This window comes from Aquarana catesbeiana, linkage group LG11 (assembly GCF_042186555.1).
Source record: "Aquarana catesbeiana isolate 2022-GZ linkage group LG11, ASM4218655v1, whole genome shotgun sequence".
NCBI lineage: Eukaryota > Metazoa > Chordata > Amphibia > Anura > Ranidae > Aquarana > Aquarana catesbeiana.
In genome coordinates this window covers 265,128,152-265,200,240 of record NC_133334.1, presented here as the reverse complement: position 1 = coordinate 265,200,240, position 72,089 = coordinate 265,128,152, and the positions used below count along the sequence as shown (strand labels likewise).

Sequence of the window (72,089 nt, the reverse complement as noted above, 5' to 3'; positions counted from 1 at the left end):
TTTTTGAATAAAAAACATAAAAAATATACAAAAACTCAAATTTCTTCATCAGTTTAGGCCAATATGTATTCTATTACATGTTTTTGGTAAAAAAAAAATCCCAATAAGCGTATATTGATTGGTTTGCGCAAAAGTTATTGTGTCTACAAACTATGGGTTCAATTTATGGCATTATATATTTTTTGTTTTTTTTTTTACTAGTAATGGTGGCGATCAGCAATTTGTGGCGGACAAATCTGACCCCAAGTGTCACTTTTTTTTGGGACCAGTGACACCAATACAGTGATCAGCGCTAAAAAAAAAGAATGCACTGATCCCTGTATAATTGACACTGGCAGGGAAGGGGTTAACACTAGGGGGTGATCAAGGGGTTAAGTGTGTCCTAGGGAGGGGCTCTCGAACTGTGGTGGGGGGAGTGTTACACTGGAGGAAAACGGAGATCGTGTGTCGGCTTTGCTGAAACAGAAGATCTCTCCTTTCCTTACTGACAGATCAGCGGGGTGCCTTGTTTACATGGCCACACCGCTGCTCTGTATCCTGTGAACGATCGCTGAGTTGCGGCGGCTGCCAGACCCGCTAATTGTCCAATCACAGCGGGAGCTGCGCTCCGGCGACGCGCGCACAAGCCCTACACCACGTGCACAAAATTGCATGCAGGTACGTGATTTTGCGCAGCCGGGCCGTCCTGCCACAGTATATGTACGGTGGGCGGTCCGCAAGCGGTTAAAGAGAGCATTTTTAGAAGGGGTCAGTGATGGCATTTCCTGCAAAGTGTCTGTCAGGTTGATTCAATGTGCAGAAATGTACATACACATATCTGGAGTCAGCTCCGTTACAAAATACTTAGCAACCTGTCCATGACAAAATACTTAGCAACCTAGACATCTACTTGGACCGACCTGTGACTGATCCTGAGAACAGGTGTGAAGGAGACAGTTGATTTATAACTTGCTGCTTGTCTTGACTGTGAACAATTTCCTGAGACAAGCAACGGCAAGAAGAATGCATTGGCTGACACATCCTCCTTCCTCTGCATTGCTGTTGCTTGTCTTGGGGAAAGTGTTCAGTCAGGACAAGTAGCAGCTATAAATCAGCCGTCTCCTTCACATTTGTTGTCAGATCGACCAGTGCGCTGATTGAAAAAAAAGTACCGTATTTATCGGCGTATAACACGCACTTTTTTCCCCTGAAAAAAATCGCAGGTGTGTGTTATACGCCGACAGCGTACCGTATCTCCTCTCCACTTGGCTCTCCGCTCGGCTCTAACTCGGCTTTCACTCGGCTCGCATGTCACACACACAGTCCCGCCTCCGCCACCGGTATTGTACCAGTGTTCTGTCTATCACAGGAGCTGGTCCAATGCCAATGGCGGGACTGTGTGTGTCACTGCCGACTGAGAGGTGAGGAGACAGATGGCAGCTCTGTGATTTCATATGAGATAGTGAGCTGCATTGATGGAGATGGGCACGGAACAGGCTGCGGATGGGCACGAAACAGGCTGCGGATGGGCACGGATCGGGCTGCATTGAGGCTGCAGATGGGCACTAATCAGGCTGCATTGATGCTCACTGACCATTATTTTGCTTCAAAGTGGTTTATTTTTTTTTTTTTTTTAAGTTTTTGTTTTCCTGAAACTTCCCTCTTAAATTGGGGTGCGTGTTATACGCCGGCGCATGTTATACGCCGATTAAATACAGTAATCTATGGCCAGCTTTAAAGTTCAGCTGTCAAAAAAATGGATCTGCCTATGGCTGGTGTTACATGTAGTTACATGTCCTCTCTCCAGAATCTATACAGGCCTTGATTCTGGTCCCTTTTTTTAACCAGGATTTTTGTATTTCTAGGATGACCATTCTTCCTCCTCTGGAGAAGCTGAAGCTGCTGCTACAGAAAGTCAAAGAATTTCATGTACGATTCCTGGATCAATTTTCCTGAAATTATGAGCAATTCACAGACCTGTCTGACCACAAATGCAAAGTGCTGGTGACTTGGCGTGTAGTACAATAAGCAAGGCGTTATTAATGGTGGATTCTAAGGAGGTTATACTTTTACATTCTGGACAAAACTGTAGGAAAGACAGATGGAAATGTACCCAACAACCAGTCAGGTTTTTTTTTAACCTGTTTTATAATAACAAACTAATTTTTGCCAACACTTTTTTTCCCCTTTTAATCTAGTTTAAAACTGAACTTGAAAATCCAAAATTTGCAAGCAGAAAGAGTTTTTTTTTTTTTTTTTGTTTTTGTTTTTTGCATTAGAGACATAATATTTCCCTTCTGCAATTAAGGGTTTTTACCTTTTCTCCTTGCAAATTGTTTACACTGTACACTGAGCTGTGCATGCATGGAAGTTGCATCATCCTGCAAAGCAAAGGTGGCTGAAGATCCTGAACCCAGAAGAAACAAATCAGAAGATCTCGGTACCGGCGTGGGAGCTTGGGGATGTCACATCACTGGACCTGACACAAGTGTAGTTTCACTTGGGGTGGAATTACTAAACCTCGAGTGTGCAAAATCTGGTGCAGTTCTGCATAAAAACCAATCAGCTTCCATGTTTTATTGCCAAAGCTTGAAGAGGAGCTCCAGCCTATAAGAAAAAAAAAAAAAATTTAAAGTCAACAGCTACAAATACCGTAGCTGCTGACTTTTAATATAAGGACACTTTACCTGTCCAGGGATCCCGCGATGTCGGCACCCCAAGCTGATTCGTCCATCAGCTTCGGGTGCAGGTGCCGGCATTGCCTTCAGGCTTCACAGCCGGTTTCCTACTGCGCATGCGCGAGTCGCGCTGTGCGGTCTGAATGGTCCATCATTTTCTGGGACACACACAGGTCCCAGAAGGCAGCAGGGGGAGGAGGGGCCGGACATGACTTAGATCGCCGTGTGGCAATCTTACCAGGGAGTGGGTACCTATCAAAACCTGGTACCCCCCAAAAAAAGTGTCAAATGTGGAAGGGGGGGTGCGAACAAGCGGAGCTTCCCCTTTTGGGTGGAGCTCCACTTTAAATGAACAAGCTGACGTTAAAAGCGGATTGGCTACAATGCATAACTGCACCAGATTCTGAGTGCTCCAGATTTAGTAAATCAACCCCATAGTGTCTTTTTGCCCATTTATGGTAATGTGAGTGTGCACACATAGCATCCCCCACACCCCGCCCCCCGCTATATACTTACCGGGCTACGCTAACTCGCCTTCCAGCCCGGCTCCATGCCCTTGTGGACTTCCAGGAGATCTCCCCCATGTGACAGTGCTCCCACCTGATTGACCAGTCACCAGGCCCGAATGCTGTCATGTGGGGGTGCCAAGATGCTCACTTCCTTATCTAAACCTTGACACCAGTCTACAGAAGAGCTTGGACAAGTCAGGGGAGGCAGTGTGGCTGGGTACATAGACATGCCTGGGGGGGGGGGTTTTGTGCAGACTCATTTGCCCTCAATGGTAAAAGTGACATTCTCTTTAGTGACATTCACTAGCACCCGGGTGAGTGAACAAAGACCACAGTGCAGTAAAAGGCATTCTATCAAAGCTGGTGATCACTGCGCCGAATTGCTCAAATTAGTGGACTAATTTAAGTACACCTTATCAGCTGTTGTGCATATTCTAGGCCACGGTTTGGTCAAACTACCGCCCTCCAGCTGTTCTGGAACTACAAGTCTCCTCATGCCTCTGCCTTTGTGAGACATGCTTGTGGCCGTTATAATCTTGCGGCGTCTCATGGGACTTGTAGTTCTGTAATGGCTGGAGGGCCGATGTTTGCTCCCCCCCCCCCGTTCTAGACCCTTATCTACTTCTCAGTACACTAATTAGGGAACCTGGGTGACATATTTTTGTCTATAATTTAAAACGGAGTTAGTTTTACAAAGCAAAGTTTACATATTTTTGGCTACACATATCTGTTACATTAAAATTATTTGAAATTTGTTACATTGTCTGTTACATTTATAAACCACAAATGTCTGTTACAGATACAATTTACACTTTCATACTACACTACATGTATATAAAAAAAGACAACTCGGGGGGAGATTTACTGAAACTGGAGCCAAGAGAACCTGGTGCAGCTGTGCATAGTAATCAGCTACTAGGTGTTAGGCTCGCTTTCACACTGATGGTCCGATCAGGTCTGCCTGTCAGTTTTTCGGGCGGGCCCGATCGGACATTCATAGCTCTCTATGGATGTTGGCGGATATGTGTCCACTGACACGCAACGGCATCCGGTTCACTAAAAACAGATGGATGGGGATCTGTCCCTATCCGTCCGGTGAATTGGATTGGATGGGAATGGACAGGCAGTCCGTTTCCATCCAACTGCCTCATAGAGAAGAGCAGGCTGTGTCGGTGTCCGCTCTGCATAGCGGAGTGGATCAGGACCTGTCATCCGCCCTACCCAGCAGGCAGATACACTTGGCAAAGTCCGCCCCGTCTGCAAGGGGCCTTATTGTCAAAGCTTCATTGAACAAGCTGAATGTTGAAGCTGATTGGTTACTATGCACATCTGCACCAGATTCTCTGGATTCCACTCTTAGTAAATCCCCCCTCTTGTTTACAGTATAAAAAATGCCAGAAAATGTTTGTTATACAAATTTTATTTTTTTTTTTATTGTTTATATATAATTTTTTTTTGTTTGTTTTTTAGATGGATGGTGTTTTGCATTAGCATGCAGTACCTCCTACCATCCAGTATGTGGCAGAGTTGCAGAGAATACAGTACTACATGTTCCTTATTCTTTACTGTGCTGCTTAGACCAATGTCAGATTGCACTAAGCAGTATAAGCCAGTGTTTCTCAACTCCCAGTCCTCAAGGCGCCCCAACAGGCCGTGTTTTCAGGATTTCCCTCAGATGAAACAGCTGTGGTAATTACTAAGGCAGTGAAACTGATCTAATCACCTGTGCAAAATAATGGGAAGCCTGAAAACATGACCTGTTGGGGCTCCTTGAGGACAGGAGTTGGGAAACTCTGGTATAAGCCAATAACCAGAAATAACAAAGAGGACCACAGGCTGCATTTCTGGTTGCTTTGGTTTATGGCCTGCATAGCTCTAATTCTGTTTACACTGCTTTATGGTACAAACCTGGGTACGCCAGTTAATTCCCTTTTTTTTTTAACTTATGTAGCATTCAGCATAGTCCACAGACTTGAAGGGTTTCACCGCTTGATAGCAGGTCAAAAAATACCTATTCTGGAAAAGGAAGTGTGATTTTTTTTTTTTCTCCTTTGTTTTGTTTTTTAATAGTGCATTCTTTAGATTAACACTCCTTTTGACTCCCTAAATAAAACCTCCAACCATACACATTGGGGTTGATGTACTAAAACTGGAAAGTGCAAAATCCAGTGCAGCTCTGCATAGAAACCAATCGGCTTCTCACTGCAGCTTGTTCAAATAAGCTTTGAAAATGAAACCTGGAAGCTGATTGGTTTCTGTCCAGAGCTGCACAGGATTTTACACTCTCCAGTTTTATTAAATCGCTCTATTTGCATTAGTCTGGCTGTACAATCTCCTGGCCAATCAGATTGTAGTATGTTTGCTCAGCTTTAGCTTTCTTTAAAGGGTAGCTATAGTGTATTTGTAATTTTTTTTTTTTTTTTTTTTTAACCACTTTAGTCCGTTACTATTTAGTTACTATTTTAAATCGGCACTGGGTGAGCGACTATTTGTCGCAGCTTTGTTTTAAAATTGCACCAGGAATTGGCAGGTAAGTCGGGTCCCTGTGTTGGTTCTTGCTGGAACTGCTGGTGGTCAGTAACAACAATCGGTGCTAAGCCCAGGGGCTGAAACAATCAGCTTCTGATGCTTCTAAAAGATTGATTTTAGTGCTGTGGAGGTGAGTATAAACGGTATGCTCCCGCATAGTGATTACATGCTGTGTATAGCGGTGTCGCTACACTTCCTGTCAGTAAGGAGGCTCAGCTAGAGCTTGTGCAGCTCCATCCAGCCTCTAACTACAGCAGTAGATGACTATTAGAAGTAGGGATGCACTGATACCGGTATTGGTGCAGATACCAAGCATTTGCACGAGTATCGGTACTCGCACAAATGTTCCTGAAATCGATACTTTGCAGTGCGATTTGCATCAATACAAAATAGATGGGCGCAAATCACACTGCAAAGAATCGCATGTGATTTAAGCAGGAATGCAGTGCAATTCCTGTCCAAATCGCATGCAATTTCCCCCACTGCTCCTGTGTGTGTGTGTGTGTGTGTGTGTGTGTGTGTGTGTGTGTGTGTGTAGAAAGGGAAAAGCGCCATCTAGTGGGCAGTTTAATAAAAAATGTTCAGACTCACAATACATATCTGGCCAAATGCAAAATCTTCATAGGTGTCCCAGTCCCGCCGATGATAGCAAACCACGGTCGCTGGAGGAGATGTAGAGGCGGTCCGCTCCCAAGCCAACATCACTTCTGCCCTATACCCACGTGGTCCTGGAACTTCTCCTCCAGCCCTGTGAGCACCTCCAACGGCCGTGATTTGCTATCATCGGCGGGACCGGAACACCTATAAAGATTTTTGCATTTGGCCAGATATGTACTGTGAGCTCTAACATTTTTAATAAACTGTTCACTAGATGGCGCTTTTCCTTTTCTCTATCTATCTATCTTACATACATACACACTGCCATTTTATTCTCTAGGGTCTCTGCTAAAAAAATATTATATATATATATATATATATATATATATATAAAATTTTTGTGTATTTTTTGCAATTCCCCATTGGAAGATTTCTCATCTATTAGTTTTCTGGGGACAACCCAAAATGTGGGCTTTTCTTTTACTTTCAATGATCATGGTAAACAGGACCAATTGAGGTGGAGAATCTCCCTAATGGGGGGCACAGACAGCAATAAAAACTGACAAGGATTCTAATCTCTCTCCACTCCATTTTTAGTTATACTTTAAAATAAAATAAACCTATAGATTCCCTTTTAAAGGTGTGCTAGCTCTTATACTGTACCAGTGAAGGGGGTGGGGGGGACATTTTATTGCAAAAATTAGGCCCGCTGTTTCGTTTGCTGGGGAGTACCAACCAATGTGTGAAGCCCATTCAACTGGTGGGGGGGTTTAAGAAATTAAAACAGGCGGTGAGGAGGAGATATAGCATATCCTCACTGGCCGTCAGTTGCTCTCTAAAGAGCGTTCCAACGCAAATCACTCTTCAGAGGGCAGTACAAGGGTAAGCAAGCCTTTAAAGCAATCTTTTATTTACTTCAAGGTCTCAGTGCTGCCCCCTTGTGGATTGTTTTATCTCCCAATTGAAAACTGCTGACCAATGCTGCTCATGTGTCATTATAATAACATTATCCAGGATTTCAAGTCGGTTCATGTTTACTTTCCATAATAATGTCCCTTTTATAACAGCCGGGAAAAGTGTCAGGGTTTTGTTTACATTTTATTATTGACATATTTTTTTTATCCTACAGGTATTAGGAAATTATATTTGTCTTTGAAAGAGAAATTGAATTCTTACATATTTTTGTAAGCATTTTTCTAACAGAACTGTGTTTTTTAGTAGTTGGTTTCCTCTTTCTTGTAGACACAATTATAACCTGTTTAATGCTGTAACGCGAAGAATGTTTCCACTCTATTGCAGTAGTCTTGGTGGGTTTTATACAAATCTATCAATAAAAGTGAATTATTAAAACTGACATCGTTGTGGTTTTTTTCTATCACTGGGGGGGGGCACTCAAGAGCTACACCTGCTTGTCAGATGAGGAACTTCTCCAAAGAAAGCAGTACATATGATGGAATATGGGCAATGCCTATTCCTACTGTACAGGTCTTCCTTAGATTTCATACTCAAGATAGAGACTATCAGCTCCGACATATTCAATCTGGACGAAAAAAACTAGTAGCACAAAGTTTTCTTGTGACCCTGCTCTGTGGTTCATGTGCTAGACCAAAGTTTCTCAACTCAAGTCCTCAAGAGCGCCCCCAACAGGTCATGTTTTCAGGCCCTCCATTATTTTGCACAAGTGATTTGATCAGTTTCACTGCCTTAGTAATTACCACAGCTGTTTCATCTCAGGGAAATCCTGAAAACATGACCTGTTTGGGGCGCCTTGAGGACTGGAGTTGAGAAACACAAGACTAGAGAACAAGCATAAGATCTACCAAAGACTTTGTAATGTGAGAGTCTCCTGTACTAACGTTTTTGGTGGACCTAAAAAGAAAGTGTACAGAGACGTGTTTCAAGGGCGATTCCCTCTTCCTCAAAGCTCAGAGAAAGAGGGCATCGCCCTTGAAACATATAAGCTGCGCCTTGTTTGGTGGACACCCATCTGGGGGTGTGATGGAGATTCGATACATGCACTTGACTTTATTTCCTTTGTAAGTATATTTGACATGTACAGTTCATTTCGAATAAAAAAAATTGGGTTCATTTTTTGTTCATATACATCAATATCCAAATACAATAGTAATGAATTTAAACATATCCAAAATAACAAAACAAAATTTGGCCAAAATTCTAATTCAAATCAAATTTGAAAACAAAATCGAATTTGAAGACAAGAATAGAATAGAAAACAAAGGATAAGAATAGAGTAAAACAGAATAAAATATTAAATATAATAGAAAATAAAGGAATATAATAGAAAATAATAGAATAGAAAATTATAGAATAGAAAAACAATGGATTAAAACAGAATAGAAAATAAAGGAATAGAAAAGGAAAGAATAGAACATTAAAGAATAGCGTAAAACAGAATAGAAAATAAAATATAATAGAAAAGAATTGCATAAAACAGAATAGAAAATTAAATAGAATAGAAAATAAAGGAATAGAATAGAAAATTATCAAATAGAATAATATAGAAAGAATATAACAGTCTTAAATTTCGAATCGAATAAATTAGAATAGAATAGATTCTAAATCAGAAAATGAGATTAGAATAGAAAAAAACAATAGAATATAACCTTTTTTCAAAATTCGAATAGAACAAATTTTCAGATTTCGGTCGAACTGAATGAAATTTTCACAGCTGATCACGGAGGTAAACAGATGCCAGTTATTTGGCACTCCTTTCCTCATGCTGACAGCATGAGGATCAGAGAAAAGAGATAACCGGCTTTTCTAAAAGGGACATCTACACTGATATCTGGAAACTCCATGATCAGTGTCCTGATTATCAGCGCGGTCCCACCAGTGCTTCAAAGTGTCATTCAAAGTGTGACCGCGCTGAAAGCTGAAAATTGGCCTGGGGTGGAAGGGGGTAAATGTGCCCAGTAGGCAAGTGGCTAAAAAAAAAAAAAACAGTAGGAAGGTGGACATCTGTTTCTGGAGTGACAAATATAAAAGCCACTGCAGAAATAAGGCACGGGCTGCCAGTGTGCCCATTGAATGTCTGTGAACCTACCCTAACACAAAAGTCACCTTAAAAAAAAACATTGTGTCAGTGGTAAACACCCAATAAGGCCTGGCACCCATGTTTTATTTATTTTTTGTCCCTCCTGTTCTGGCCAACCTGGCCTCTAGCTCAAGGACTGCTTCCTTTGCTACCACGCCATAGTGGACTATTAGTCCATGGTACAACACAGCACAGTAGTTCCACACAATTCTGCAGTGCATCTAAAGAAGTTCGGAAACTTTCTATCACATTTTGAGAGACCCTAAAATCAAAGGCTGGAAAGAGTTCTGAAAAGTTACGTTACAAAAAAAGAAAGTAAAAAAAAAGGTTCTATTGTTATTGTTTGCGTTGCAGGAATGCCAATCAGCTGCAGCACTGATCTCCATATTTTGAGAGTAGCAGGTTGCTGCTCTCAGAATACATACATCAGTGCCTACAGCACTGCAGGGGGAGATTTCTCTATCGGCTGTTAAAAAAAAAAAAATGCATATGCCCAACGTTGGGAGCATGGGGGTAGTCAGCAGCCAATAGCTCCTATGCTCAGCATATACTTTTTTTTTTTTTACATTTTTCTGGCAGATATTTCTTCTTCCACTTCGAACAATGTGAATGGAAGAAACTTGGGTTTCCTTCTTTTCATTCAGCCCACAGGCTCAACAAAAAAAAAAAGCAACGTTGCATGTACTAAATGCCCAACATTAGGAGTGTGGCAGAAACTCCTAATACTGGTCATACACATAATGTATTTAGAGGCCCTAAAATGCCAAGACAGTTCAAATACCCCCCAAATTACCCCTTTTTTAGAAAAGTAGACACCCCCAGGTATTTTCTGTTGAGTCCATGGAAGCTTTTTTTGTTTGTTTGCCATAAGTTTTTGAAAAATGCCTTAATTTATTTATTAATAATTTTTTACACAAAGGTGTCACTTTATTTAAATATTTCTCACACTTGCCATGGTTATATGTGGAATTACACCCCAAAACACATTCTGCTGCTTCTCCCGAGTATGGGGATACCACATGTGTGAGACTTTTTGGCAGCCTAGCCATGTACAGGGGCCCAAAATCCAATGAGCACCTTCAGGCTTTCAAGGGGCGTTAAGCATTTGATTTCCTGACTTCCTACCACATTTTCTGAGGCCCTAAAATGCCAGGACAATATAAACACCCCCCAAATTACACCTTTTTGGAAAGTATACACCCCAATGTATTTGCTGAGAGGCATGTTGAATCCATGGAAGCTTTTTTTTTTTGCCACAAGTTTTTGAAAAATGCTAAAATAATTTATGTATTAAATATTTTTTATACAAAGTTATCACTTGCCATGAGTATATGTGGAATTACGCCACAAAACACATTTTGCTACTTTACCGAGTACGGGGATATCATATGTTTGAGACTTTTTTGGCAGCCTAGCCATGTACAGGGGCCCAAAATCCAATAAGCACCTTCAGGCTTTCAAGGGTCGTAAATTAAGCATTTAATTTCCTGACTGCCTATCATCAAATTTTCAGAGGCCCTAAAATGCCAGGACAATATAAACACCCCCCAAATGACTCCTTTTTGGAAAGTGTATATAACCCAAGGTATTTGCTGGGAGGCATGTTGAGTCTTTTGAAGATCTTTTTTGCAACAACTTTTTGGAAAATTAACTTTTTTTTTTTTTAATAAATACAGTAATACCTTGGATTGCGTGTAACACGGTTAACAAGTGTTTCGCAATACAAACTATTATTCTTTTTTAAATCCTGACTCGGTTTGCGAAACGAGCAGGATTCAAGCCTCTGTGGTGTGCAGTACCGCATTTGGCCAGAGGTGCGGGGCCGCCGGTGCCACTCGGAAACACTCAGGAAATACTTTGTTTCCGAGCCTTTCCGAGGGATTCCGAGTGTATCGGAGCCGTCTGAGTATTCCGTGTCTCTCCGGCGCCCCCCCCCCCACCTCTGGCCACAGGCAGTACTGCACACAATAGAAGTCAATGTGGAACGAATTATCTTCGTTTTCATTGACTTCTATGGGGAAACTCACTTTGATATGCAAGTGCTTCGGATTACAACTAATCTCCTGGAACGGATTATGCTCATAATCCAAGGTTCCACTGTATCACTTTACTGAGATATTTCTCACACACTTGGGTATACGTGGCATCACACCCCAAAACACATTCTGCTACTTCTCCTGAGTATAGGGGCACCACAAATGTGAGACCTTTTGGGAGCCTCAGCCACGAGGGCCCAAAAATCCAATGAGCACCTTTAGGCTTTCAAAGGATGTAACTTGTGCTATACCTATCACAGTTTCAGTAGCCATAAAATTCCCGGATAGTACAAATAACCCCCTTTTTTTGGAAAGTAGACACTCCAAGGTATTTGCTAAGAGGCATGGTGAGTATTTTGCAGATTTCATTTGTTGCCACAAGTTTTTAGAAAACGAGAACAAGTGTTTTTTTTTTTTTTCTTTTTTAATTTCTCAAAACCTTGTAACAAAAAAATAAGATCTGCAAAATACTCATCATGCCTCATCAAATACCTTGTAGTGTCTACAAGAAATGGGTAATTTGGGGGGGGGGGGGGTGTTTGTACTATCCTGGCTTTTTAGGGCCTCCAAAACAGTGATAGGTAGTCAGGAAATGAAATGCACAAGTTACGCCCATTGAAAGCTGCATTTAGCTTGATTTGCCTGCAGTTTAGGGCGATTTTATAGTCAAAACCTTTTTCTACGTTAATGCATTTCCTGCATTGAGGTAATAAAACATCCCACTAAATTCCCCCCCCCCCCCCCCCCCCCCCCAACACTTCCAGATCATGCCCTGTCCTGGCTGCAGCAGTGCTCTCTTTTGCTGGATGCACAGGAAGACCGCGGAGCCTTAGGCCTGTAAGGAGCAGGCAGGGGGTGCTGCTGAGCCATGTCCCAATACAGCTTGCTTTGGGGGCCCCCTTCAAGAACAAGGAGCGGAAAGCGCCAGTAGGGGAAACCCAGAAGAGCGCGTAAGGGGCCACTCTGTGCAATATCAGAGCAAGTAAGTATACCCTTTTTTATTTTAAAACAAACAAAAAAAAATATGACTTTAAGGCTCCTTTCACACCTGAGCGATCTGCAGCGACAACCATAGCCACTTTTTTTTTTTTATCTTTTCTTTTTGTTTTTTACTTGAGCTTTTTTGGAGTGGCACCATTCATTTCAATAGGCCTCTCTCTGCTCCAAAAACGATCAAAAAAAAAAAAAAGCTCATGTACTAAATCTTGGCACACAGCTAGGAGCGTTCGCAATTTTTCCACGATTTGGCGCTCGACAATCACGGCAAAAAAAAAAAAATAGCACTGCGTTTCCATTAAGAAATAATGGCATCGCAAGCGCGTTCTGCGTTTTGTCACGATTCTGCATGTGATCCAGAACACCCAGTTATGAATGGAGCCTAAAGTATTACTAAACCTACAACAGTAAAATCAGTCTGTATATGCAGTAAAGCATGCTTGTTATACTCACTGTGGAACCTAAGGGGTTAATCCTCTGCATTGTGTAAAAAGGCTGTTTGATCCTGTCTTCTCTGATCCTTCCCTTCTTCCACAGTCCCCAATCCATCTGCTGATAGAACAGGGGCTAGGGGACAAGCTGCACATGCTCAGTATAGTTTGTATTTCTAGAGAGTTTTTTTTTTTTCTTGGGAGGGTGCATGTGATCAGTACAGGGCCAATCAGCACTGTCCAGACAGAGGGTCAGGGGTCCTGCAGCCTCATAGGGCAGTCAGAGGAGAATGAAAACTCCTCCTACAAGCTTTAAGCAGACACTGATAGAAGTCACAATACTGCTGATGAGAAAAGGTATTTAGCAGTTTATATGTGTTAAAATAATTGTATTTCTGTGTACTGTGGGAGACCAGATCTAGTGAATGCAGGCTCCTGGGTTTAGTAACACTTTAAGATTGCTACTCCCATCAATATTTAAAAAAATGTGGAGGCTTTAAAATGTGTTGGGTTTTTGGGTGTTGATTTACTAAATGGAGGATAAGAGTAGAATTAAATGGGACACTTTCCCTTTAATAGTCTGTGCCTAAACGTGATATAGTGAATGCAGGTTCCTGGGTTTAGTAACACTGTAATATCACTTTAAATGCACCTCATTGCATCAAACAAAGTGCAGCCCAGCGCCAAGGCAGGTCAAGCACAGCCTCCAAACTGTTGTGTACGGCTCCGAACAAAGTCAATAAGGTTTTTTTGCTAACCTGAGTTTGACATGCGTTCTAAACGCACATAAACAACGCCTGTCAACATGAGTCCTGATACACAATGAGGGTACCTTGTAAAGGAAGGCAGCCTACCCTCGTGCTCACACAAACACAAGGCGAATGTACACACTGACATTTAATATCTATAAAATTGACCCCAGGACCTCAGCGCTGCAAGCCATAAAAAATCCTAACCCCTTGGTCCACTTAGCACTCATCCATACCTCCCAACGTTTTGAGATGGGAATGAGGGACCCCTACTAGCAAACGTATGTGGGCATAGGACACACCCCCTGCCACACCCCTTAAAGGGTCATAACTAAAAAAAAAAAAAAAAAAAAAGGGTTAATTAAATTCACAAGTGCTTTTTTTTACCACCAATATTCCTTTATATTGGCTTTTAAAAATGAAAAATGCAGCAATTTAGAATTTGGATGAAAGGTTTAGCACTGGGAAACACTTTTTGAAAGATAAAAAGTGCATTTTATATACAACTATGTAGATCAGATCACAATGAGGGACAAATGAGGAGGAATGAGGGACAGAGGGACATTGCTCCAAATCAGGGACAGTCCCTCCAAATCAGGGACAGTTGGGAGCGATGCTCATGCAAGCCATGCCTATTGAGCTGTGTTGATCAACACAAGGACACAGAATACAATTGTTTTCTATGTGCCCTGCATGCAATATACAGACACTTTGCATAAAAAGTAACACAAAAACACATGACAACACCTATCAACAACAACAACAAAAAATAGAAATGTATTATTTTAATCTTTGGTGTTGCCTGTAGAGAATAAAAAGACATCGAACAACGCAGTTCAATGTGCAACAAAATGCAACCCAATGCGTTGAAAAAAATGCATGTTATCATGCATCAACATGCATGCGTTTTCTGCAGCCTCATTAATGCAAGAATGGAAACACTAAAACAATCCGTTCTGTGCCAGCAGTGGGGGTCAGTGCCTTCTTAACCTTTTTATTTTTTGGAAACTTTATTGAAATGGCAAGGTGACATTCCAATAATTCCTATGCACTATAGAAGGGGTCTCCAAACTTTCTAAACAAAGGGCAAGTTTACTGCCCTTCAGACTTTAGGGGGGCTGGACTAGGTCATTGGGAGTAGAAAAGTTGCCGACATCAGTGGGGAAAAATAACGCCCTATCGTTTGTTTCAATTGAAGTAATTGTACCCCATCATTGATGTCAGTGGGAGAAATTGTGCCCCATCATTGGTGTCAGTGGGAGGAATTATACCCCATTGTTGGTGTCATTGGAAGAAATTGTACCCCATCGTTGGTGTCATTTGAAGAAATTGTACCTCGTCACTGGGAGGATTTGTGCCCTATCATTGGTGTCATTGGGAGAAATTGTGCCCCATTGTTGGTGTCATTGGGAGGAATTTTACCCCATTGTTGGTGTCATTGGGAGGAATTATACCCCATCGTTGGTGTCATTGGAAGAAATTGTGCCCTATCGTTGGGAGGATTTGTGCCCCCATCATTGGTGTCATTGGGAGGAATTGTGCCCCATCATTGGTAGGAATTGTGCCCCATCGTTGGTGTCATTGGGAGGAATTGTGCCCCATCGTTGGTGTCATTGGGAGGAATTGTGCCTCGTCATTGGGAGAAATTGTGCCCCATCGTTGGAGTCATTGGGAGGAATTGTGCCCCATTGTTGGTGTCATTGGGAGGAATTGTGCCCCATTGTTGGTGTCATTGGAAGAAATTGTGCCCCGTCATTGGGAGGATTTGTGCCCCCATCATTGGTGTCATTGGGAGGAATTGTGCCCCATCGTTGGTGTCATTGGGAGGAATTGTGCCCCATCGTTGGTGTCATTGGGAGGAATTGTGCCCCTACATCGGCATCAGTGGGGTAAATTATGCCCTATTGTTGGTATCAGTGGGTGAAATAGTGCCCCAAGGGCCAGATAAAAAGCAAGCAAAGAGCGGCATTTTGGAGACCACTGCACTTCAGCATTGCTGCGGTGCAAAAACTGATTGTGATGCACCGCAATGCCTTCAGGGCTTGTCCGCACTATGTGCAGTGACTGTCATTTTTTGGCACTGGATAAATGTCAGTCACAGCAAGGTCACCTAAAAAATAACTCTTTTCTATGCCACCGTTCACACTGCACGCTACATTTTTCCAGTGCACTGGATGGCACCGCATGACACCGCACTATTGTGCAACATGATGTGCTTTTGTGCAGACACATAAATAAAGTGTCACTTTGAGTACTTCAAATAAAGTAAAACAGAAAAAAAAAGTAAAGTGCAATGCGAGGATAGCACAGCTCACTGCAGGGAACAACTGACAGCCGCAGCACACCGAACATGTAATATACAGGGAATGTGAACCAACCCTAAACACTGCATGTTAATGTGCATACATTTCTATACATTGTGATGTGAATGAGCCCCGACCCAAAGCTGTGCTACACATACTCACATTACAGGTGCTGAATAAAGACCACGCCCCTCTGCAGGTTAAGCTCCACCCCTCTCTTTAGTATTGCACACCTTATATGCTCACCCCTCCCTGAAGATCATAGCTCCACCCCCTTGTGATATAAAGCAGGTGACTACTCTCTGAACCACACCTATGTGACCAGATTAGTGGCCTACAAGGTGATCAGAGCACGGCCTTTAGTGGTTATCAGGCTTGACTCAGTTTGTGGTCTGTAAAGAGACTTATTGAGTACAATGCATGCAAAAAGGACCAGGAAGCAAGCGGGCAGAGCGAAGGGCAGCGGAGATTCTGGTTTAGGACTGGTGGACCCCCTGCAAGAGCAGAAGAATGAGAAGATTCGCCTCTTCATGTTGGACTTTATTCAGCAAAGTGAGTCTGACAAACCAATTACATTTGAAGTGGTAATACTCTGCAAGCTGTGTTATGAGTGACTGAGCCCCATAGAAAAATGAATAAAGTGCAAATAACACCACCCCCATCTTGGTTTGGGCCCCATAGCAGTTGTATGGTCTGCAATGGCTAAAGTTTTGGCTCTGGGGTCACATCTATGCAGCACTGGGACAAGGTGATACAGGGCAAAGATGCCAAACTGGTTAGTAGTGCTGTCCATGTAACTACTCGTATCAGCCTTGTAGAAGAAGCAACTGGCACCCCCATCCCTGCAATAAACCATTGTTCCCAGGGCAGCCTCCCCTCTTGCCCCAGCCTTGCATTTTATGCATATTGTACATTGGTCTCATCTAGAGCTGTAACTACAGGTGATTGAGCCCCATAGTAAAACCAATAAAGGGGGGGGGGGCACCTTATCTCCCTTGTACAAAATAGTAATTGGCTTTGCAGCTTTGGGGACCCATAATGTTTGCATCTTTAGTTACAGCCTTGGTCACATATGCATATTGTGTGATGGTTCAGAGATGTAACTAAATGCAAATGGGCTCTTATAGCAAAATCACTATGCACCCACCCCAACCCTCTTTCTCCTCAATCTTCTTTCTTTTCTTTGGTTGTACAAAATTGTTATCATCATAGCGACTGAATAGGTGTGTGTGTGTGTGTTCTATCACTTTGTGGCTTCTGGGCCATAGCAGTTGCGTGGTTGGCTATGACTATTTTATGCCCCATACCAAATCCCATTACGGGGGAGGGGGGGGGGGTAATGTTGACCTTTGGTATGTGTACACCACTGTCCAGCAGCTTTAAGGGGGGCAGCAAAAATGTAGATCCACTGCCTGTCTTTACCCCCCCCCCCCCCCCCGATTCCAAATGTAAGTGTAAAGATCTTAAAATTGGGTCATGACCAGGTTCTGGTGTATTGAAGTTTTCCACCTGGTTCCTCTGGTAAGGGTGTATTCACAACAGGTGTTGCTTTGTAAGAGCTCACCCCTCTTTCCAAAAATATTTAATTCTAAAGTAAACTTCTGTTTACCCTCCTGCTAGAAAAAGACCGCATTAAGGAGGTAAAAAAGGAGCTGGAGGTCCTCAGCGCTATCCCAGACCAGATCCTGGAGGTGGAGCTCCTGAAGATGCCGCTTTCCATCCGACAGATGAAGGTTGGAGACTATTACAGTGAGTCATTTTTAGGCACAGACTATTAAAGGGAAAGTGTCCCATTTTATTCTAATCTTCTCCATTTATTTCTGAAATCAACACCCAAAAACCCAACACATTTTAAAGCATCTACACTTTAAATATTTATGGGAGTAGTAATCCTAAGATAGGCCTGCTTCTCCTGCTGCTACTCCCTATGTTTCAATCCAGTGAAATGGCCTTAAGGGCTGCCATTGAAGCAAATGAGTGACCTTATGGGGTTGATTCTCTAAACTTTGTGTGTGTGTGTGTGTGTGTGTGTGTGTGTTTTTGTTTTGTTTTTTTTCCCCATATGGTTTAAGTTAGAAGCTGATTGGCTACCATGCACAGCTGCACCAGATTGTGCACTCTCCAGTTGCAGTAAATCATCCCCTATATTCCCTTTTATACGAGACCGACAATGGCTTCCTGCTTCCGAATGCTGCCCTCTGAGGATTCCAATTAAGGATGAGCTCGGGCGTGTACTTTGTGGGCGCACGCCGTCAGTCGTGAGTGCTCCCATTCCCCAGCAGAGAAGCCAATCATCGGGTTCGGTGGACTCTGTCTGCCAGCCACCCGCAATCGTTCACCGCAGTGGGATCTGCCTATGTAAACAAGGCAGATCTGTTCTGTCAGTGGAGGTTCTGTCAGCTAAGTAGGAAGATGGATCTGTGTGTTTCCCCAGTCACGCAGTCCCCCATACAGTTAGAACACACAGTGAGGGAACACATTTAACCCTTTGATTGCCCCTCATGTTATCCCCTTCCCTACCAGTGTCATTAGTACAACAGTGCATATTTTTAGCACTGATTACTGTAATGTCGCTGGTTCCCAAAAATGTCAGATGTCTGTCTGCCGCAATGTTGCAGTCCTGCTAAAAATCACTAATCTCCACCATTACTAGTAAAATAAATAAATCAAAAAATGTCAAATCTATCCCCTATTTTGTAGATGTGAACTTTTGCCCAAACCAATCAATATACGCTTTTTGGGATTTTTTTTTTTTGTTTATAGCGCAAAAAATAACCAGAGGTGATCAAATGCCACCAAAAGAGCTCTATTTGTGGGAGAAAAAAGACATCAATTTTGTTTTGGGTACAGCGACGCACGACCGTGCAATTGTTAGTAACGCAGTGCCGTATTGCAAAAAAATGGCCTGGTCAGGAAGGGGGGTAAATCCTTCTGGGGCTGAAGTAGTTAAAGAAGCAGCAGCAGACTGATGAGCTGCTCTGTCACTTTGCCTGCTCCTCCTATCTGCATGCTCCTTGCACTTTAGGACATCTAATAACTGCTTATGCTGCCTCTCCCTCCCTAATTTGGGTTCTGCTACACGGGACGGCACAAGAACTGATGCCAGGTCAAATTAAGATACTACTTGCAAATATGTACAGTACATACAGATTAATGTTTGTTTTATGATCTACTTCAATGATCTAATGTCAAATGCTCCTCAGACATTGTCACTAATTCATTCCAGAGCTGATGGGAGCAAACAAAGTGGAGGCTGCTGCATTGCCAAAGGTGAGGCCTGCTGGCTATATTGGGAGCCGTACATGACTTGGAGCTTTTTTAAATAAAATTTAAGTGTTCAACTGCTTTTATTTGCAGGTGGACAGTCTGGATGAAGAGCTATGTGAAGCCAAACTTGTAAGAAAGAACAGCAAAAGAGGCAAGGTTTAAGTTTCTTTCCTGGTCATTCTTGGATTTACCAGAGGTGCTGTGGGTTGGCATGTTCCCATTGGCACACATTTCCCCCAATTTATTTGGTTACACTCCTAATAATTCACATGCAACACAAGAGGGGGTGGGATTTTACTAAAACCGGAGCACACAATCTGGTGCAGCTGTGCATAGTAACCAATCGGCTTCTAGGTTTTTGTCATGCTTAATCACTTTATATCTGGGCCAATACTGACACTTTTTTCTCCTACATGAGACAAATCTGGCTTTTAAAATTTACAAATGCACCAATTTTTAAATTGGATGGAAGGTTTAGCACTGAGAAACACTTTTTGAAATAAAGTGCATTTTATATAAAGATCATACCGGAAAGAGGGACTTTGCTCCAAGTCGGGGACAGTCCCTCGAAATCGGGGACACTTAAACTATGCACATGGGAGATACAGAACACTTTATGCCTAGCACAATGCACATCGGAGCCCTTGGGTCCACCAGGGAGAACACTTTATACACAACCCACAGGGGGAGGCACTGACTCCTCCAGAACACATTAGGCAAAAAACACGCATGGGAGACCTTGGCTCTGCCAGAAGCGCACATATGCACTACACAACTCATAACTTTGTTCCACCAGAGAACACTATGCCCAATGCACATGGAAGAACTTGGCTTCATCAGAACATTTTATTTTTTTCCCAGCTTTGGTCAAATGGCCTAGATTTTAGTCTTTAACATGGTCTAGTGCCATGGCCTGGGGGGTGGTGTTCTGTGACCTTCCATGCCCCCAAAACAACCAACCTGTCTCTAACCCACATTGAGAGTTCTAGCTCAGTGTTGTTACCCACTCCCTGAGCAAAAGTGGTCAACTGTCTTGGGCTCAATAACTGTAATCTGCTCCTCCTCTGCTTTTTTTATGCAGACAAAATACTTCCAAGAAGTTGGTACACCTTAAACACTTCCATAATGCTGAATGTCCTATGACCTCCTGGGCTTTGGATAGAGATGTTCTGCTGGTGATTCCCTGCACAGCCGACTTGTTTTTAAAGGATGTATCCGACTTAAAATAGTAGCAAATTTTAAAATGAAACAAAATTTCGGACAAAATTTGAATTCTAATTTCCAAATAGAATATAACCATCTTCCAAAAATGATAAATTTTGACTTTTGAAAAGAATCGAAAGAAAATATAACAATCTTTCGAATAGAATACACTTGAATTCCATTAAAATGTTCTCAATTTGGTTGAATTTGAATAAACAAAGCTAATTCCAAAAACGAATTTATGTAAACTTTTTCATTCTGCCCATGTCCAATCACAAACCTTTTAAAACCTTTAAACCTTTGCATAGCTTAACCTTTCGATCTTTACTATCCAATATAAATTAAGGCTGTCTTTCAATATACTTTGAGGAAATAAGATCTGAGGGGAAATGTGGACCACCAATAAACAAATTTGAGGTTCTAACCCAAACCTGTACATTTTAAACACCCTAAAGTTTTTGTTTTGATGTTAGTTAAGTTATCAAAAGCACTTTGCGTTGAGAAGTTATATTTGGGATTTGACCCTTGTCTTTTTGTAGTTAAGGTGACGACATCTACAGAATACCACGATCCCGTTGGCTCTAAAGGGATGTCCACCACCCAGAAGAGTAGGACTGTCCAGAAGGTGCGTCTGTCAAATAGAATATACAATCAAAATATGATAGAACTACATAAAGATAATGTAGACCTTTTTGCTGTCTGATTTCCTATTAAAACAATATTTTATTTATATATTTTTTTTGTTTCCCCTTCCAGATCACCAAAAGTAAATCTTTTGTTGGTGACAGTTCCAAGAAGCCCACCATGTTAAGGTAGCTTAAGTGTTTGGAGGCCCTCCAACTTGTTTCACTGAAATCTGCAACTTCTCTGTGCACTCCCTGACCCCCTACCTGTTTTTTTTTTTTTTTTTTTTCGTCTTACCCCAAAGGTAGGTGAGCAGGGAAGGTGCAGAGAAGAAAGGGTGGGGACCAGAACCAGCAGAGATGGTTGGGGCCTGCAAAACAAGCATTGGTCAGCGATGAGGTGGCCTGGGACTACAGCATTTCTTGTAAGAATTGGGTGGGTGGGCACTGCTGTATTACTAGATAAGAATGGGGTGGGTAGTGTGTATTAACGAGCAGCTATTCTGCAGCCCCTGTAGGTATGTAGCACTAACAGATTGTGCAGCGCTTTACAATATAACGGGAGATCACAGTTACAATACAAGAGGGCTCTGCTCATAATTGTTTATGCTCTAATGGGTAAGAACTGTGGGGGATGAGCTGATAGAAGAATTAAAATTTGGTGTGATAGGAAACAAGAGAGTTGGAGCAGAAGGTTACTGGAGGAGCAAAGAGGGCAGTTTGGGTGATATTTGGAGACAAGATTGGTGATGTTGCTAAGGGCTGAGTTATGGATGGCTTTGCATGATGTTGGCGTTATGAATTTAATTTGGGTAATCACATCCCAGTAGAGGGATTGGCAGAGAAGGTGTGGCACACTGAGCGGTTGGTGAGGTAGAGGAGTCTGACAAAATGTAAAAATTCTGATTATATACAAACAAAATTCTTGCTACAGTATTCTCACTAAATTTGGGGTCCAACATATCACAAGAAGCCCAGTAATATCTCCTCCTAGGCTATGTCTGGTGTATATATTATATAATGTATATATTTTTTGTTTTTTTTATTATATTTTTAGATTCCATTTTCTGGTGGTAAATGGGCTTTTTAAATTGGCATTTTTGGGGTGGGGGCTGCAAAATTGTGACTCTATTGTGGGGTTTTTGTACTGTGACATATGACCATTTTTACTTCATTTTAGATCCATATCTGCCACCCCCCTCGGTAAAGCGCCCAAGAAGTTTTTGTCGTCCACTTCAATCGGTCGAACGGAATCTCAAATGTCCAGGTACCACTTGGCCTATGTAGATGTGGGTGAAGGGTGGAAAGATGTCTTGTCAGTTTATTAGGTGGACCCTCCAGTATTCTCTGGTGCAGTGGATGTAAATAGACATGCGAGTTTACACCTGCTTACATTAGATCCTATCTGCTAAAAACAGACATGGAGATCTGTCCCCCCCCCCCCCCTCCCCTCCATCTAGTACAGGGATATGCAATTAGCGGACTTCCAGTTGTTGCAGAACTACAAGTCCCATGAGGCATAGCAAGATTCTGACAGCCACAAGCATGACACTCAGAGGCAGCGGCATGATGGGACTTGTAGTTTTGTAACAGCTGGAGGTCCGCTAATTGCATATCCCTCATCTAGTGGATCGGATGGCAGTCAAGTGTAAACAGGTGGTCTGTTTACATCCAACTGCCCATAGAGGACAGTGGGCTGTGTCTGCTCTGCATTTGTGGAGCAGACAGACTAGTAATTTGCTTGGTTAGGTTCAGTGGCTAGATGTGCCTAAAGTCTTTTATAAATAAATGTGAGTTCCCCCCCTCCTTTAATATATATATTTATTAAATAAATTTTTTTTTTTTCTTGTATTACTCAATTATGGTGCTGGAGGAGTATTTAATGGATTACAAGTGCAGTGATGTCCATTGTTAACTGAGTCCTTCTGCTATGGTGTCAGATGAGACTTGACTTCCATTCACACACCAAATCTAGGATACACTACAGCAAAACAAATATTAAAGTGCTGTGCTACTCCCCAGGAGGATGACCGTTGGGCAACACTTGCCTTCATCCAACTGTATAAACCGTCACAAATTGCATAACAAAATTACAGACCTCAAAGTGCAATGTGTATAAAGAGTAAGTCCATATAATTTTTTTTATTTATATGGACTTTTCTACACATTGGAGTATGGCACTTGATCCATGAGACTATCTAACTTGTGTTTCACAATTTTCGTCACTTGGTTTTTAGTGTTCTATGGAGGTAAGCGTTGGACTAACGTTCATCCTCCTGGGCAGTAGTGCAATACTTTAAAATATTTAATGGATGACATTGCTGTGCAGGCAGAGCTACAGAGTTCAGGTGAGGAGCTCGCAGGTAGAAGAACTTGCAAGTTCTAGAAGGGGGGGGGGGGGGAGAGTGTAATCTTTGGTTCATGCTACACTCATATTCAGGGTGTACCATGGTCATTGTTGGAAAGGTAGACTTCTCTTCACTCTTTAAACATCCCTTGTCTGTATCAGATGCACCAGATCAACGCGAAACAGGGTGAAATCTTCACTGACTGACCACCAGTTCCTGGATGGTGTCCCGCTTCTTCATATACCGCTAGTAGATGGCCAGGTAACTATTGCAAATGTTCCCTCAAACTTCTTTGCCTTTTTCATGCTTGCTGCTCTTATTGTAATTTATAAGATGTGTGGTGTTTTTTGTTGATCCCACCTCTACTGGCTATCTTTGTATTGGCTTACCCGTTAGCCTACTGATCTTTTCTGTTTTTATCTAGCATGTATTGGCTTCACAGATTGGGAAGACTTGAGTTTGGGCCAAGACTCAAATCTTTACATTATTATGTATAGGCTGGCTCTAGGATTGATGAGGGCTTCATTCGGCACTGGCCACATGTCTGGAGGCCTAGGCACTCAGTCATGTGATTTTTTTTTTTTTTTTTTTTTTTTTTTTGGTTTAGGCTGGTCTATAGTAGAAGGAAATGCCAAGCAGCTTATGGATGACACTATTATAAATTCAAACCCCTTGAAATTTTCCACATTTTGTCATGTTGCAACCAAAAACATAAATGTATTTTATTTGATGGACCAACACAAAGTGGCACATAATTGTGAAGTGGAAGGAAAATGATAAATGGTTCAACATTTTTTACAAATCTAAAGTGTGGCATGCATTTGTATTCAGCCCTCTTTACGTTGATACCCCTAACTAAAATCTAGTGGCACTAATTGCCTTCAGAAGTCACCTAATTAGTAAAGTGTGTAATTTCATCTCCGAATAAAATACAGCTGTTCTGTAAAGTCCTCAGGTTTGTTAGAGAATCTTGGTGAGCAAACCGCATCATGAAGGCCAAGGAACACACCTGACAGGTCAGAGATAGTTGTGGCAAAGTTTAAAGCTATATATATATATATATATATATATATATATATATATATATATATATATATATATATATATATATATATATATATATATATATTCTCTATTGCGTAGAGTAGCAGCACAATCTGACTTAATTTAGTATGAATATACAATAAAGCATGTTGGCTTTTTTTTCTTCAGCTATCCCAGCTGGGAGGGTAGGAGTTAATACCTTTCTGAGTTCTTTGGTCTCTTGGTGGGCTCTTCTCTGGGTCCAGACCACTTGGCCTGTGACATATATTGGACAGTGGTCTGGCCCGAGAGGCATCCCCATAGAGAAACCCAGAGGGAGGTGGCAGAAGGATGCTATCAGAACTTGGGGTTTGCCTTGAAGACACTAGCACTGATCTGTGCCTTTTTGAGGATTGACATGTACAGAGAATGTCTCTGAAGGATTGCAATTGGATGAAACCTTAGCAGGTATGCTGGGGCAGCTCTCAAACCTGTAGCAAGTTGGGCAATTGGAAATAATGCCTTTTATTGTTGGGACTGTGAAATTTCTACTTGCACCTTAAGCAAAGTGATTAAACTTTTTGTCCTTGTTCTGAAATTAAACTGAAAGAGGTCTAATGTAAGTAACCGGCACACATAGTTCACTGAGTGAGCCCTAATGCATTGGGGAATGAAGACATAGGTGTGGAGTACTGTGAAGACACAAGTGGTTACCTAGAGTAGGGGTCTCTAAACATAAACAAAGGGCCAGTTTACTGTCCAAGCGCTAGGGACCAGACTGGGCGCTGGGAGAGTCCTGGCGTTAGTGGGTGTAAACCATGCCCCACTATTAGTACTGGGAGTGGAATTGTGCCCCATCATTGGTGTCGGTGGGGAAAAAATGTCCCTGGCATCAGTGGGAGTTAACCATGCCCTGTTAGTATTGGGGGCAGGGGATGAATGGCGCTGCATCGTTGGTGTCAGTTGGATGAATGGTGCTCCACTGTTGCTGACAGTGTGGGCAACAATGTCCCAAGGGCTGGATAAAACCAAGCAAAGGGCCTCGTCCAGCCCCTGGGCTGCAGTTTGGAGACCACTGACCTAGAGCAACAGTTTAAAAAGCAGTCTAACGATTAGTTTACCAGTTATGGGTGGAACAGCCTCTAGCAGCAAGGGAGAAGATGGCAGTCACCACCAGCAGTCTGTCTCCCAGAGCAATGGGAGTGGATTCGTGCTAGAGGTTCCCATCCTGTAAAGAGGTATGGAAGGTCAAGAGTTAAATGAGGTGCACATGTGGAGCCCACGCAGAGTGTCTGGTGGGGCCCACTCAGCTACTGGGAATATTATTGGAAACCGCTGGCCAGGTGAATGTGGGCTTTGGCTCAGCATGACCCTCCAAAATGCAAGTTACAAAGAAGTACATTGTCACAGGGACCTGAGTGTTTACTGGAGAACAGTTGCAATGCAAGTGTCTATCTCTTATGCCCTGTACACACGGTTGGACATTGATCGGACATTCGACAACAAAATCCATAAATCCTTTATTCTGAGCATGCGTGGCACTTTGTGTGTCGGATTTGTGTACACACGATTGGAAATTCCGACAACGGATTTTGTTGTTGGAAAATTTTATAGCCTGCTCTCAAACTTTGTGTGTCGGAAAATCCGATGGCAAATGTGATGGAGCCTACACACGGTCCTATCACACATTTGCCCTCGGAAAATCCGACCGGGGCATAAGAGTGGAGGCCTGCCTTAAGGTTGAGTTACGGCAACCTCGGCCTTGTCCCAGGGCATTGATGAAGACTACCTAAAACACAGGTACCATGTCTGTGTGGTATATTGTCCCTGTAAAAGCGTTTAACCAAGCCCAGAAGAACCCACATGGGGTTGGCGTCCAACTAAACCGTAAACATGGAGGACTTGACAAACCACCTAGCTACTCCTGTAGGCCCCACCTGCCCGCCAGCCTACAGTCAAGGCACCAACTAGAACCTAGGCAAGGACTAAAAGATAAAAGCTACATACTTGGTGGCAACATCAACTGCTGAAAATGCTTAACTTGAGGGTTTGATTACTTTAAATTACTTTTCTGAGCATTCAGATTGGCTAAAGGTTCATAGGTCACCTGACATTTCATGCCTCCTGTGGCTCTTTGCATGATGACATGTTTTAATGTTCATTTAAATCGCTATCTTTTCTTTTTAGACACTGTCTTCAGCCAATGATGATCTGGAGTCTGTGGATGTGGAGCTGCTGAGACCGGACACTGTACAACACATTCACACTCTTGTAGTAAGCCTAACCACCCATGTAAATGTACACTAGCAGCAGTGTTGTATTATGCTATTTTCCTTTATTTCCAGATGTTGTTCTGCTCAAGACGGTGAGTCTGAACAGTTAGGGCTGGTTAATACCATGTGGTTGAGCTGTGTTTGCATACCACTGCATGGGTATAGTGTGAACATCGTATGGAAAACTGGTGTATGGTGTCAACAGGGCACATGGAAAACAAACTCAGCTGAATGGGCAAGGTGTAAAACTTTTCTTTCCCCCCCCCCCCCCAGGGTCGGCTGACCAATTTGTGCACCAAGGCATACACACAGCAGCAGGGATCCAGCCCAGTGACCTGAGACACGACCACATGTGAACGGAGGCTGCATGAATATTCTACATGCTATGAAAATGTTGTTCTGATCAGTTTTTAGTGTCTTTTAGCTAATATTTTAATATGTTGATTAAATGTAATAAATTATAAATAAATTTGCTGTCTTGGCTACAAACTTGTCTGTAGTATTGTCACGGAACGGGTATTTCTCATAGGTGTGGGTTGGCATTCCCATAACTTGCAGGCAGGTGATGGGTAGACTGTTATCCTTCCTGCAAACCCTCTGGTACTAATCACTTACTGTGTTCATTCACAAGCTGAAGAATACTAAACAGTTTAACCATGGTTCAGTGGTGAATGAACAGGAAGCCGCTTGGCACAGGACACTTGCCATTCGTTCACCAGTGTAGCTGAGGCTGCAGAGAAAGGGACTGGGCAATCTGTTCTCGTCGGTCCCTTTCTCAAAAGTGAGACATCAGGTGTCTGTTTAGACCCCCTGGCATTTTTTACCAAAGCCCCCAGAGGGGCTCCTTTAAAAAAAAAAAGTGTAATAAAATTGTAAGTCTGTTTTTTAATACTGTGGGGTGCACACCCTAACGCAATAGGCTGCGCATGCTTATGGTAGTGCTTGCGTTTTGTAGAGTTTTACTCCAAGTAGGATTAAAAAAGGCCATCAATACTTGCTTTTAATCTGACATTCTAACCTGCTGTACTTCTACTCCACCACAAGATTCCCTGAGTCCTCCAGGTTAAAGATGTCCATTATCTCCCTTGGAATACAGGAAGGCAGGGCCATGATGCCCTCTCTTGTGTTCTCTAAGGGGGTGTCACCGCAGCACCCTTTATTCATAGTGTGTTGAACCTTTATTTGGTGCTGATGTCACTTCAACCCTACACTCAGCATTAGAAAAAGGCTGTCCCAGCCCATTAAAGATGCCTGAAATCGCATGACTGTCCAAATAACAGTATTGAACCCCCCCCCCCCCCCCCCCCCCCAAAAAAAATAGTGTGGCTTACAAAACCTTAGATTGTAAAATGTTATAAAAAAAAACAAACATGGTATACGTACCTGCTCTGTGCAATAGCATTGCACAGAGAAACCTGGAACCTCCTTGGGTTCTCCAGCAGTGGTCCTGCTTCCTCCTCTTCTTGGTGTGCCACTGTGGGAAGCTGCTCCCTATTGTGGCACACATGCATGCTTGATCCTGAGCTGTGCTGCCTGTGTCCATTGACAAACCGCAAGGCTTGGCCCTGCCCCAGGATGTGACTGACAGCAGGGGGGACCAATAGCTCCTGCTGCTCTCAGCCAAGCCTGTGAGCGGGGAGGGGGGGGGGGGACCTCCAGACAAATACAAAGGGGTGAAACTTGGTTTAAACGATATGCTCACTACTTTTTTTTTTTTTTTTTTTTTAACAGGTTATCCCAATGAGGGGGGGATGAGCTAAGGGTGCAAGGATAACATAGGAGCCAGAGCCTATTGTGAAAAAAAAAAAAAAAAAAAAAAAAAAAAAAAAGCTGAATGGCAGGGCCATAAACTAGTAGTGCAGGGGCCCCACAGCAAAACAGAGTGGGTGTGCTGGAAAGATGGGCACATGTAAGTAAGAGCCCGGATAGCTCAGTTGGTAGTGCACCACTTTTAATCTGGAGGTCCAGGGCCCAAGTCCCTGCTTGGGCTATGGCTTTCACCTACCTGTGAGGTCCTTGAGCTGCCAATGGAGCAGGCTATGCAGTAAGCAGCTTCCACGTCTCACACGAGTAGGGCTGATGTTTTGTGATGTCCAGGTCTGTCCTGTGTGGGGTTTTTAAACATTTGCATGTGGGTTTTTTAATTAATATTGCTGTTTTACAAATCTGAGGATTTTACTCCTGAGTTTCTTTTCCACATATTGCACAATTTTGTCCATGGATCCACTAGCGGAAGTAACCTACCATAGAGCAACCGGAGGACATCGTACTGGGATTGGTCCCCATTAATGAACTTGCAAGTACAGAAGACTCCTTTTGCTATAAGGCCAGGGAGTCCAGCAAATCTGATTGCGGATTTTTACAGCCCCCATGAGGTGGATGCATTGACATGGAGCACCACAGCACTGTTTTATAAGGAAAAGACTTTAGTGAATTGTATCATCTAATTAATTTATTTGCTTTGGACTCTGGTTCATGTAGTCCTCCATACGAAAACTTTATAGGTTTTCATTCACTTTTGTATCATTTGTCACATCCAATAGGATAGGGGTAGGCAACCTTTTGAGCAGTACTGATTTTATAACAAGATATTTCAACTTCAAACTCTCAATCATGCACAGTGGTGTAGTGGGTAGCACTCTCACCTAGCAGTAAAAAGAGTCGCTGATTCAAATCCCAAACATGACACTACCTGCATGGAGTTTGCATGTTCTCCCTGTGCGGGTTTCCTCCCACACTCCAAAGACATGCTGGTAGGGACCTTAGATTGTCAGCTCCTTGGGGGTAGGGACTGATGTGAATGTACAATGTATATGTAAAGCGCTGCATAAATTGACAGCGTACCTTAAATAATAATGAAAAGGATTTAAAAAAAAAAGTGAATGCTGCAAACTACTTTAGTAGTGAGAAATTAACATCCTGCACTCTCATGCCTCAGATCAGTCTCAATCTATGCAACTCCACACTTCAGATCACAGTCCCCCCTGCTCTTCTTCCCCACCGCTGTACCCTCCTGCTCATCTATAATATGCAGAGTGGTAATAGGAAGCAGAGATAAGACACATCCTGGCACACCCATCCTGCTGATCCAACTCTCGCATCCAGCCCATGTCCTTGTATGTGATGTCACATACAAGCATCTGGAATGGATGTGCAATGATGAGCTCAGGTCAGGGGCATTTTCTGAAAGCAGTGGGCCTGTGTGCAGGATTATAAATTTGGCCCTGTAGCTGAGAAAGTGTGGCGAGATTTTCATTGTGCTGAATACTAGCTGTGGCTTAAAGGGACACAGAGTGCTGAGAGGTTCAGTAGTGATGCAAAGGTTCAGGAATAATTTAAACAAAGTTCCCAGAAGCTCATGATTGGCTGGCAACCATTCAAGACTATTCCCTTTATCACGGGGATAGGGAGAGTAAAAAAAAAGAGGGAGGGGTATGTCTAGATATCAAGAATAATGTACAAGTGATTGTGAGAGATGACATCACTACAGGAGCTAGGGAGGAGGTGGAATCCTTATGAGTAGAGCTACTAAAGGGAAAATAATACTGGGAATATTCTATAGGCCCCCTAACCTCAGGGAGGAGGAGGGTAGATGGACCTCCTATAACAAATTGGATTAGTAGCAATGATGGGAGGTGTCATCCTAATGGGGGATTTTAATTATCCAGACATAGACTGGGTGGAAGGAAACGCGCATTCATCTAAGACCGCGCCAGTTCCAAAATGTCCTGCAGGACAATTTCATGGGTCAGATGGTAGACGCACCAACTAGAAACAAAGCGTTTACTAGACCTACTGATTACCAACAATACAGACTGGATCACAGATATGGAAATAAGGGGCAATTTAGGAAACAGCAATCACAGGTCAATTAGCATCAGTATAAATCGCACAAATAGGAATCATAAGCATAGCATACTAGCTCATTATGAATTACTTACCTGAGATCAAAGCCCCTGCATCGGCCCTCGTTCGCCTCCTCTGACGCCGCCATCTATCCTGGAGTGACTTCTGGGTATCACGGCTGCGGCGCTGTGACTGGCCGGAGCCGCAATGACGCCACGCCCGCGCAAGCGCGCTGGTGCCATTAGAAAGGGCACGCTCAGTGCACATGCGCCATAGACATCGGTGCCGCTATTTCTCCAAATATCTACTAAACCATTTAGGTTTGGGAGACATTTCTTGCACCTACAGGTAAACCTTAATCTAGGCTTACCTGTAGGTTAAAGTGGTTGTAATGGGTTTACAACCACTTTAAAAAGGTCTCATTATCTGGTAAGAATATATTTTTGTCTTGTCTATCCCCTGGGGAGCACGAGGTGATACACCTATTAATTGGAAGGATAACATCCCTAATCACCTAAGGATTAACTGGTGTTTGGACACTTTCATCACTTCAAAAATATAATGTGTTCTGGATTATGTGAAGGACTTTTAACGGTTTATATCCTCAGTGATATATAAAAGTCTTTCCTTGATATATTAATTTTGACCGCAACATTTTTTTTTTCCTTTATTCAAAGACAGGAGACAACCACTTAGGAGGTAAACATGACCTCTTCCTTTGAAGTTTTTTTTTTTTTTAATTTTTGGGGGGGGGGGGCTGGGGGACAAGGCCATTTTTTTGTGAAACGGCAGTGCTTTACTTTAACTGACAATTGCACATTCATGCAACACTGCACCCAAATAAAATCAGTCCTCTTTATTGCTTTTGTTTTCTCCCTACAAATAGCTTTCTTTTGGCAGTATTTGATCAGCACTGCGTTTTTTTTTTTGCGCTATAAACAAAAAAACAAAGACAATTTTGAACAAAAAAAAAAAAAAACTATTTTTTACTCGGTTATAAAACATATGCAAAAAAAAAAAAAAAAAAAAAAAAGAATTTCTTCGTAAATTTAGGCCTATATTCTGCTACATATTTTTTAAAAAATCCCAATAGGCGTATATTGATTGGTTTGTGCAAAAGTTAGTGTCTGTTTTTTTTTTCCAGTAATGGCAGCGATCAGCGACTTCTAGTAGGACTGCAATATTGCGGCTGACATTCTGGGGACCAGTGACACTAATACAGTGATAAGTGCTAAAAAGATATGCACTGTCACTGTACTAATGACACTGGCTGAGAAGAGGTTAACATTAGGGGCGATCAAAGGGTTAAATGTGTGCCTATCCAGTCTTTTACTGTAATGTTGGAGGTGCTTTTACTAAGGGGAAGAGAAGGAATTTCGCAGGGACACAAATTCCATCCCTTTCCTCCTGTCAGAACGGCAACCTGCCTTGCTTACATAGGCAGACCATTCTGCCTCTCTGCCCAACGATTGGCGAGTGCCGGAGGATGTCGGGTACTGTGCACCCGCTGATCGGCTTCTGCTGTGTGTAATCACAGCGGAAGCAGCACGCATGCGCACCCCCTGGACGAATCGAATCACGTATATAGAAAACACATGATCTGGCGCACCCTGTAGCAGTAAAACTGCTATAGGACAGAACGTAAGTGGTTAAAGCCTAATACAATTTATTACTGTAATGAAAATTCTGCTTTTTTGTATGGTTTTCTTAGTTCCTAAGTAACTTGGTGAGCCGGTCCATTCAACAGTGGCCCGAGTCTCCAGTGGTCAAACCTGCCCTAAATGCATGCACCTTTCCAATAATCAGTGCTGCTTGGTCAGGGCAGGCCACCGGAGACCCAGGCCGCTACTTGTGTGTGAGAGCAGCAATCTGACTTTCCAAGCTGCCAGCACAAGGTCTTTTAACCCCTTCAGCAACACTTAGGAACCCAAAAAAAAAAAAAAAACCCCCCTAAACACGCAGCCTATAGATTGCTGTATATGCAGCTCATTTTTTGTAACCTGTTCTTAGATTTGCCAAAGCTCCCAATCACATGTTCACCTACACCATTATAAACATACGCACACCACACTGACCGTACATACTGTTTTATTAACCATTCACTTAAACAAAAAAAAAAAAAAAAAAGAAAAACGTCAGAAAATGTCCAGGTAACATTGTGATTGCCCCAATCGGAACAAAATAAAATCAACAAGCGTGTTATTGGTACTGGAAATACAGGCCATGAAATTTTTTATTCTATATGTAGCAGCTCATGTAAGTGCAGCCAAAAAATACACAGCTTCAGAGAGGGGGGGGGGGGAATAAAACAAAAAAACAAAACCACTTTTTTACATGTATGAAATAAAAACAGAAAACATAAAATCTACACAAGGGACAGGCAGCCTGCAGCACCCAGCAGCTGCTGAGGAACTCAAGATCTTGTTGATTCAGCATTCAACCTCAGAAGGATTACCTGTTGCCTGACCCTAATCTACACAGACTGGTAAAAAAAAAAAAAAAAGAAAAAAAAAAAAAAAATCAAGCAGTCGGTATGGAGAGCAGTAATTGAATCTCTTCTTCATTTAAAAAAAGGGATCTGGTTTATTTATTTATTTATTTTTTAAAGCTACAGAATGGTCGAAACTGCATGTAAGGTGTGTGGTTAGTATTAAATTATACACTCTGTAAATACTATAGAACCATTTTTGTTTTAAGTTACACATACAGCAACAGAGATGTCCCATATCAGGATTGTTTGGGCAAAAATTTTCAGCTGGGATGCAGGAGAAAAAAAAAAAAAAAAAAAACGAAAAAAAAAAAAAAAAAACAGGCAGAAAAAGAGAAAAACATAATTCAAAAAAGGTAATCCTTTTTGTTGTGCAACTTTGTAGAGAAAGGTTTACTGATGAGCACACTGTACTCCAGGCCCATGGTGGCTGCTTTCTTCATCTGAACTATCATTGTAGGCCTCACGCCTCTGCCCGGTTCCCGAGCCACGGGTGCTGTCAAATTCTTGAAGGTCTACTTCCTCTGCTTCTGAGGCAATTGTGGAGGATTCGGGTCTGGCAGGTAGGAGGTCTTCAAGTTCCTATAGAGAATGACAGCACAAAATTAGGTCACCCTGAAAGTTAACCAGCAGCCGAGCTATGGGTCGGGTCACTCACGCGTTTAACCACTTGCCTACTGGGCACTTATGCACCCTTTCCTGCCCAGGGCAATTTTCAGCTTTCAGTGCTGTTGCACTTTGACAGTTGCGCGGTCATGCTACTCTGAACCGAAATTACATTTTTATCTTTTTTTTTTTTTTTTTTGTGGCATTTAATTTCCACTGAGTTTTTTATTTTTTGCTAAACTAAAAAAATAAGTTTCATATTTTGTTATAAAATTTTGCAAACAGGTAATTTTTCTCCTTCACTGATTGGCACCGATAGCTGGGACTGGTGGGCACCGATTAGCAGCACTGACACCGCAAAGAAAAAAAAAAAAAAAAAGAGTCGGCAACCGCCTTCTGTTTACTTCGGTGATCAGCGGTCATTGGCTGACAGCTGATCATGTGGGTAAAGGGCCCACTGTGATTGCCCTTTACCCTGCTCTGCGATTAGCCGAGTCCCAAGGACTCGGCGACCACAGAGCAAGCGCGGGCGGCGCAAGAACAGGATGGCATACATGGACGCACTCCCGGCAAAGGAAGCCCACGCTGTAGCAGTCTTTCGGCTGTACCGCGGGCATCAAGAGGTTAACTATGAAGTAGTAAATAAGCTTTAAAACTGAACTCCAGGGAAGGAAGGGGGGAGCAAGAGAGAACACCACTCTCCCTTGCAGTGGAACTTCCCCCACACTGCAAGGGTTAAAGCGGTAGTAAAGTCCGCTTTGTGGTAAGCCTATAAGGCTTACCTGTAGGTAAAACGATCATCTCCTAAACGTGCACTGCTTAGAAGATATTCACCCTGGATACAGCTTGTGAAGTCACTATCGCGTGCGCTCTTTAGAGCATTGTGCCGGAGCTGAGGGCGTGACGTCATTGCGGCTCTGGCCACTCATACAGCCTGCGAACCAGAAAGACTGGGGGGGGGTGGGGGGGGGGGGAGAGAGATGGAAGCACTGTCATTGGTGACAGCGTGCTTCGTTCAAAGGTATTTCATAATGTGCTAGTAGGCAATGCCTACTAGCACATTATGCCATTGCCTTATAGGTTTTTTTTTTTTTTTAAACTGCCACGGTTCACTACCAATTTAAATACCAGTTTAGGTCTAGAAGGCCACAAACCAGTTTTACTTACTCTGGCAGCTGGCACTCTCCACTATGCTCCAGCTTGTGGACTGTCCCTGGGCGTCCTAATGCCCAAACCATGGCTGTGGGCTCTGCACTGCACTTGGTGTTAGAGGACCTGCGATTGGCCAAGCATAGGGGAGAAGAGACGGTGGGGACTTGTATTAAAGCAGTGGTCATCAACCCTGTCCTCAGGGCTCACTAACAGGCCAGGTTTGCAGATAACTGAAATACATCACAGGTGATATCAGTTGCTGCTCAGTGATTGCAGGATTCTAGTCTGCATCTCCCCCAAGGTAATACATAAAACTTGGCCTGTTAGCGGGCCCTGAGGACAGGGTTGATGACCACTGCCTTAAAGCCTGGAAGGAGCCTGGATGAGCAGAGGTTCAGGCAAGTAAAACAGCCTTTTTTATTTTGAAGAAACCCAAATCTAAATGAGCATTTAAGCTTCTTTCTGATTGAGCCCCTGACATCACTGTGCCTCCCTGCTTCCTCCAGAGAACATTGTCCACTTGAAATTTTAAAAAAATTTGCACGAGAACACAGTGCAGGAACAAATTCACATGGAATGAGGCACAGGGGAAGTCACCGCCACCTCCGTTCCTTCAGATGGCAGCCGATGACGTCACCGGCTGCAGAAGTAGTGAATATCTTCCAAATGGCACACATTTAGGAGTTATTCCTTGTACCTACGAGTATTTTTTTTAAGCTTACCTGTAGGTGCAAGTGAACAAGCAGTGTTTACTACCACTTAAAAGGCGAAGTCCAACTTTTGCAAAAAAAAAAAAAAAAAAAAAAAAAAAGTGTGCATTTACAATTTTTTTCCCCATTGAATCCCTGCAGTACATTGCAGCTACAGTGCCTTGAAACTTCCACATTTTGTCATGTTACAACCAAAAACATAAATGTATTTTATTGGAATTTTATGTGATAGACCAACGTATTTGTATTTAGCCCCCTTTACTCCGATACCCCTAACTAAAATCTAGTGGAACCAATTGCCTTCAGAAGTCACCTAATTAGTAAATAGAGTCCACCTGTGTGTAATTTAATCTCAGGATAAATGCAGCTGTCCTGTGAAGCCCTAAGAGGTTTGTCAGAGAACCTTAGTGAACAAACAGCATCATGAAGGCCAATGAACACACCAGACAGGTCAGGGATAAAGTTGTGGAGAAGTTTAAAGCAGGGTTAGGTTATAAAAAAAATATCCCAAGCTTTGAACATCTCATGGAGCTCTGTTCAATCCAACATCCGAAAATGGAAAGAGTATGGGACAACTGCGAACCTACCAAGACATGACCGTCCACCTAAACTGACAGGCCGGGCAAGGAGAACATTCAGAGAAGCAGCCAAGAGGCCCATGGTAACTCTGGAGGAGCTGCAGAGATCCACAGCTCAGGTGGGAGAATCTGTCCACAGGACAACTATTAGTCGTGCTCTCCACAAATCTGCCCTTTATGGAAGAGTGATAAGAAGAAAGACATTGGTGAAAGAAAGCCATAAGAAGTACCATTTGCAGTTTGTGAGAAGCTGTGGGGGGGGGGGGGGGGGGGGACGACACAGCAAACATGTGGAAGAAGGTGCTCTGGTCAGATGAGACTAAAACTTTTTGGCCTAAAAGCAAAATGCTACGTGTGGCGGAAAACTAAATACCGCACATCACCCTGAACACACCATCCGTGAAACATGGTGGTGGCAGCTTCATGTTGTGGGGATGGTTTTCTTCAGCAGGGACAGGGAAGCTGGTCAGAGTTGATGGGAAGATGGATGGAGCCAAATACAGGGCAATCTTAGAAGAAAATTGGTTAGTCTTTAAATGACTTGAGACTGGGGCGGAGATTCACCTTCCAGCAGGACGACCCTAAACATACAGCCAGAGCTACAATGGAATGATTTAGATCAAAGCATATTCATGTGTTAGAATGGTCCAGTCAAAGTCCAGACCTAAATCCAATTGAGAATCTGTGGCAAGACTTGAAAATTGCTGCTCACAGACGCTCTCCATCCAATCTGACAGAACTTGAGCTATTTTGCAAAGAAGAATTGGCAAAAATGTCCCTCTCTAGATGTGCAAAGCTGGTAGAGACATCCCCAAAAAGACTTGCAGCTGTAATTGCAGAGAAAGGCGGTTCTACAAAGTATTGACTTCAGGGGGGCTTAATACAAATGTACCCCACACTTCAGATTTTTTTTTTTGTAAAAAATGTTGAATCATTTATCATTTTCCTTCCACTTCACAATTAATGTGCCACTTTGTGTTGGTTTATCACATAAAATCCCAATGAAATGCATTTACCTTTTTGGTTGCAGCATGACAAAATGTGGAAAATGTCAAGGGGTGTGAATACTTTTTCAAGGCACAGGCTCTATCAATGGTTTCTCCCAGCAACTTATGTATGCTTCTGGGTTAGTTCCTCCAAACAGTTCACAAAGAGAACTGAGGTTTGGTGGAGATGCCTCATTTGCTGAACAGAGCTCAAGGTTAATGGAACACGGCTAATGCAAGAACTGCAACAGAGGGCCTCAAGATGGAAACTGAAGAAAAACGGAAAAAATGTGTGCAACCATACTCTTGATTCTCCTTTTCTGCGTTTAAGCCACAGAGGGAGAAAATGGAAGCATCGCCAACACTCATTAGATATTCGACAATTACAATGAAGACGACTCACTGTTAGTTTCTCTGGGTTGATCCAGTTGTTTTCTGGGAACTGGACATCAAATTTAATAAACAGATCTCCTTTTTCAAAGGGATTGCGATATTGTGGCATGCCTTCACCTCTGACAACGCGTACGGAGCCTGGCGAAAGAAGAGCATGTAAAGTTACATAGAGAAACACATAATATAGCCCTCAGCTAAAGAGCTGGTCATAAGAGGCCAGAATGGTTGTAGAAGCCCTATACTTTACCAGGCTCAATCACTTTTCCAGGAGGATATTTGACAACAATCTGACGGCTATCAAGGTGCTTGAACATGAACTGGAAACCACACAATGCTTCAACCAGACCGATCTTGTGTGTCATATGCAGGTCATTTCCCTCTCGTTGAAAGCTCTGTAAAACAAAATGTGGTTACATTAAAAAGAGTATTCTCAGGAACCTCTGACTGAAGCAGCTATTTATCCGCTAACAAGCTTGAACCTGCTCAGCTTTGCCGCAAGTGAATTCATTGCTCTGAAACCAGAACGCCAGCTTCCATCACAGACATATGAGGCAAGCATTTTGCTTCGAGTCCCTTTAAAGGGCAATCCTGCAGTTATTTTTTTTTTTATGAGTGGATATCAACACATCAAACCACCTTTTTACATCCTTTGGCAAGACCACCTGCCAAAGCCCAAAGCTAAGCAAGAGGATCTCTTTCATTGCTGCAATCTCATCATTGATGGTGCCATGTCAAGTGATATTTAGAATCATAGTGGAAATGCTTGATCTGTAAAGTGATAGTTGGGAGGGGAAGGTATGTAGGGAGACTCGTGTGTCAAACAGCTCGGGTTGGGAGTGCCTAAGCAAGTGATGTTCTCTAATGACCAAAAGAGAATGAGGCATGGCAATGACACATTTGTAGAACTATGTAGAAGTTTTAAACTATGAAGTCAGGGTATAGACCTACTTGCCCTTTAAATCCTTCATGACCAAGGGTATTTTACAGCTTTACATAGTGATGCTGATCTGCAGGTTGTAACTGCCTTTTAGTTATTATTTTCAAGCATTTCTAAAGCCTCAAGGTTTTTTTTCACATTAACCTCCCTGGCGGTATGATTATTTCGGATTTTAGGTGCTGAAAGCGGTACAATTATTTTGCATGGAAATTTGGCATTTTATATTGTAGGTCTGTAATTCTTAACAATAACACACTTAAATCTGTCCAAACAAGAGTCTAGTAGATATCCTGGGTTTGATAAAGTTTGAAACACAAAAACAAATTATAATATAATAAATAAAAATAAATTAAAAAAAAAAAAAAATTAATAAAATAAATTTCCCCACGATTCACTATCGCTCAATTCTGCAAGTGTTCTAATTTACTATCGCTGTTTTTGATGTCGCCACTTTTGATGTAAAGGGACACTTTTTGGTTGCTATGGACAATCTCCAGTTTCCAGGCAGAAAGAAGAGTATATATAACATAAAACTGCATGCAGGGCATAGGACAAAGCACTGGGGACAAAAGGGATGTGAAATAATTTCACACAGTACTGTAATCTGTAAGATTACAGTACTGTATGTGTTATGATTTTACACTTTTTTGAATTTGCCGCCAGGCTCCGCCCCCTGCGTCGCGACGCTCGCAGGGAACGGAGCCTGGCACATAGAGGCTTCGGAGGAGGACGGAGCCCGCAGACACAGCGGGGGACATCGCAGGATCCTGGGGACAAGGTAAGTAAAGCCACACCAGGATCCTGCGATGTAATCCCGAGTGTGGCTCGGGGTTACCGCAAATGGTCCTGAATTTTAACCCCGAGCCACACTCGGGAAAACCGCCAGGGAGGTTAATGCATTCAAGGTAAAAAAAAACCTGTGCTGCAGCTCCCCTCTGACCCCCCTTCTTACCTTATCCCGATATGATCCAGTGATGTGCACGAATGCATTGGCTGCTGTCTCTCTCCTGTTTGGACAGATTGATAGCAGCAGGAGCCATTGGCTCCCACTGCTGTCAATCAAATCCTGTGACACGGGAGCGGGGCCAAGTTCTGCTGTCTTTGTCAATAGATACAGCAGTGGGACACAGGAGCAAGCATGCACAGGTGCCCCCAGGGAAAGCGGCTTTCTGCGGGGGCACCCATTGAAGATGAGGGGCCTGGAGCGCTGACGGGGGACCCCAGATGACGATCGGGCTGCTCTGTGCAAAACCATTGCACAGAGCAGGTAAGTATAGACATTTTTTTTTTTGTCTAAATAAAAATATCAAAGGTTTACAACCCCTTTAAGCTAAAGTAGTATTACATACTAAAACTCCAATGTCTGCCCAAAGAGAATGCAAATCTAAAATTTAGTGGACCCCAATTAAAACCTGGAAGTTGCAATTGGAAACTTCTAAAAAAAAAGCAAAGCTTCCCAGCTATCAAGCTGACTTAATGTCTTTGACCTGAAACAAGTAAACAGTTCAAGAGTTCCAGGTGAGTGGCTGAGAAAATACCGAAATCAGAAGATCAACATTAAAACCAAAACAAACAAACAATGAAATAGCTTCTCTCTACACAAATCAGAAGTACCCTCTCCTTTTTTTTTTTTATCTCCACAGTGATATTCAGCCAATCAAAATCCTACAATCCAGTGACAGTCACCATACCCTAAAGAGATGATAGGCTGGAGCTTTGTTTTTCTGCTTCACAACACAAAACTACCTGCTGCTTATATAAAGTTTGTTCAATTTGGTTTAAGTTAATTAGCCCATTTACACACCTCATGTTCTTTCTCTTGTAGAACCAGCACAATGTCTCCAGGCTCCACTCCCGGGGCCTGGTCTGCCTCTCCAGCGAATGTGATTCTCTGTCCGTGTTTCATGCCTTTGTCCACGTGAACCTCTAGGATTTTCACTTCTTTGATGACTTTTTTGCCTTCACATTTTTTACAGCGATCTTTTTCGTTAATTACTTCCCCTGAAAGAAAACCACAGGACATTGGGACATAAGGATGGAAAAATATTTTACTTTCAATATTTTTTTATTAAATTATGGTTGCCAAACTGGAAGAAAACTTGTCAAGGAGATCTAAATACAAAAAAAATTAAAAAAAATAAAGCACTGGTGAAACAAAAGCAAAAAGGGCTTCAAGTGTTTAAATAGAAAAGCTAATAAAACTTTTAAAAGTGCAAGAGTGATCATCTAGGGAGGTTAATGCATTGGTTAGGTCTAATCAAGAGCAACTGAAGCTCTTGATTAGACCTAACCAACAGAGCCAAGTGCAAGGAAGAGGCAGAAAGAACAAAAAGGAAAAAATGGAAAAGAAAGAAAAGAATAGAAAGGTAGAAAAATAGCAGATCCCAAGGAGAAAGATAGAGGAGTGGAAAACTCTATGGTTCTGGAGACCCTATAATTCAATACGCATATATCATGCCCAGGGACTCCAGAACTTCTGCGAAACGTTTATGAGAATCTTGGAAATGTTAGCTAGCTGTTCATGAAGTATTATCCAGGAGACTTTTTGCTGTACCTGAGATACTGCAACTGAAGCCTCCTTTCAATGTCTAGCAAATGTTAGCTTGATCGCCAGAAGGATCAAAAATGTCGGGCTTGTGGAATGGAAACTCCACACACCCATCTAAGGAGGGCAAATACCTTATACAGTAAGTGGGGACATCCCTACCACACATGGCACATTGATCCTTGCATATGACAACACCGGAAACATAACGAAGATGAGCATGGATATATTTTCAACAAGTGAGTGGGGACCATATACCATTGAGTTATTACTTTAAGGCCCTTTTTACACGGGCGCCTCCGCTAATCCCCGATGAACAGGCAGATGACAGGTCCTGTCCGCTCTGCTGTGCAGAATGGACACAGACAGTCTTGCTCTACTCTATGGGGAAATCGGGTGAAAACGGACCACCTGCCTGTTTACCTCCGATCCGCCAGATGGATTTGCAGGAAGGATCGAATAGCGGCAGGTGTCAGCGGACATCCATCACTCCATAGAGGAGACTGCACGGTTCGACCTGGTCCGCCTGCAAAACTGACAGGCAGACCTGATCGGAAAGCCCACGTGAAAAGGACCCGAACATTGGCCTCAAATCAGTGATGCATTTAGAATGCCCTTGTAGGACCCTCTGGAAACAAGAATGCCATGTCTCCAAGTCCTTGTCGGAGTCCAAATCGGTGTCCCAGTCTTTAATATGTTATAACTAATATAACATATCGAATAAGAGGAAGTAAAATCCCCCTCTGACCCGCATCCCGGGTACACCATTTCTCATAGGGGCAAAAATATTTTATATGCAGTGCACATCACTGGCTGACTTCTCACAAGCAACTTTCTGCAGGCAGCACATATTATTCAGTATATGCAATGCTAATGACGATTTTCAGAGACTGTTAACCTATTGCAAGATATAGTCAGAATGAGGACGTGCTTCAGTTGTGGTTGAAGATTGTAGATAGGCTGCAGGAGATTTGTTACATCAGACAGCTAGAGATCGCTGCGCTTCCACCCTCTTTAGGCCTTATGCACACAGGGCGTATGGCCATCCCTCCCAGACGCCTTTCCTGCCGGCCATAGCGTTTTGGCTGAAAAAGCACTTGAGGCGTGTAAACGCATTTAGGCACATGAATCGCTTGGGCATTAATTCATTTGATTGGACATAACTTATTCTGCCACTGAAATGAATTACCTCTTGACGCGCCTAGCGCCAACATGGATTTAGATGTGTCAAGTGTTTTTTTTTGCCAAAAACGCTGCTGCTTCTGGATGTGCTGGCAGTGAGTTTTTTTCTGTCTCTAAATGCTTATGTGCATGGACACATAGGCTAACATGCAGGGAAAGAAAAAAAAAAAAAAAACACGCCAGTCTGCATGAGGCCTTACAATTGAATGGTCCCAGTACTGGGTCCAGGGGCCCCTTGGGCTGTGAGTTGAGCACCAGGGAGAGAGAAAGAAAGAGAAAGAACATAGCAAGGTTCAGGGACTTGCAACCCCTTGAAAAATCAGGGTTTGGAGTAAGTTTACAACTTTTAGCAACTGTACCCATACCCAATCCACTCTGAATAGTTTAAAGATATGGCAGCAGCTGTCTCAAACATGGCACAGTGTTCTTTACCCACAGATAGTACAGGTTCAAATTACACAAGGAGTTTTACCTTCCCCATTGCAGTCAGAACAGACTGACTGCATCTGCTGCACCATCCCTGGAGCCAGCTGTCTGATCATTACACGCACACCTCGGCCTCTGCAGGCTGTACATTTCTGAACTGCTCCACTCTTACCACCTTGTCTGAAAGGGAACAGAAATACAAAAAGCATTAGAGTAGAGAAAGAGCTAAAAACTACACAGATACAAGCAAACCATTAAGGCAATTTATGGCCCTGGTGTCTAATATACAGTGCTTGCAATTGAAGTTAATCTACTGGTATACCATCAGAGATTTGACCATGCTGGGGGTGTGGGTTTGTAAACACCTATTGTTTCTTTTGAATTGATGGTCTATTTATGCCAATGGTTTCAAATGTTCTGTTCTAATACCACTACTAAGTACACTATGCATGTTCATTTTGGTTGTGTATTATGTATATGTTTTTAACTCTTTACCCATTTTTTGCTTTATGTACCATGTTATCAATAAAATATATTTTTATATCCCCCACTGTCCATGTTGCCTTTAAAGTCCAACCTTTGTGGCTATCTTATGCCTAATTTCTTCTTTCGTATTTGCCCAATTCAGCCAAATCAAGTTTTGTTATGGGAAATCTTGTAACCAGAACAGACGGCACCAGCTAATGTCTATTAAGAGCACTAACATCCCTACAGCAAATATATGCTGCACACCTGGTTATCAAAAAAAAAAAAAAAAAAAGGGAAAGCAAGGGTTGCTCATCAGTTGGGCTCGGTCTGTTACCATCTGATGGCAAATTTAATATGAGATTATTAAAAAACAGCAAATGTGGATTCTTTAGAACAAAACAAAGCAAGACAGAAAAATACACACTCACCCGCTACAGGAACTACACAGCACATTCTTGCTTAGCTGAAGTTTAGTTGTCTTTCCATTGTACAAGTCTTCTAAAGTTACTCTAGAAAAACAAAGAACATGTTAGTAGACCACAGGACAATATTGGCTGCAGCTAACCATCACAAATGGTCTTTATTTTAAAAAGGGTAAGAGAAGCAAATCTGCACTGGTTCCCAGGATCCTTGTTTCATCAACTTGCTGATTAGAGGTCATGGATCACAGCAGTTCACCGCTCTATACAGGAAGCAGAGTTGGAAATGCAATGTGCGAACATGGTCACTCGCTTGTTCATATATCATCACCTGGTACAATGTTTGTACAGCAGAAGGCGACCCATAAATAAGCCTCACAACTAAAAATAAAAAAAATGTCAACAAGGTGTTTGCAGTGTTAACCGCTTGCCAACCGTATAACATATATGGCGGCAAGGCGGCTCTCCTGCGCCAGATCACGTACTATTTATGTGATCTGGCACCTCCGGGTAAAGGGGGCACGCACGCGCCACCGACGGCCCAACTGTGCCTTGGTAATACACAGCAGATGCCGATCAGCGGGTGGCGGCCAATGGATGACCGCCGGCATGCGCCGATCATCGAGAAGACACACAGAACAGGGATGTAAACGTGGCCGAGCCCTGTCCTGTCAGCGGGGAGTAATGGATTTTCTCTTCCCGCAAAGCAGGGAATAAAATCCATTACTTCCCTTAGTAAAAGCACCTCCCACAGTACACCAAAACTCTGGTTAGGCACACAGTGTTAAAGTGGTTGTTAACCCACTTGTAAATTTTGTAATCCCCTCTGTACCATAACAAGTGGCCCTGTGTCTGTGTAATGTAAGAAATCTGCCGATCTGTACTTATAGGAGTTCGGCTCCTGGCGCTCAGCACACTTGTCAGCCATGTTCTCTCTCCGGCTCAGATCCAGTGAGCGGGGCCGAGCACTCCCGCTGAGGTCAGCCGGGGAGGCAGGGAAGAGAGGAGAGAGCCGACAGCTGAGCGCCGGGAGCCGCGCTTATATTAGGTACAGATCAGAAGAAAAATTGTTATAATTTTTTCTTTGTAGCGCAAAAAATAATAAAATCGCAGTGATAATCAAATACCACCAAAAGAAAGCTCTATCTGTGGTGAAAAAGGACATACATTTTATTTGTGTACAGCGCTGCATGACCGTGCAATTGTCAGTTAAAGTAATGCAGTGCCGTATCGCAAAAAAATGGCCGGGTCATGATGGCCCAGATTTTGGAGCTGCTAACGGACATTTGAAGAAGGAAGACCCCAAGTTTCTGGGTTTCCAGGGTATTCTGGAAGATAGCTAAAGTGTACAAATACCCGGTAGCCAGTATTTTAATTCTGCTATTAGTTTGGAAACCAATAAAGACATTTACTAAAAACTCTTCTCATCCATAACAGCTCAGCAAAATGAAGGTGTTCAAATTTTCCAGTCACACGAAAAATACTGGAGGTTATAACTGAAAAGGCAAGGAAGATGGATAGCACAAAGACATCACATAAAGGTCTGCTCACTTGAGTGGGTGCATCATGTCCTCTCCTCTCCTTCTACCATTGCGACTTCGGCTCTGTCCACCCATAAACCCAAAGAGGCCCCCGCCAAAGATATGTGAAAAGATGTCATCCATGCCGCTACCACCTCCACTCCCTTCCCGCAGTCCCTGCTCTCCATACCGGTCGTACAGTTCTTTCTTCTCTGGGTTGGACAGGACTTCATAAGCAAAGCTTATCTCTTTAAACTGAAATTTCAAAAAAAGAATCATGCAATCACAGGATATTTTTACAAAAAAATAAGAAAATGTAGCCAAAAAAAAAATAAAATAAATAAAAAACCCACACAAGATGCAATCTTCTTTACACTGTACGATTAACAGAAACCAATATTCTTAAACTATACGAAAAAGTCTGCCTGTTACTTTTGAGGAACGTACTACAGCATATCAAACAAAAAAACAAACCAAATCTGTTCAAAGAATAACTCTTGCAAAGCTTTTGAGTTTTGGATAAAATGGGTAATGGTTAAAGTGATTGTAAAGGCAGAAGATTTTTTATCTTGATGCATATGCATCAAGATAAAAAATCTTGTGTACAGCAGCCCCCCCAATACTTACCCGAGCCCTATCTAGATCCAGTGCTGTTTCACAAGAGCCTTGGCTGTTCGGGAACTCTCCCTCTTCATTGGCTGAGACAGCAGGCGCCATTGGCTCCCACTGCTGTCAAAGTCGAGAGAGAGAGAGAGAGAGAGAGAGAGAGAGAGAGAGAGAGAGAGAGAGAGAGAGAGAGAGAGAGAGAGAGAGAGAGAGAGAGAGAGAGAGAGAGAGAGAGAGAGAGAGAGAGAGAGAGAGAGAGAGAGAGAGAGAGAGAGAGAGAGAGAGAGAGAGAGAGACGAGCTGCAGCTCTGTTTGAACGGACACAGAGCAGCGGCTCGGCTGCCCCCATAGCAAGCTGCTTGCTGTGGGGGCACTAGCAGGGACCTGAGAAGAGGAGGATCTAGGCTGCTCTGTGCAAAACCACTGCACAAAGCAAGTACAAAAAAAAAACAAAACAAAAACTTTAGTATCACTTTAAATCTGACCTCCGGCCTTCAGTATTGCACAGCTGTAGAAACTCTTCTGTACTGAATGCGCTTATCGAGATTTCACTGCATACTGTGACAAGTCAGATAAAGGTAGGGCTGGGAGATTTTCTCTAACAAAAAAAAAAAACAAAAACACTGCGATTTTCCTAAAAAAAAAAAAAAAAACCAGATTCACGATTTGAATCAAGTTTTTTTTTTTTTGTGGACACCGCGCTGGTCCTGAGGAGCTGTGGGCAGGAGTTTTTAGGCGAGGCCGCGGCTTCGTCCTAGTCCGCGGCGTCCGGCCTCGCGAAATAGGCCGAAGCCGCGGCCTCTCCTAAAAACTCCTGCCCGCAGCTCCTCGGGACCGGCGCGGTTAAAAAAAAAAAAAAAATCGATTTGCTTAAATTATGAATCGATTTGACCTCTCAACTCGATTCAGGATTTAAATAGATTTTTTCCCCAGCCCTAGATAAAGGCCCTCTCCTCTTCTGGCCTGATGTCGTGCAGCATCATTGGTTACTTCCTTGCCAGCCTTACTGTCCCTGGCCCGCCCCTTTTTATTCATTGGATTTCCGTTCTTTCAATCAAGGAGCCAAAGCATCACATGTGGATGTAATCTAATGCAGTGGTTCTCAACATCAGTCCTCAAGTACCCCCAACGGGCCATGTTTTGGGAACTACCCCTAGATAAAATAGCTTGCATCAATACAAAATCATTGATATAGATTTAAAGCAGCTGTGCAAAGTAAAGGAAAACCTTAAAAAAAGGGCCCATTGGGGTCGAGGACGGAAGTTGAGAACCACTGACCTAGAGCAGCATGTAAATATCCTCCCATCAAGGTATGTTAATATTTGCATAACACACATGGTCCCCCTTGCACCAACCTGTGCTTAGCACTAAAACACCAACTGTGTACACAGCAACTCCAAATGTCCAAAGGGTTCAATGGAACTGAGGAGCAGGGTAGTACTGTTGAGAACCACAGGAGTGAAAAAAATAAAATAAAATTAGGAACTGGTAAATCCAGTGAGGCACCTTTTATGAAAAAGAAAGCAGCAGCTGGATATTAGAGAAATCTTGATATAAAGAATGCCCCGTCCTCTTCCTGCTGCTGAACTCCCTACACAACATGGGACATCCTTCATTACAGCTAATGATTCACTAAAGTAGTAAAGGTTTTTATTTTATGGTTAAACTTCAGCCTTAAGAGTTGTAAAGTCTCAAGGTTTTATACCTGTCTGTGTCAATGAACGCAGCAGCGGGACGCGTAAGTGCGCCTGCACGGGTGCCCCCAGGGAATGCGGGTCTCTGTGGGGGCACCCGATGAAGAGGAGTCAGGAGCACCGACATGACACCCCAGAAGAGGGGCTGCTCTGTGCAAAACCCTTGCACAGAGCAGGTAAATATAACATGTTTGTTTTTTTTTTTTTTTTTTTAAAACAAACAAACCTTTACAATCACTTTAAATCCTTCTAGCAAGGGTTCAGTTAGGTAAGGTTTATCAGCCACTGTCATTCTCCAATTAGCCTGTATATTTGATGGCATCACAAAAAACACACAATGGGATTTCTTTAACTGAAGCTGCTAATTGTGCGCTCCATTATTTATGAGCTCATCAGACACCAGTTCATTTCTCTCCATCGGATTCGCTGACATCTCGCCAAGTTTCTCCCTTTCTATCAACAGTTTTGGTGTAAGCCGAGGGTCAGTGCTTACCTTATCTCCAGCATTTGGGTTCTTATCTGGATGATATTCCTTGGCCAGCTTGCGATAAGCCTGTGGTGGAGGAGAAAGTCAGAGCATTAGCATGTAACAAATTTTAATATGATCGTAAGTAAACAAAATGACAGTTAGGCCGGCCATAGTAGGTTCGATCGTCGGCCGGTTAAGCAGGGACCAAATGATATCTGAACCAGCCATTTGATTTGATCAACTTGGGTACAACCAGCATGTCTAATTTTTCTACATACGGTTACTGCCAGGGGCTGCTGCTGCTAGCAGTAACCATTGTATTCTGCCAGCTGAGAATGATCCCCACGCCCCACCCCAGCAGAACACAATAGCGCTATGGGAGGCATGCCCATCAATACTGACTGTATTGATGGGGGATTCAAGCTATTTTCTTTCCTTCCACCCGTGGATACCACCCATATCTCCACTTTATGCTGTTGTGACCCCCCCCCTGCGTGGGTGACCAGCTGTTTTGTACTCCCAAAATCTTTAAAAAAATGTTTTTAATTATTGTACCGAAAAAAATGGCAGTGACCACCATTATCCTATTCTGCAGTCCACTCCAGAAGATCCCCCCCCCCTCTCTTTTGGTGGTTTTTAATCACCTCTGGGTTTTTTATTTTTTACGCTAGAGGCGAAGATAAAAAAAAAAAAAAAAAAAAAAAAAAAAGAATTTTGAAAAATTTTTTTTTTTACTTTCTGCTAAAAAAAAAAAAAAAAAAAAAAAAAAAAAAAAAGTTTTTTTTTTTAAAATTAAGCTTCTCCATAAATTTAGGCCAATATGTATTCTGCTACATCTGGTAAAAAAACAAAACAAAAAAAAAAAAACAAGCGTATATTGATTGGTTCATGCGAACGTTATAGCGTCTACAAACTATGGTATATATACTTGAATTTTTTTTTTTTTTTTTTTTTTTTTACTAGTAATGGCGGGGATCAGCAACTTATAGCAGGACTGCGCTACTGCAGTGGAGAATCTGACGCTTTGTGAGAACCAGTGACACTAATACAGTGATCAGTGCTAAAAATATACACTGTAGCAATGACACTGGCAGGGAAGGGGGTTTAACATCTAGGGCACTCAAAGGGTTAACTGTGTGCCTAGCCAGTGTTTTGGTGTATACTGTGTGCAGTTTTTACTGGGGGAAGAAATGTATTCTAGCCCCTGCTTTGCAGGAACACAGAAGCCATCCCTTCCCCCCTATCAAAATGACAATCTCCTTTATTTACATAGGCAGATCGCCATTCTGTGTTCTTTACTGATGATCAGCAGGTGCCTGAGGACACTAATTAATAAGTCCCTGGCACCCGCTGATTGGTTTCTACTGTAAATATTCACAGGAGAAGCAGCGCACACTTCCTGCTGGATGCTGTATATACATATGCACACATACATACATATATATACACATATATATACATATATATATATATATATATATATATATATATATATATATATATATATATATATATATATATATATATATACACACACACACACACACACACATACATACACAGTGGATATAAATCAATGATAAAAAAAAAAGTTTTGGATTTAAAAATCTATTTTAATTTTTAGCAAATTTATTTTAATAAAATGCTTTTGGAGTAAAAAGATAGTTTTCTATTTAAGATACCTTAATTTATTCAGCATGAAATGGAGCTTACCGTATTTTTCGCTCCATAAGACGCACTTTTTTCCTCCCAAAAAACAGGGGGAAGTGTCTGTGCGTCTTATAGAGTGAATACTGACCAGCAGAGCCGCTGATAGGGGGATCTTTCAGCAGCAGAACGATCCCCCTGTGCATCTTCCTGCCCCAGCTAAATCCTCTTTCTCCCCTGCCTTCAGCTGCTAGATGGAGTGAAAACAAAAAGGTATTGTTCTTTAATTAACACAACAGGATCGAGCGGACATTGTTATGTAAATGAGGTTGGCCGCCGCGCTTCATATGCAAATTACACCCCCTCCTCTGCATGCCGCCCACCTAGAAGATGTAAACAGCATACAGTACAGGTGGGCATGTAGAGGTAATCAAAGAGGGTGGTTTGAGGTGCAGAGATGTGCAGAGGTGAATGGGAAGGAGGGGTTGGAGTGCAGAGGTGAATGGGAAGGAGGGGTTGGAGTGCAGAGGTGAATGGGAAGGAGGGGTTGGAGTGCAGAGGTGAATGGGAAGGAGGGGTTGGAGTGCAGAGGTGAATGGGAAGGAGGGGTTGGAGTGCAGAGGTTAGCAGATGATGAGTTAGAGGGGCACAGTTGTACTGAGAGGGAGATCAGAATGTAGAGATTAGTAGAGAGATGGGGGGGGTTACTGTAAATACATCTGTTACATCACTGGTCAGTGTAAATGTCTCAATACATTGGTGGTTGATGTCAATACTCCTGTTGTGTTGAGGTCAGTGTAAATGTTCCAGTTACATTGGGGATCAGTGTAGGGTGCGCCCTTACATTGGTCGTCCGTGTAGAAATATTATTATTCTGCTATATTTTATTAAATATTTGAGTACACTATTTGGTTCAGAATATTTTTTTTTTCATATTTTCCTCCTCTAAAACCTAGGTGCGTCTTATGGTCAGGTGAGTCTTATGGAGCGAAAAACACGGTAGTTATGTAGCATGAGGCTGTATATTGTGCAAGATTTACATTTTTGGTAAACTCATTCAAAGAATCCAAAGTCTGCAAGCTAAGATAACATGAACTGCATTGATGCATTCACACAATTTCACATAAACCATGAGATAAACCTTCAGGAATATTCCTTCATCCCATTGTTTTGCAAATCTATGTACACTACAAACTGTATGATTGAATCGGTTCTGATATCGTTGTTTTACTAACCTGACAGCTTATTACTCTAAATAGGAAACCTTAATTTTGTTTGCAAATATTAAAGATTCTAACTGCAAGCAAGAATGAGTCCTGACATTTAAAGAGAACCTGCCATTTCAGATCCATCATGGCAGCGCCTGTTAGCGGGCATCCACTCACTTGCTGCCACCACGTCCCTCCCACATCACCAGCCGTCCCATTAAAGTGAATAGGACCGTCGGTGAGTCAACAGCGGGTCAGAGGAGGAGCCGCTGCGGGACAGAGATGACAGATGCTCTTTAACCACTTCGCATCCAGGCCATTTCTGACACTTCGCTCCTACATGTCAAAAATCATCATTTCTTTGCTATAAAATTACATAGAACCCCCAAACATTATATATGTTTTTTTAGCAGAGACCCTAGAGAATACAATGGCAGTCATTGCAACTTTTTATCTTGCACGGTATTTGCGCAGCAATTTTTCAAACGCTTTTCATGCTTTAAAAAAAAACAAAATCAGCAAAGTTAGCCAAAATTTTTTGCATTGTGTGAAAGATGAAGTTACGCCGAGTAAATAGATACCTAACATGTCACGCTTCAAAATTGCACACGCTCGTGGAATGGCGCCAAACTTTGGTACTTAAAAATCCCCATAGGCGACGCTTTCAAATTTTTTACTGGTTACATGTTTTGAGTTACAGAGGAGGTCTAGGGCCAAAATTATTGCTCTCGCTCTAACGTTCGCGGCGATACCTCACATGTGTGGTTTGAACACCGTTTTCATATGTGGGCGGGACTTACGTATGCGTTCGCTTCTGCGTGCGAGCTCACGGGGACAGGGGCGCTTTAAAAAAATTTTTTTTTTTTTTTATTGTTAATTTTACTTAAAAATTTTTATTTTTACACTTTAAAAAAAAATTTTTTTTTTTTTGATCACTTTTATTCCTATTACAAGGAATGTAAACATCCCTTGTAATAGGAATATGACACGATCAGTCCTCTTTACAGTGAGATATGGGGTCAATAAGACCACACATCTCACCTCTAGGCTGGGAAGCCTAAAATAAAAAAATCGCCGCTTCACAGCCGAAGCGGCGCCGTTTTTTTGAATGCAGAGGCCGGGCGTGACGTCATAACATTGCGCCCGGCCTCCGAACGATCATAGAGACTCCGGCGACCATCTGGTCCGCCGGAAATCTCTATGGTGAACATCCGGCGCCGGCGGATCCGCTGTCCGACTCACCGATCGCTGAGGTGAGTCGGTAGTAGCACCGGAGGGCGGCAGGAGGGGGGGGGGGGGGGGGGGGAGTCCCCTCCCGCCGCCCGTAAGAACGATCAAGCGGCGGAACAGCCGCTATGATCATTCTTATGGTGTACAGAATCGCTGGCTGAAAATGCCGGTATCTGAATGATGTCTGTAGCCTCAGACATCATTCAGATATAAGCCCTGAAAGTCGAGGACGTCATATGACGTCCTCCGGATGGCAAGCGGTTAAAAATTATGATAGAGATGGAGGAGATAGAGATGGAGGAGATAGAGATGGAGGAGATAGAGATGGAGGAGATAGAGATGGAGGAGATAGAGATGGAGGAGATAGAGATGGAGGAGATAGAGATGGAGGAGATAGAGATGGAGGAGATAGAGATGGAGGAGATAGAGATGGATAGTCATGGCCGAAATTGTTGGCACCCCAGAAATTTTCCCAGAAAATCAAGTATTTCTCACAGAAAAGTATTGCACTAACACATGTTTTGCTATACACGTTTATTCCCTTTGTGTATATTGGAACAAAACAAAAAGAGGAAAAAAAGAAAAAAATTGGACATGTCGTCACACAAAATTCCAAAAATGGGCTGGTCAAAATTCTTTGCACCCTTTTAAAATTGTGGATAAATAAGATTGTTTCAAGCATGTGATGCTCCTTTAAACTCACCTGGGGCAAGTAACAGGTATGGGCAATATAAAAATCACACCTGAAAGCAGATAAAAAGGAGAGAAGTTCACTTAGTCTTTGCATTGTGTGTCTGTGTGTGCCACACTAAGCATGGACAACAGAAAGAGGAGAAGAGAACTGTCTGAGGACTTGAGAACCAAAATTGTGGAAAAATATCAACAATCTCAAGGTTACAAGTCCATCTCCAGAGATCTAGATTTGCCTTTGTCCACAGTGCGCAACATTATCAAGAAGTTTGCAACCCATGGCACTGTAGCTAATCTCTCTGGGCGTGGACGAAAGAGAACAATTGATGAAAGGTTGCAACGCAGGATAGTCCGGATGGTGGATAAGCAGCCCCAAACAAGTTCCAAAGAAATTCAAGCTGTCCTGCAGGCTCAGGGAGCATCAGTGTCAGCGCAAACTATCCGTCGACAGTTTAAATTAAATGAAACGCTATGGCAGGAGACCCAGAAGGACCCCACTGCTGACACAGAGACATAAAAAAGCAAGACTACAGTTTGCCAAAATGTACTTGAGTAAGCCAAAATCCTTCTGGGAAAATGTCTTGTGGACAGATGAGACCAAGATAGAGCTTTTTGGTAAAGCACATCATTCTACTGTTTACCGAAAACGGAATGAGGCCTATAAAGAAAAGAACACAGCACCTACAGTGAAATATGGTGGAGCTTCAATGATGTTTTGGGGTTGTTTTGCACTGGGTGCCTTGAATGTGTGCAAGGCATCATTAAATCTGAGGATTACCAAAGTATTTTGGGTCGCACTGTAGACCCCAGTGTCAGAAAGCTGGGTTTGCGTCCCAGATCTTGGGTCTTCCAGCAGGACAATGACCCCAAACATACGTCAAAAAGCACCCAGAAATGGATGGCAACAAAGCACTGGAGAGTTCTAAAGTGGCCAGCAATGAGTCCAGATCTAAATCCCATTGAACACCTGTGGAGAGATCTTAAAATTGCTGTTGGGAAAAGGCGCCCTTCCAATAAGAGAGACCTGGAGCAGTTTGCAAAGGAAGAGTGGTTCAAAATTCTGGGTGAGAGGTGTAAGAAGCTTATTGATGGTTATAGGAAGCGACTGATTTCAGTTATTTGTTTCCAAAGGGTGTGCAACCAAATATTAAGTTAAGGGTGCCAAGATTTTTGACCAGCCCATTTTTGGAGTTTTGTGTGACATGATGTCCAATTTGCTTTTTTTGCCCTACCTTTTTTTGTTTTGTTCCAATACACACAAAGGGAATAAACATGTGGATAGCAAAACATGTGTTACTGCAATAACTTTTGCTTTAAATGATAACTCCATCTTTCTGACCACCTTTAATGTTGCACCCCATGGGGCATATAGCAAACCGTGGTCAGGTCATTTACAGGAATGCAGGGTTCTTCACCTGCAGCATCCTGTCAGCTGTGTGCAACCACGCCTGCACAGCTACGTGATTTATTCACAGGAAGTTGTCAAAATACCACCATGGCGGGGACCTGTAGTTCTTAATGGAGCACAAATGCTGCGACGTCACAACACTTGTAGTCCGCAGATACTTCCTCCAGTGCTGTGCCTGGATATGGACCAAGGGCTGGAGGACGAGTCTTTAGGACCCAGAGGCCATCGCACATGCAATCCACTGAAGGTGCAATGCTCTGTAGAGGTTGAAATCAAAAAATAAATAAATGAACATTTTTGTCTTTTGCAAAATGGAGGGGGGGGGGCTTATTTTCAAAAAGATGGAATTCTCCTTTAAAACATTTTTCCTGCACAAATCAGCATAAGAAACATTAACGCCCAGAAAAAGAATTGCTGAGTCAGTTGGCATTGTGTTCTTAAAAGATCAAATTGCGTTAGGATAATGTATCATCTGTATTGAGTGATCAGGCATTTTAGTCAGTCTGGCGGCCTCTGGCCTACGCTGCTGATAAATTTGGGACTGGTTGCCTTGGGAACTGCATTCCATCAGGCTATGCAAAATATTACCAAATAAATCTTTGTACCAGATATTGAATTTAGCTCTCATGATGCAAAGATACCACAGACACTCTGCACAAATAAACAGCAAAATGACAACAGCAAACTGAAAAAAAAAAAAAACCCACACACCTGGACATGTGACTTAAAGTGGAATTCTGACTTACACCTAATTAGCCCTAAACTCTCCCCTCTCCTAACAATTAAGCGTATACATTTCTTACATAGGTTAGTTAGCATACCTGTTTTCAGGACACTCTGGTACGGTCTCATGAGCAGTATCAGGGGAGACAAGAGAGCACAACAGGTGGGCCAATGAAGACTATAGGTGATGTCACTGCTCCAGGCTTTAGCCATTATTGCAGCACTCATCTCCTCTCTCCTGCAGAACCCAGTGACTGACACAGAGGAGATCACGTGACCAGAGGGGCCCGATTATAGGTAGGTTTATAAATCTTTGCGTCTGACATATGTGAAGGTTTTGTTTTGGGACCCCCCCCCCCCCTTGACAGGTCAGAGCCACTGGGACCCCCCCTTGACAGGTCAGAGCCACTGGGACCCCCCCTTGACAGGTCAGAGCCACTGGGACCCCCCCCCTTGACAGGTCAGAGCCACTGGGACCCCCCCCTTGACAGGTCAGAGCCACTGGGACCCCCCCTTGACAGGTCAGAGCCACTGGGACCCCCCCCTTGACAGGTCAGAGCCACTGGGACCCCCCCTTGACAGGTCAGAGCCACTGGGACCCCCCCTTGACAGGTCAGAGCCACTGGGACCCCCCCCCCTTGACAGGTCAGAGCCACTGGGACCCCCCCCCTTGACAGGTCAGAGCCACTGGGACCCCCCCCCTTGACAGGTCAGAGCCACTGGGACCCCCCCCCTTGACAGGTCAGAGCCACTGGGACCCCCCCCTTGACAGGTCAGAGCCACTGGGACCCCCCCCTTGACAGGTCAGAGCCACTGGGACCCCCCCCTTGACAGGTCAGAGCCACTGGGACCCCCCCCTTGACAGGTCAGAGCCACTGGGACCCCCCCCTTGACAGGTCAGAGCCACTGGGACCCCCCCCTTGACAGGTCAGAGCCACTGGGACCCCCCCCCCAGACAGGTCAGTAGAACCACTGTTTTAGGATCCACAAGCGTCAGCACGTATCATTGTTATGAAAGCCTGAAGTGTGAATTTAATGAGGCACCAAGTGAGTTCCATTTTCCCAGAACAAAGCCGGCATCTTGAAAATTTTTATCCTTTAGGCCTGGTTTACACCGATGAGATTTCAGATTGGATCACACGGAATTGCAGGACAATGGAAATAACATTGCTTCCAGTTCACATCAGCGCAGTTCAGCTATGATACAACTTTAAGAAACGATCCTGTGCTACTTTAGTGTCACAGAATATCCAAACCACTTCTAAAAACACAACCAAAGGCGCATCAAAGCCACAAAAAAAATAATAAATCGCACTGCAAATGAAGTCATAAATCGCATCACAGTAGTGTGAACCGAGCCTTAAGCAAATTAGTCACATAATCTGTCAGCCAATATTTGTTAAGCAATATCAAACTTTATTTAAATTACATTGTGATGTCATTTCCTAAACTGATGCTTCATCCAGGAACTCTGCATGACTAAGCGAATATTTATAGCACATTATAATCTCTCCATTATAATTATGGCTGCCATTTATTGTCACATCACACTTGGCAATTAAATCACAGCAGAGTAAGTCTGTGTTACAAAAACAACGTCAACAAAATAGGACAGAAGGATACATTGTGTGCTGCGATTTGTGTGTCCCCAACACAACACTGCTGTCACCCTGCACACAAGTATAAAATTAGGTTATGAGAGATGCAGCTAAATCCCCTATAGAACTCACAGCCAACTGTGACATCATGGGTTTTCCTGGCCTGCTTGTGACATCATCACTTTATTCCTGGGAGAGCAGATTAACCCGGGGAATTTTGGGTAACAAACTGAGCACAAACCAGGGATAGACAAACGAACTAACTATTATATAAAAAGCAACAGTAGCCATTCCTAAGAAGCCCAAGATCCTCCAACTCAACACGGCCACAAAGTCTGCAAAATAATATATTTTTAACCCCTTTATGACCGCCACATATGTGGTGGCAAAAGGGTGTGCGTTACCTTCCACATGCCACCGGTCACCCCACGTTTATGTGTGGAGATCGCACGCTTCTGCTTAAAGACCGAGCTGTCAAAGACAGCTCTCCATCTGGACTAAAGATCGGTGGCCAGTGGAGCCCAGGTGGCACATACAGCCAGCGAGTCTTGTGTGCGCTGATCCCTGCCGACCCTCCGCTCCAGTTTATTAACATGAGTGAGCTTGTGGGTGACATGCTGAGAGAGGAGGACCGGGCAGTGATCCGAGCAACAGTACAGGCAGCTCTTCCATATCATCTTCCCTGCACTGCATCAGGAACACACTACTTGTACCCTCCCGTCGACAGTACCATGTCCTGACACCCCTGCTACACCGCCCCTACCTGCTAGCGACCCCTGCTACACCGCCCCTACCTGCTAGCGACCCCTGCTACACCGCCCCTACCTGCTACCGACTCCTGCTACACCGCCCCTACCTGCTACCGACTCCTGCTACACCGCCCCTACCTGCTACCGACTCCTGCTACACCGCCCCTACCTGCTACCGACTCCTGCTACACCGCCCCTACCTGCTACCGACTCCTGCTACACCGCCCCTACCTGCTACCGACTCCTGCTACACCGCCCCTACCTGCTACCGACTCCTGCTACACCGCCCCTACCTGCTACCGACTCCTGCTACACCGCCCCTACCTGCTACCGACTCCTGCTACACCGCCCCTACCTGCTACCGACTCCTGCTACATCGCCCCTACCTGCTACCGACCCCTGTACACCGCCCCTACCTGCTACCGACCCCCTTTACAACGCCCTACCCGCTACTGACACCTGTACACTGCCCTACCTGCTACCGACCCCCTTTACAACGCCCTACCTGCTACTGACACCTGTACACCGCCCTACCTGCTACTGACACTGCCCTACCTGCTACTGACCTCTGTACACCGCCCTACCTGCTACTGACCCCTGTACACCGCCCTACCTGCTACTGACACCGCCCTACCTGCTACTGACCCCTGTACTCCGCCCTACCTGCTACTGACTTCTGTACACTGCCAGACAAACACCCCGACAAGGGTTCTAACCCTTCCCTGCTCTATACAAAATGAAAAAAAAATTTCTGTAATATGTGAACTTTAAAAGAGGAACGTGACCACCTTTCGTCATTTTCTTTTGGTCACCTAATACATTGTCCGCTGGGTTGCACACCCAAGAGAATCCAGCGTGAGAAGGGGGTGAAGTTCCACTTTAAGTTAGCTGGATTAAGGGGAAAAGATAAGGGGAAGAGATAACTGGAATAATTGGTCTTCAGTGTTTATTAACATCTAGATCACATGTTCTTTGACTGGGTAAAAGGTAAAGAAAACATCACATCTCATCTCTATTATTTGAGGCTCGGTCCACACTAGTGCAGACTGTGTGCTCCGTCGATAACCGCATCGCACTGCTCTTGTGAGACGCACGGGGCTGCCACTCATTCTAAATGGCACCCGCACGCATCTCAGCCCGATCGCCGGAACCACATTGTCAAAAAGACCATGCAGTTTCCCATGGGGCTGCGTTTTTTTTAAAAAGGGTGCATGCATCCTTTTTTTTCTGCGGTGCGCATGGCCCGCACTGGTGTGAACCAAGCCTTAAACTGTATTAGTGGTAGTAAAGTCTGTTCTACCACTTGTACCTACAGGCAAGAAAATAGTAAGGCCTACCTGTAGGTACTGTGAATATCTCCTTAACTTGCACAGTTTAGAAGATACTCAGAATGCATGCAGCCGCTGACATTACTGGCGCATGCACTCTTAAGATCCGGCATACCGTGCTGTAAATGTCGGCTCTCGCGGCATGCGTGGGAGTGACAGCATCGCACCCCCAGCCACTCATGTACCCGGAGGATGTGAACTTAGAAGGAAGATGTCAGCGTGACGCTGGAGGGCTTCGTTCTAAGGTGAGTCTCTCAATGTACCAGTATGCGATGCATACTAGCACATTATGCCACTGCCTTGCAGGAGAATTTTTATTTTCCCCATCCACTGCGGTTTACTACCGCTTTAAACCCAAAACTAAACATGTAATATATTGCAGCTTACCAATCAATCCTTGTGGTGGCTGCATTAGTTTTCTTTTTTTGGCTTCCCCCCCCCCCCATCTGTTTTCACCTGATCTGGCCAGTAACATACCTCCTGTTATTAGAGCGCCTCCACTCTGGATGAAGGAGCAACAGAGACACCATTGAACCGAAACATTGTCAGTCTGCGGGGGAGGGAAGCGTTAGCGCCAGGTTCACATTGGCGCGACTTCATTGCAGCTTGTATACAACTTCTTTAACAGAAATCAATGCAAGTCATAATGGAGTCGCCCCTGAAGTAGTGCAGGAACCTTTTGACTTGAGTCGCACTGATTAGAGCGGTTCCATTTCCGTTAATGGGACAGTGCAAACCGGCCCTTAAATGTACTAGCAGATGTAGATACACTAAAAAAAATGGAAGCCAAACTCCAGCTCACACTTTGAACAGTTACAGTAAAAGTTTTTCCTTTTTGGAATAAAGGTTTTACATCAGTAAAAAACTGGTAATTGTAAGCACCCATGTCAGTGGTAAATGGTTTGTCTCATCCCTGCAACTGCTACATCTGCAGGAGAGCTTGTTCTTTTGAAAAACAGACTTACTGGCCAGATCGCCAAGTGAAAATAGAAGAAAGCAGAAAAAAAAAAAAAAGAAAAAAAGGAAACTAATGCAGCCATCACATCTAAGAATTGGTAAGTTGTAACATAATAAAATGTTTGCTTTTGGTAATACTGCCCTAAATAAAATATGTGAATGTGATGTAAAGAAAAGTGGAATGCCATTTGTGTTCAGATGTAATATTGTAGGTAGGCAATCTTACAGCATATCCTTAGGGGCTGATTGCTGGCGAACAATATTTACCCTCTTGTCAATCATATAACGCAGCAGGGAGGGTGGGCCACAATGCCTAAAAGCTGCACACATACCTCCATGGGAAGCGAGAACGCGCTCCCAGCACAGCGTCACAGGTTTGTCACAGACTGGCTCTGTTTATGTCCTGCTGGCTCCTGATCATGTGACAACCAATCACAGCATTCCCATAGCACACATGGCCGAGCCGTGTTTTTTTTTTTTTTTTTTTACTGATTCGCACCCCCCCCAAACGTAAATGTTAACAAGCCCTTAGCCACCGATTGCACTCGACTATGTTGAATCTCATTGTAATTGTCCCTATTGCTCTACATCCTAAAAAGTACAGGCGCTTTGATCTAATAGACTTCAATGGTAACATCTGTAAATGTGCTTTTGAGTTACCTCTCTGTTCAGCGATGTCCACAAGTGTCTCAGCCGTCCGAGATTCTCCCTCCTGATTGGCTGAGACACAGCAGCGGCGCCATTGGCTGCCGTCAATCAAAGTCAGCTAGCCAAATCGGGAGAGAGAGAGGGGGTGGGGCCAGGTTAGGGCTCCGTGTCTGAATGGACACAGGGAGCTGTGACTCGGTTCGGGTGGCCCCATAGTAAGCTGCTTGCTGAGGGGGCACTGAACAGGAGGGAGGGGCCAGGAACACCCAAGAGGACCTGAGAAGAGGAGGATCCAGGCTGCTCTGTGGAAATCCACTGCAACAGAGCAGGTAAGTATAACAGGTTTGTAATTTTCAATAGGAAACAAAAAAAAAAAAAAACAAGACTTTACAATCACTTTAAAGCTTCGCCTATAGAAAATATAGGGTAATGAAGTTTGTCACCATTTCACAGGTGCAAGCGAAATTTAAGGTTTGACATATTGTGTATCTATTTACTTAGTGCAACCGCTGCTGTTATATTTTATTTTAAAAAATGGTGTTTATTTATGGTGTTTTTGTGCCCCCTAAAATTTTACTTTAATGTTTTTTTTTTATTTTTTTGTGTTTCCTAGGCCAGTTTGTCAAGCATTGGAATAACGAATGTCACACGTAGCCGACTCTTCACCCAAAAGTGGCGCCTTTATCTCCTCTTCCACGAAACCCATCGCTCCACTAAACAGGCACAACGAGTGCTTTAAGAAGAGGATCCCCATGGGGGGGGGGGGGGAGAGTGGGGCGGAGTCCTTTTGCGTTCATTGATACAGAAAGCAGGACTCAGCCCCGCGTCACTGGATTTGATTGACAGCAGCGGGAGCCAATGGCTGCTGCTGCTATCAATCTATCTATTGAGATCGAGACACTGGCTGGAGCTGCTGTTCTCGTCCCCATAACGATTGGTTCAGGTAAGAAAAAGGGGAGGTCGGGGGGCGGTGCTGCAGTACAAAAGGTTTTCCACCTTAAGGCAAGGCATTCCCTGAGGGTTTACAACCCCTTTAACTGTGGGCCCTGTGCAGCAATATTTCAATATTGAATGTCAGGATGATTCTTGGCGAAGGTCCTACATGGCTGATTTTATGATACACGCTGGTTATTTTTCCACGGTTTGTATCTATACACCAGGCTCTGTTGAGTGGTCAGGGTGCAAATTCTGTACTTTCTGCAAAAAATATTAAAAGAGAAATATAGAATAAAAAAAATTAAAAAAAAAAAAATTAAGAGGGAAGGGGAGGATTTTCAAAACACTAATTTTGAAAGATTTCAGCAAGTGTTCGGGTCTGGATGAGCTCACAGAAGACGCAGGGGTGGAGCTTGTACACAAGAGACGACTTTCACTTTTACTTCCACATTGTCTGTTCTTGGAGCAGGGGAAACCGCCAGTATGGGACAACACCTAGCAGACATATTTATAGAGTGGTGAATGTGACTTCCACACAGTGGCTAAAGCTGGCCATACACTATACAATTGTCCTATTCAATTTCCTTTAGAATGTACCTTGAAATCTGTAGTGCGAGGGCCGGCCTGACTGCATACATAGTTAGTAAGGTTGAATAATAAAAAAAAAAAGACACCAGTCCATCCAGTTCACCCTGAGTGTTGGTGCGTGTCTACAATTGTCCCTATCCCTGTACAGTGTGTCTCATTAAGATGCTCATCTATTATTATTTAAGGTACCCATATAGCGCCGTCAATTTTATGCAGTGCTCCACACATACATCGCACACTTACATCGGTCCCTACCCCCGAGGAGCCCACAATCCAAGGTCCCCAACTCACATTCCTATACTAGGGGCCAATTTTGGACAGAAGCCAATTATCCTACCAGCATGTCTTTAGAGTGTGGGAGGATATCGGAATACCCGGAGGAAACAGGCACAGGGAGAACAAGCAAACTCCAGGCAGGTAGTGTCATGGTTTGGATTTGAACCAGGGACCCTTTTTACTACTATCCACTACACCACTGTGCCATACAAATCGAAAGTGTTTAGGTTTGACCTCATATTAAATGGTTTTGGTAAATGTAAAAAGGAAAATTCTACAATATACAGTGGGGCAAAAAAGTATTTAGTCAGCCACCAATTGTGCAAGTTCTCCCACTTAAAAAGATGAGAGAGGCCTGTAATTGTCATCATAGGTATACCTCAACTATGAGAGACAAAAATGTGGAAACAAATCCAATCACATTGTCTGATTTTTGAAAGAATTTATTTGCAAATTATGGTGGAAAATAAGTATTTGGTCAATATCAAAAGTTCATCAATACTTTGTTATATATCCTTTGTTGGCAATGACAGAGGTCAAATGTTTTCTGTCATGCCGCGTACACACGACCGGCATACTTGGTCCTGTGGGCCGGAGTCCGTCGGACAATTCGATCGTGTGTGGGCTCCAGCGGACTTTTTTTCCCCAAAAGTTTGACGGACCTAGAAATGAAACACGTTTCAAATCTTTTCAATGGACTTGAGTCCGGTCGAAAAGTCCGCTCGTCTGTATGCTAGTCCGGACAAAAACCAACGCTTGGGCAGCTACTGGCTATGAAGCTCGTTTTAGTCCGGTTGTACGTCATCACGTACCAATCCGTTGGACTTTGGTTGATCGTGTGTAGGCAAGCCCGTTCATTCGGAAAGTCCGTCGTAAAGTCCGTCAAAAAGTCCGCCGGACAAAGTCTGCCGTAAAGTCCGCTCATGTGTACGCGGCATAAGTCTTCACAAGGTTGTCACACACTGTTGCTGGTATGTTGGCCCATTCCTCCATGTAGATCTCCTCTAGAGCAGTGATGTTTTGGGGCTGTTGCTGGCCAACACGGACTTTCAACTCCCTCCAAAGGTTTTCTATGGGGTTGAGATCTGGAGACTGGCTAGGCCACTCCAGTACCTTGAAATGCTTCTTACGAAGCCACTCCTTCGTTGCCCGGGCGGTGTGTTTGGGATCATTGTCATGCTGAAAGACCCAGCCACGTTTCATCTTCAATGCCCTTGCTGATGGGAGGAGGTTTGCACTCAAAATCTCACGATACATGGCCCCATTGATTCTTTCATGTACACAGATCAGTCGTCCTGTTCCCTTTGCAGAGAAACAGCCCCAAAGCATGATGTTGCCACCCCCATGCTTCACAGTAGGTATGGTGTTCTTTGGTTGCAACTCAGCATTCTCTTTCCTCCAAACACGACGAGTTGTGTTTCTACCAAACAGTTCTACTTTGGTTTTATCTGACCATATGACATTCTCCCAGTCCTCTTCTGGATCATCCAAATGCTCTCTAGCAAACCTCATATGGGCCCGGACATGTACTAGCTTAAGCAGGGGGACACGTCTGGCACTGCAGGATCTGAGTCCCTGGCGGCGTAGTGTGTTACTGATGGTAGCCTTTGTTACGTTGGTCCCAGCTCTCTGCAGGTCATTCACTAGGTCCCTCCATGTGGTTCTGGAATTTTTGCTCACCGTTCTTGTGATCCCACAGGGTGAGATCTTGCGTGGAGCCCCAGATCGAGGGAGATTATCAGTGGTCTTGTATGTCTTCCATTTTCTAATTATTGCTCTCACAGTTGATTTCTTCACACCAAGCTGCTTGCCTATTGCAGATTCAGTCTTCCCAGCCTGGTGCAGGTCTACAATTTTGTTTCCGGTGTCCTTCGACAGCTCTTTGGTCTTCACCATAGTGGAGTTTGGAGTGTGATTGTTTGAGGTTGTGGACAGATGTCTTTTATACTGATAACAAGTTCAAACAGGTGCCATTAATACAGGTAATGAGTGGAGAACAGAGGAGCCTCTTGAAGAAGAAGATACAGGTCTGTGAGAGCCAGAAATCTCGCTTGTTTGTAGGTGACCAAATACTTATTTTCCACCATAATTTGCAAATAAATTCTTTCAAATGTGATTGTCTGGATTTGTTTCCACATTTTGTCTCTCATAGTTGAGGTATACCTATGATGACAATTACAGGCCTCTCTCATCTTTTTAAGTGGGAGAACTTGCACAATTGGTGGCTGACTAAATACTTTTTTGCCCCACTGTATATCCAGCCTAAAGCCTCGTACACACGATTGGATTCTCCGCAGACAAAGCATCAGACTTTTGCCCGAAGGGCGTGTGCCAGGATCTTGTCTTGCATACAAACAGCAAACGATTTTCAGCCAACAAACACGAACGTAGTGACTTACTACGTGGAATTTCAGCTCTTGAGTGCCACCCTTTGAGCACCTTCTGCTAATGTCGTGGTGTTTGGCGAGCATTGATTCCGAGCATGCGTGTTTGTACTTTGGACTTTTGTGTGACGGACTTGTGTACACACGATAGGAAAATCTGACAACAGACCGTTGTCCGCCGAAAATTTACTAGCCTGCCATCCAACATTTGTTGGCGGAAAATTGGCCAACAATTGTGGGAAGGAGCGTACTAACGGTCAGATTTTAGGCAAACAGTCTGTCATCACAAAATTCCCGGCCGAAAATCCGATCGTGTGTACAAGGCTTAAGGCTGCTTTAACAACAATGCGTTTTTACCATAATAAAAAAAAACGCAACAAAAAAAAAGTAGGGCTGCACCAATATTGAAAATTTTCACAAGTACTCGTACAAATGCTCCGAAACCTAAACCGATAAATTTGCCATGCGATTTGAGCTTATACCAAACGAATGCGCTCGAATGACATGCAATGCAAACCGGAATGCGGTGCAATTCCTGTCTGAATCGCATTCAGTTTCCCGCACCACTCCTGTGTTAAACACAGGCTGAAGTCATTATGACAAGCCTTGGATTCGTACAGGAGCGCTACAAGAAACCGCATACGGTTCGGATAGGAATCGCACGGCATTCCTGTTCAAATTACATGCAATTCTTTGCAGTGCGATTCGAGCCCATTCATTTTGTATGGGCTCAAATCACACCGCAAAAGGTATCGTTTCAGGTATTAGAACATTTGCACAAGTACTTGCGCCAGTATCTGTACCAAGCATTTGCACGAGTACTTGTGCAAATGCTTGGTACCGATACTAGCGCAACTCTACCCTACGCACTGGGAAATCGCACCCGCACTGCACTTGCGGTTGCCGTTTGGGCTGCAATTTCTGAAATGCTGCAGGGAGTTATTCCCTGCATTTCGGGGAGGCACGGCATTCAAGCGAATGGGCCACAGTGCAAAACGCGGCCCACAGAGCCGCACAGATGTGAACCTAAAGCCTAAATCCTACGGGATTCCTCACATCGCTTCGCTGCCGAGAGATTGGAAAAGACCTGCGGGCTGCATCTTTTCAAAACCGCACCAAAAACGCGGTTGCGTTTTTTTTTTTTGGGGGGGGAGGGGGTCACAAGTCCAAGATTCATAAGTGCATGCTGGGTAAGAAACACCCAGAAAACGTATCATCCCGTGTTTTTGAAAGGAGCCTAAAGCTGGCCATACATGATACAATTTTTCTTTAGATTTACCAAAACCATCTAATGAGGCCAAACCTGAACCCTTACAAATTAGTATGCAGTCAGGCCCGGCCCTTGTACTACATGGTTGAAGGTAAATCTGAAGAAAATTGTATAATGCGTGGCCAAGCCTAAGTGGTTAGCACTTCCGCCTGTCGTCGGTTCAATTAACCAGAGCATTACCTGGTGCGGGTTTCCTCCGGGTACTCCGGTTTCCTCCCACATGCCAAAGATATGCTGGTAAATTAATTGTCTCCTTTCTAAATTGGCCCCTACTATGTATGTATGAATGTGAGTTGGGGCCCTAAGATTGTAAGCTCTTTGGGGACAGGGACGGATGTGAATGTATAATAAATATGTAAATTGATGGCGCTGTATAAGTAGAGTAATAAACATTCTCCGGTGGTGAATCACTGGCTGTCATTTACAACACGTGGAGCAGGAAGGTTCCCAGAGGTGTAAACCACCCAGACAACTAGACAAACTAGCCGAGTACCAGGAGAAACAACAATCCAGGGAGGGAGGAGCCTGGCTACCCCAAGGCGGGTGTCTAGGCAACACCCCCCCCCCCTCACCTTACATAAGGCCGGTGTTCAGCCCCACCCCCATCCAACCGTAGACAACTTTTCTTATTGGATCAGTCGGCGGGCCGATCGCCAAATAAAAAAAAAAAACATGTTGGATTCCTCCGCTACATCATTCTGGCAGCCAGGACTCCTCTGCTGTTAGAATACACAGATCAGCGCTGCGGCTGATTGGCTGCAGGCTCTGGTGGAGCAAATAAATACCAAATAGCCATGTTGGAGAGGCGCCAATCAATAGATCGACTCGGGAATGGCCATAGATGGATCAAAATTTTGGTTAATCTCTGCTGACCCACCCAGCAGGAGGCCAGGAGGTATCCACCCCCCCTTTTTCATAAGACCAGGAGGTATCCCCTTCTGATAAAGTGCCCCCCCCTTTTGTTTTAAAGGGCCATTTGGTAACCACCCCCCCTTCTCATAAAGCCCCTCCCCCTTAGATAAGGCCAGGTGGTAACCACCCCCCCTTCTGATAAAGCCCCCCCCTTATAAGGCCAGGTGGTAACCACCCCCCCTTCTGATAAAGCCCCCCCCTTATAAGGCCAGGTGGTAACCACCCCCCCTTCTGATAAAGCCCCCCCCCCTTATATAAGGCCAGGTGGTAACCACCCCCCCTTCTGATAAAGCCCCCCCCCTTATATAAGGCCAGGTGGTAACCACCCCCCCTTCTGATAAAGCCCCCCCCCTTATATAAGGCCAGGTGGTAACCACCCCCCCTTCTGATAAAGCCCCCCCCCTTATATAAGGCCAGGTGGTAACCGCCCCCCCTTCTGATAAAGGCCCCCCCTTCTGATAAAGGCCCCCCCTTATATAAATCCAGGTGGTAACCATCCCCCCTTCTGATAAAGGCCCCCCCTTCTGATAAAGGCCCCCCCTTATATAAGGCCAGGTGGTAACCACCCCCCCTTCTGATAAAGGCCCCCCCCCTTATATAAGGCCAGGTGGTAACCACCCCCCCTTCTGATAAAGCCCCCCCCCTTATATAAGGCCAGGTGGTAACCACCCCCCCTTCTGATAAAGCCCCCCCCCTTATATAAGGCCAGGTGGTAACCACCCCCCCTTCTGATAAAGCCCCCCCCCCTTATATAAGGCCAGGTGGTAACCGCCCCCCCTTCTGATAAAGGCCCCCCCTTCTGATAAAGGCCCCCCCTTATATAAATCCAGGTGGTAACCATCCCCCCTTCTGATAAAGGCCCCCCCTTCTGATAAAGGCCCCCCCTTCTATAAGGCCAGGTGGTAACCACCCCCCCTTCTGATAAAGCCCCCCCCCTTATATAAGGCCAGGTGGTAACCACCCCCCCTTTTGTATAAGACCAGGAGGTATCCACCCCCCCCTTTTGTATAAGACCAGAAGATCCCCCCCCCTTCTGATAATATGGGTCTCCAGGCCTGACACCTCGGTCCCTCTTCCCACAGGTCGGTGTTCAGGCCCTCCCTCGGTCTCCCCTCCCCCTCCCCATAGGCCGGTCTCCGGCGCCCCCTGACTCACCTTCTTCAGCTCGTTCTCGGTGGCGCCGGGCTGCACCCCGAGCAGGTCGTACAGTTTGGTGTCGGCGACGTTAGCCATGTCCAGGGGGGAGGAGGAGCGGGCTGTGTTGTTCTTAGGTTATGGCGAGGGGGACGGGAAGAAGGAGAGAGACCCGGGGGAACGAGGACAGAAAGAGGCCGGAAACCAGGACGGCGACGTCACGTAACCCATGTGACCTACTGACGTCAGCGAGGCCCCGCCCAGCCGCTGGCAGCATTCCTCCTCCCTTCCCTGTTTACTACTACAGGGAGGGCTGAGGGGGGCGCTGTAGGCCTCAGGGGGTCATGTCAGCCTCTGAGTGGTCTGGGAGGAGGGAGTGACAGGCTGGGTCTTGTAGTGCCCACAGGGTCACCCTATATGAAATGTTTGTATACAGTATGGAAGTAATTCATCACACTGCCAACAAAACTATGAGTTTATAACAAACGATACAACTTGACCTCCAGAAGATTTACCCCCCATTCATGACCGGGCCATTTTTTGCGATACGGCACTGCGTTACTTTAGCTGAAAATTGCACAGTCGTGCGACGTTGTACCCAAATAAAATTCATGTCCTTTTTTCCCACAAATAGAGCTTTCTTTTGGTGGTATTTGATTGGTTTTTATTTTTTGCACTATATATATATATATATATATATATATATATATATATATATTTATTTTTTTTTTTTTACTTTCTGCTATAAAACCTATCCAATAAAAAAAAAAAGAATTTCTTCAGCAATTCAGGGTAGGGAGGCGGCCACGTGTGCCGTACTGCTTCAATCGGTGGTGTGTGACATTCGTTAGTCCAATGTCAGACAATCAGGGCTCGACAAATTTGCTTTGAATCTCGGAGCCAGCTATAAAAGTTAGGAGCCAGTTTTTTTTTTTTTTTTTAACCACTTGCCTACCGGGCACTTTCACCACCTTCCTACCCAGGCCAATTTTCAGCTTTCAGTGCTGTCGCACTTTGAATGACAATTGCGCGGTCACGCAACACTGTAACCATGCGACATTTTTATCATTTTCTTCACACAAATAGAACTTTCTTTTGGTGGTATTTAATCAGTGCTTTTTAAAAAAATTTTTACTTAAAAAAAAAAAGAAAAGTTTATCTTAGCTTCTGTCGGTAAATTTTGTAAATATGTAATTTTTCTCCTTCACTGATATGCGCTGATGAGGCGGCACTGATGGGCACTGATGAGGTGCCACTGATGAAAAGGCACTGATATGCCACACTTATGGGCACTGATATGTAGCACTGATGAGCACTGATAGGTGGCAAGGATAGGCAGCACTGATGAGCAGCACTGAGGGGTGGCACTGATAGGAGGCACTGATAGCCAGCACTGACTGGCATCACTAATGGGCACTGATTGCTGGCACCGGTGGGTCTGTATTGTAATCAGGGCACTGATGATCAGTGCCCCCTGATTACATGTCTGGATGTCCCCTGTGAGGAGATGCCGCTGATGAGTTCTCCTCGCCACACACTCTGTCAGCGTGAGGCGATGAGAGCCGATTACCGGAATCTCCGTGTTGGACACAGCTGATCACATGGTAAAGAGCCACGACTCTTTACAGAGATCAGATCGGAGTTGCGCCGTGTCCCAGCAACATGGCGCGGCAGCGATCGTCACGGTGCACGCCCCCGTGGGCGTGCGAGAGCGGCCGCTCTGGGATGATGTTATATGACGTCGTCCCTGAACGAGAGCCAAGCGGCAAGCGGTTAACCAACAAAGCTTACGGGTAGAACATGTAACATGTTCCCTAACGTGAACTTATCCTTTAACCACTTCAGCTCCGTGAGGTTTACCCCCCCTTCCTTCATGACCAGGCCATTTTTTGCGATACGGCACTGTGTTACTTTAACTGATGATTTTGCGGTCGTGCAATGCTCTTTGCAAATAAAATTGATGTTCTTTTTTCCCCCGCAAATAGAGCTTTCTTTTGGTGATATTTGATTACCTCTGCATTTTTTTTTTTTTTTTTGTGCTATAAACAAAAAATGACCGACAATTTTGAAAAAAAAAACAATATTTTTTACTTTTTGCTATAAAACATATGCAATAACAAAAAAAATTGGTCAAGGGTCTTTGGACTCCTGTTCCTTCTTCCACGCATCCTTCCATAAGGAACCTAAACTTGCATTGCTCCATTGTCCAATCCCGGGCCTCTTCTCTCACCAGCAGAAACTAGCCGCAGATCTGTTCATGGCAGCTAAGTGCACAATAGCGAGGGCCTGGAAAAAGCCGGCTGTATCATTTTCAGAGGTGAAGAGCACCTTGACGACTCTAATGATCCATGAAAAAGGTACCAGTATCCTCCACGACATCCATGCCAGATTTCTCAGGGTATGGGCCCCATAGTGGTCCTATGGGTTTCCAACTCTTCACCCAACCAGCCTAGGCCTTTCACACTAACACGGCCTTGACCCCAAACCCCAGCCTGGGGGAACTTCCCTTCTCTACCTCCTCTTTGTCTCTCTTCCTACCCCTTTCTTCTATTCCTGGGCCTCCTGCCCGTCGCTTTGTCCCCTGTTGTGTTTTTTGTTTGTTTTTTTTTCAATTTCTTTGTGCTGTGCTTAGTTTGGTTTTGATCAGATCATTTTCACGGACACGGTGCACTCCCCTGACTACCCCAGCCCCTGAGTCTGCAGCCTCCAGCATCTCATGTTGGCCCCTGGCCTAGGCCTGAGGGTCACTGTTGGCTTATAGTTTAAATCCTGTAACACATTTTCATTTATGGTCTTGCGTTCTCTGCATTATGATCCTGTTTATATCCCCCTGTGTGGGAATTTAACACCTGGTTTTCTTTTGCATATCAATAAAAGCTTTGTACCAGAAAAATATGCCATAACATCAGGGGCAATCAAAGGGTTAAATGTGTGCCTAACCAGTGGGGTCTAGGAAATAAGCAATTTTTTTTTAAGCAAAAAAATCAATATATAATATATATATATATATATATATATATATATATATATATATATATATATATATATATATATATATATATTATTATATATATATATTATTATATTACATTGTTTTTTTTGTCATCTTTTGCTTTTAAAGGTAAAGGAGAGATTTGGGGACTTTTTGACCCCAGATCTCTCAATAAAGGGGACCTGTCATCCTTATTTCAATTACAAGGGATATTAACATTTCTTGTAATAGGAATAAACGTGATTTAAATAAAAAAGTGTAAAAATAAAATAAATAAGACAAAATAAAATTTAAAGCGCCCTCATCCCTCTGTGCTTGCATGCAGAAGCAAACGCATATGTAGGTCACACACGCATATGTAAACGGTGTTTGCACCACACCTGTGAGGTATCGCCGCAAACATTACAGCAAGAGCAATCATTCTACCATTAGACCTCCTCTGTAACTCTAAACAGGTAACCTGTAAAAAAAAAAAAAAAAAAAATGTAAGCGTCGCCTATAGAGATTTTTAAGTACTGTAGTTTGTCACCATTGCACGAGTGTGCACAATTTTAAAGCATGACATGTCAGGTACCTATTTACAAAAATGTGGGTATATATTGTGTTTTTTTTTTTTAATTCATTACAGTATTATTTTTCACAAAAAATTGTGCCTGAAAGGCTGCTGCACAATCACAAATACCGTGTGACAAAAAAAAATTGCAACGATCGCCGTTTTATTCCCTAAGCTGGCTGCTAAAAAAAAAATTTTTAAATGTTTGAAAATACTGAAAGTGTCAGAAAAGGCGTGGTCAGCAAGTAGCTAAAGTAATATTAAAACTTGTTTTTAAAAACAAAACAAAAAAAATAACATGTTATATTTATATGCTCTGTGTAATGGTTTTGCACAGAGCAGCCCTGATCCTCTTCTTTTTGGGTCTGTCGCAGATGCTCCTGGCTCCTTCCCTTCAAGCAGTGCTCCCAGAAAAAAGCCTCTTACCCTGGGGGGATCGCTCCCGAGCCTCTGCTTTATGCGTCCATAAGACACATAGAGCCACAGCTCTGCCTCCCCCCTCCCCCCCCCCCCCCGCTTTCTCCTCATTGCCTCACTGGCTGTGAGAGCCAACGAGCACCCGCTGCTGTCTCGTCCAATGAGGAGAGGGAGTCTTGGGACAGCCGAGTCTCACGTGCACATTGCTGGATCGAGAGGGGGCTGAGGGAGAAGGCATTTTTTAAATTTTGGTAACAGCCAAAAATCCCAGATTGCTAAGCCAGGAGAATAAGGTGGTTGGACAACTCATAATGCATTGTCATGGTGGAGAGTCCACTTGTCAGTCCAGAGTTCCAGTCTTTTCCTCCAAACAGATTCCTGTAACATTTTTTAAGTTTTTCACGGTTTCATCCGTCCTTTGTGTTTTGGTTGCCCACTTCTTGCGTCATCGTAGATATCTTCCCGCTCCTCCTTAAACCACCTATGCCATTCATAAGCACTTGAATTCTTCATGGAATGTTCACCATAAGCCTGTTGTAACAGAGCTAAAGTTTTACTCGCACTTTTGTAGATTTTCACACCAAATTTTATGTTAATCTGCTGCTCCAGATTTCTGACACTCATTTTCAACCAACAGCACAATACACACACGTTTTCTTCCTTTTAGAACTCTGTAAAGACTAAGTCCACTGGTCTGCGACCCAGGCAAGTGCAAGCAATGCCGCGTACACACGAGCAGACTTTTCAGCATCAAAGGTCCGACGGTCTTTCCAATGGACTTTCGACGCAGTTACGACGGACTTTTGAACGACCTGAC

The 72,089-nt window shown here is 43.7% G+C and overlaps 3 protein-coding genes across 3 annotated transcripts in view; 2 read left to right on the top strand and 1 right to left on the bottom strand.

Annotated features, from left to right (window-relative positions):
• The window catches only part of GPT2 (glutamic--pyruvic transaminase 2), a 58,505-nt gene extending 50,859 nt beyond the window's left edge, over positions 1–7,646 (top strand). The window contains exon 11 of the mRNA XM_073605802.1: positions 1,845–7,646. Within this exon, the coding sequence (XP_073461903.1) occupies positions 1,845–1,935 (91 nt within the window). The 3' untranslated portion in view covers positions 1,936–7,646. The remainder of the gene's footprint in view (positions 1–1,844) is intronic.
• Positions 7,647–16,278: 8,632 nt separating this feature from the next.
• On the top strand, positions 16,279–27,053 carry LOC141111783 (borealin-2-like). Its single transcript, XM_073603919.1, has 10 exons — positions 16,279–16,414; positions 17,483–17,611; positions 19,089–19,132; positions 19,220–19,280; positions 20,872–20,957; positions 21,089–21,144; positions 22,136–22,222; positions 23,465–23,564; positions 26,514–26,600; positions 26,873–27,053. The coding sequence occupies exons 1-10, from the start codon at positions 16,279–16,281 to the stop codon at positions 26,936–26,938; spliced, it is 852 nt and encodes a 283-aa protein (XP_073460020.1). The 3' UTR covers positions 26,939–27,053.
• A 6,040-nt stretch (positions 27,054–33,093) lies between these two features.
• On the bottom strand, positions 33,094–67,558 carry DNAJA2 (DnaJ heat shock protein family (Hsp40) member A2). The gene is made up of 9 exons (XM_073605801.1): positions 67,332–67,558; positions 47,649–47,708; positions 44,887–45,110; positions 43,345–43,425; positions 42,495–42,628; positions 40,100–40,296; positions 37,606–37,750; positions 37,369–37,496; positions 33,094–33,515 (listed from the first exon to the last, which is right to left on the bottom strand). Exons 1-9 carry the CDS (start codon positions 67,407–67,409, stop codon positions 33,327–33,329), a joined length of 1,236 nt encoding a protein of 411 aa, XP_073461902.1. The 5' UTR covers positions 67,410–67,558; the 3' UTR covers positions 33,094–33,326.
• Positions 67,559–72,089: the final 4,531 nt, after the last annotated feature.

Coding starts and splice junctions, on each gene's coding strand:
- LOC141111783 (XM_073603919.1), top strand. CDS start 16,279: ATGCATGCAAAAAGGACCAGGAAGCAAGCGGGCAGAGCGAAGGGCAGC. Junction 20,958..21,088: donor AGAGTAGGACTGTCCAGAAG/GTGCGTCTGTCA, acceptor TTCCCCTTCCAG/ATCACCAAAAGTAAATCTTT. Junction 21,145..22,135: donor AAGAAGCCCACCATGTTAAG/GTAGCTTAAGTG, acceptor ACTTCATTTTAG/ATCCATATCTGCCACCCCCC.
- DNAJA2 (XM_073605801.1), bottom strand. CDS start 67,409: ATGGCTAACGTCGCCGACACCAAACTGTACGACCTGCTCGGGGTGCAG. Junction 43,426..44,886: donor GACATGATGCACCCACTCAA/GTGAGCAGACCT, acceptor TTGTTTTTCTAG/AGTAACTTTAGAAGACTTGT. Junction 42,629..43,344: donor CTGTGTAGTTCCTGTAGCGG/GTGAGTGTGTAT, acceptor GTTCCCTTTCAG/ACAAGGTGGTAAGAGTGGAG.